Source organism: Capra hircus, chromosome 26, assembly GCF_001704415.2.
Source record: "Capra hircus breed San Clemente chromosome 26, ASM170441v1, whole genome shotgun sequence".
NCBI classification, from domain to species: domain Eukaryota; kingdom Metazoa; phylum Chordata; class Mammalia; order Artiodactyla; family Bovidae; genus Capra; species Capra hircus.
The window spans coordinates 32,762,541-32,832,479 of record NC_030833.1 but is presented as its reverse complement, the minus strand read 5'-3'; the positions used below and the strand labels follow the sequence as shown (position 1 = coordinate 32,832,479).

At 44.6% G+C, this 69,939-nt stretch overlaps 4 protein-coding genes across 12 annotated transcripts in view; 2 read left to right on the top strand and 2 right to left on the bottom strand.

The window, feature by feature from the left end:
- The window catches only part of HOGA1 (4-hydroxy-2-oxoglutarate aldolase 1), a 22,716-nt gene extending 15,148 nt beyond the window's left edge, over positions 1 to 7,568 (top strand). The window contains exon 3 of one of the 2 annotated variants that reach the window (XM_018041492.1): positions 6,573 to 7,568. In XM_018041492.1, the coding sequence (XP_017896981.1) occupies positions 6,573 to 6,722 (150 nt within the window). In that variant the 3' untranslated portion in view covers positions 6,723 to 7,568. The remainder of the gene's footprint in view (positions 1 to 6,572) is intronic. The other variant, XM_005698298.3, reaches the window with a different exon arrangement.
- On the bottom strand, positions 8,816 to 21,516 carry MORN4 (MORN repeat containing 4). Of its 6 annotated transcripts, none has more exons than XM_018041496.1 (7): positions 21,359 to 21,516; positions 18,922 to 19,050; positions 14,115 to 14,153; positions 13,820 to 13,912; positions 10,896 to 11,010; positions 10,365 to 10,474; positions 8,816 to 10,137 (listed from the first exon to the last, which is right to left on the bottom strand). In XM_018041496.1, exons 4-7 carry the CDS (start codon positions 13,884 to 13,886, stop codon positions 9,989 to 9,991), a joined length of 441 nt encoding a protein of 146 aa, XP_017896985.1. In that variant the 5' UTR covers positions 13,887 to 13,912; positions 14,115 to 14,153; positions 18,922 to 19,050; positions 21,359 to 21,516; the 3' UTR covers positions 8,816 to 9,988. The 6 variants fall into 6 exon arrangements, with proteins under 6 accessions (XP_017896985.1, XP_017896983.1, XP_017896986.1 ...); XM_018041494.1 differs by having other exon boundaries at positions 21,391 to 21,516; XM_018041497.1 differs by lacking the exon at positions 14,115 to 14,153.
- PI4K2A (phosphatidylinositol 4-kinase type 2 alpha) lies at positions 33,297 to 60,024 on the top strand. Its single transcript, XM_005698386.3, has 9 exons — positions 33,297 to 33,850; positions 41,525 to 41,725; positions 46,164 to 46,295; positions 46,669 to 46,822; positions 50,406 to 50,467; positions 52,405 to 52,504; positions 53,262 to 53,395; positions 53,871 to 53,930; positions 57,598 to 60,024. Exons 1-9 carry the CDS (start codon positions 33,416 to 33,418, stop codon positions 57,757 to 57,759), a joined length of 1,440 nt encoding a protein of 479 aa, XP_005698443.3. The 5' UTR covers positions 33,297 to 33,415; the 3' UTR covers positions 57,760 to 60,024.
- On the bottom strand, positions 60,942 to 69,137 carry AVPI1 (arginine vasopressin induced 1). 3 transcript variants are annotated; one of them, XM_018041314.1, is made up of 3 exons: positions 68,983 to 69,137; positions 62,427 to 62,824; positions 60,942 to 61,507 (listed from the first exon to the last, which is right to left on the bottom strand). In XM_018041314.1, the coding sequence occupies exons 2-3, from the start codon at positions 62,711 to 62,713 to the stop codon at positions 61,348 to 61,350; spliced, it is 447 nt and encodes a 148-aa protein (XP_017896803.1). In that variant the 5' UTR covers positions 62,714 to 62,824; positions 68,983 to 69,137; the 3' UTR covers positions 60,942 to 61,347. The 3 variants fall into 3 exon arrangements, with proteins under 3 accessions (XP_017896803.1, XP_017896804.1, XP_017896805.1); XM_018041315.1 differs by having other exon boundaries at positions 62,427 to 62,721; positions 68,983 to 69,136; XM_018041316.1 differs by having other exon boundaries at positions 68,624 to 68,984.

Sequence of the window (69,939 nt, the reverse complement as noted above, 5' to 3'; positions counted from 1 at the left end):
AATCGAGCCCCGTTGGTTCTCAAACTTAAGTGTGCATTAGAATTCATTCAGGGAGCTGGTTAAAATTCTACTCCTTTAGACCCAGGAATAGTCACTGAGACAAACGTCCTAGGTGACTGTGACATAGGGAATCCTGGAACCGTACTTAGAGATACACTGCCTAGAGAGAGGGAACCATGGGCCTTTATGTCAGCTTTATAAGGGGCCAGATCCTGAAAAATGGGATGACAGATTAATAAAGGCATGAGAAGCCTGGAGGTATTCAGAGCCCAGCTTTCCCAGGAGAGTCCTGTCTTCAAATAATCCACTCTGCAGTCAGACCGTGTACCCCAAGTCTGTGTTGGGCAAATCAAGGAGAAGAGGCAAGGTGGAATGCCGGTCAAGGGCAGGCAATGCTGTGCTGAGCCACACTGGAGTCTGAGGCAAAAAGAAAAACATGTGTCCCTGGAGACATGTTTTCATTTATACTTTAAATTAAACTTTTTACTCTAGTATCACTGTGGATTCACATGATAAGAAACAATACATGGAGATTCTATCTACCCATTACCCTGTTTACCCCAATGGTAACATCTTACAAAACTATAGCACAATATCACAACCAGGATTTTGACTAACATATAGTCAAGATATAGAATATTTCCATTACCATAAGGATCTCTCCCCTGGCAGCCACAAATATGTTCATTTCTGTAATTTTATGAGTTCAAGACAGTTATATAAATGGAATAAGATCATCTAGAACCTTTTGAAATTTGCTTTTTTTTTTCCCACTCAGCATAATTTTCTGGAGATTCATTCAAACACATGTATCAGTTCTTTTTTATTATTGAATGTGTCCAGAAACAGCTTTGTTTAACCATTTACCTGTTGAAGGATAGCTCGTTGTTCCCAGTTTGGGGCTATTAAAAGCTGCTGTGAACATCCATGAACAGATTTTAGTATAAGTTTTCATTTTTTCTGGGATAAATACAGAACTGATGGGTTGTATAATGTTTGCATGCTTAGCATTTTAAGAAACTGACCAACTTTTTTCCAGAGTAAGTGTACCATTTTGTGTTTTTGTTGTTGTTAGTTAAGTTGTGTCCAACTCTTTTGTGACGCTATGGACTGCAGCCTGCCAGGCTCCTATGTCAGTGGGATTTCACAGGAAAGAATACTGGAGTAGACTGTCATTTCCTTCTCCAATTTTGTATTTACATCACTGTAAATGTATGAGTGACCCAGTTACTCTGTATCCTCGACAGCATTTGGTGTTGTGGCTCTTTTTTCATTCTGATAGGCATGTTGTGACATCTCATTGTGGCTTTAATTTACAGTTTTCTGATGGCTAATGCTATTGAAACTCTTATAATGTATTTATTTGCCATTTATATGAAATGTCTATTTTTGTCTCTTACCCAGTTTCCAACTGGATTTTTCTTTCCACTGTTGAGTTTTAGAAGTTCTTTATACCTTCTAGATACTAATCCTTTGTCAAAAATGTTGTCTGCAAATATTTCTCCCAGTCTGTAGTTTATCTTCTCATCCTCTTAACAGATCTTTTGCAGAGCAAAAGTTTTTCAATTTTAAGGAAGTCTAATTATCAATATTTACTTTTATGTTTATGCTTTTGATGCAAGTCTAAGAATCTTTGCTTAGCACAAGATTGTGAAGTTTTTCTTTTCTTTTTCCTAAAAGTTTTATGTTTTACAAGCCTGTGACCCATTTTGAGTTAATTTTTGTAAAACGTATGAGACTTAGATCAAGGTTCATTTTTTTTTTTTTTCTTTTTTGGCCTGTAGATATCCACTTGCTCCAGCACCATCTGTTGAAAAGATGATCTTTCCTTTATTGAATTACTTTAGCACCTTTGTCAAAAATCAGCTGGGTGTATTTGTGTGGGTCTATTTCTGGATTCTCTATTCTCTCCATTGATCTATCCCTCTGCAGTATCACACAGACTTGATTATTGTAGGTGTATAATAAATCTTGAAATCAGCTGGACTGACTCTTCCTACTTTGTTCTTTTCTTCCCCAAAATTGTTTTAACTAATCTAAATCTTTTGTCTTGCCATATACATTTTAGAAAAACACTATCTATATCTATAAATACTTTTGCTAGGATTTTGGTAGGAATTGTCTTAAACTTGTACACCAATTTGGGAACGACTGACATTTTTGCTTTGTTGTCTTCAAATCCTTGAATAGGATATGTCTCCATTTATGTAAACCTTCTTTGATTTGTTTCGTCAGCATTTTATAGCTTTTGGCGCACAAGTTCTCTACAAGTTTTGAGAGATTTACACCCAAGTGGCTCATATTTTTGAGTGATTGTAAATGATATTGTATTTTTAATTTCACTATAAAATATTCATTGCTAGTATGTATAGGAACCAACTGATTTTTCTTGTTTATCTCACTTATATATGACTTTGCTAAACTCACTTATGAGTTCTAAGAGATTTTTTTTCTAAATTCCTTGGGGTTTTTCTACATAGACAATCATGTCATCTATAAATGGGCATGTTTTAATCTCTTCCTTTCTGATCTACATGCCTTTTATCTCCTTTCTTGCCTTAGTGCACTGGCTAGAATTTCCTGCACTAAGATGAACAAGAGTAGTGAGAGCTGACATCTTGACTTGTTTCTGATCTTAAGGAAAAGCATTCAGTCTTTCACTGTTAAGCACATTGGTAGGTAGGTTTCTGTAGATGCTCTTTATCAAGTTGAGGAAGTTCTCCCTCTATTCCAGCTTTCAGAAAGTTTTAAAAAATCATAAATGGGTGTTGAATTTTTGTCAAATTTTTTTCTTTATTGATTCATATGATCATGTGTATTATTTCCTCTTTAGCTTATTAATATGGTGAGTTACATTAATAATCTTTAAGTACTGAACCAGACTTGTATCCCAGTGGAATAAGTTCCACTGGCATATGATGTATAACTCTTTTTATATATTGCTGAATTTCATTTGCTAATATTTTATCAAGGATTTTCCCTGTCTGTATTCATGAGAGATATTGGTATATAGTCTTTCTTTTTTTGCTTCTTTTCTTCTGTACTGTCTTTGTCTGATTTTGGTATCGGAATAAAAATAGCTTAATTAATTGATTGGGAAATGTTCCCTTCTCTTCTGTTTTCTGGAAGAGATTATGAAAATTGATGTTGTATCTTTGAACATTTTTAAGAATTCTTCAGTGAAAACATCTGGGCCTGGAGGTTTCTTTTTTGGGAGTTTAAATATAATAATAACTCCATATTAGGCCTCTGCTGATACCTCACTGGCTGGAAGGGGTAGAAGTGCCTCCTTACTGCTCCCCATGTGGCCTTCTCTGATATCTCTAGTGTGTTTGACAGGGTGGCCTCCTTAAGGGTGGGCAGTGGTCAAAGTTCTGACTCTTCTGCAGGGTCTGGCTAGAGTAGAGAGATTACCGTTCACAAGTTCTCCATCTTGCTCAGCTGCCCCTTCCTTGTTTTTGGCCAGAGGGAACAGTCCTTTGTGGGGCTTTTCTTGTCTCTGCTTCCTGGCATTCCAGGGTCCCTGCTGCTTTGGCTCCAAGTCTGGGCCGAGGAGCTTGGCACTGTGCTGTTTCTTGTGCCCTTAGGTCGCTAGTCAGTCTTCCTTCTCTCTGCCTTTCAGACTTTTGTGTTGGTTTTTATATAATGTCCTGGGTTTTTTATTTTTATTTTTTTAGTTCTGCTTTTTGAGGGGAATAAAGAAAAGTACACCTATTCCATCTTCCTGGATGTGAAAGCTCTAAGCAGTTTTCTTTTATTTATTTATTTGGCTGTACCAAATCTTAGCTGCAGCATGCAAACTCTTAGTTGTGGCATGGGGATCCAGTTCCCTGACCAGGGCTCAAATCCAGGCTCCCTGCATTGGGAGACCAGACTCCTAGTCACTGGACCAGCAGGGAAGTTCCTCAGGTAGTTTTCTAAATGGTGATTTTTCCCTCCCAGGATATTAGAGTAGTTGGCAAAAAACACTGAAAAATTTTATAGTAGGTACATTAACATTTGCAACACTTTTTCCATTTAATATCAAAAACACAACTTACTAGAATTTTACTTCTCTGGCTTGAATGGAAGCAAACACATCAAACCAACTTTTTTCCCTACATCTACTTCTAGACAAAAAAGTTACCATTAAAAATATGCAAAACATGTATAGGGGCACGTGTAATTAATGGACTCAGGCTACAAGATTCTGGGCACAGTTCTGTTAATCTTGCCTTTATTTAAAACTTTGACTCTTTGCTCATCGTGGGCTTTTTTTGCATTGATTTTTACTTTTTTAAAAATATTGCATTAAATATTTGTCTCATGACTGAGTATTTTGGTGCTCTGTCAAGTTTTGCCTGTGAGGCAGATAAAGTGGTGGGCGGGCTCTAGATGTCCCTCACAGTTTATATCTTTACCTCAAAGGGACAGATTAATTCAGATGCAGAGAAAGGACAGCTGAGGAGGCAAGCTTAAGTTTCCCTGGCTGTGAAACTCTCCTGGCATAGGATGCCCTATAGATGGGTTGTAATAACTGCAGGAATAAGGCCCTTTAAGCTGAGCCCCATCCGACCCCAGGCTGTACTATACATACCAACATTCCACTACGGCAGGACCTCTGCTCTCCCACTCCCCTCCGTGTGAGAGAGAAAGTCCCAGAGCCTACATACCACCAGACAGGAAGAGGAGGAGCTTCCAGGCCCTTTGGGGTCTGGGCTAATGGTAGAATCTTTTAAATTTATTTTTTATCCAAGCATGGTTGAATTACATTGTTAACTATTGCTATATAGCAAAGTGACTCAGTTATACACGCATATATAATCTTTTTCATATTCTTTTCTATTATGGTTTAATCACAAGATATTAAATATAATTCCCTGTGCTACAGAGTAGAACCTTGTTGCTTATAGTAGTGGTATTTTTCTCATCCAGTTCTTGTGATGTGGGGTAGCTTTCTTTATCTCCTAATTTTACAGGCGAAGCAGCTCGGGCTGCCCCTTGGGAAGAGAGGATGCTTGCTGCCCTAGGCATGCCATCTTGTCTTACCCTTCACTTTGTGCCCCATCCTGTGCCAGCTCTGGGCACACACTCAGGAATGCCTGGAACACCTTTCTGCTGCCTGGGCTGTAGGCTCAGCCACCCCAAGAGCAGCTTGATGTCACCTTATTGCCCTGCCCTGCTTGAACACAATGTGCTTCCTCTGCCCTCCCACCCAGCCAACCTCTTGCCCTGGCTATATTTAGGACTTTCCATAGTTTTTACCTCCAAACCATTCCACCCTTTCTCAGGGTCTAAGGAGAGACAAATCAGAGATCTTCAGACACCCACGGTGGAAGAAGGTTTTCTTCTAGGTACTTCTTGTATCCATCGTCTTTCCCACCCTACTCAGGTTTTGGGTGAAATGCCCAGGTTATTGGGCCTTCCCAAGTAGCTCAGCGGTAAAGAATTCTCTAGCCAGTGCCAGAGATGCAGCAGACGCAGGTTCGATCCCTGGGTCGGGAAGATCCCCTGGAGGAGGAAATGGCAATCCACTCAGTATTCTTGCCTGGAGAACCCCATGGACAGAGAAGCCTGGTGGGCTACAGTCCACAGGGTCCAAAAGAGTCAGACAGGACTAAGCAACTGAGCACACACACTGACCAAATGCCCAGGTTATTAGAACATTATGGCTGGCACCAGGCCTGGGAGGAAGCTTGCTAAAGTCTGCTGACCTCTAGTGGTGAATAGTTATTAAATGTCAGTCATTCATCAGTGGTTCCCAATTTTTTTTTACCCCAAACAACCTTTTTTCTATTTTTACCCTTCATGAAACCCATATTTCTAAGGTTTTACTTCCTTCAAAGTGAAACCTTATTAAGTAATAATTACCTCTTTTTAAGTAATCAAAGACCAATCTGACACTTCTGATCAGCCTGAAACAACCAGTTGCTATGCTAGAAGCAAAGAAAGGAGATGCCTGATTTTAAATTAGGTCTCCCATTACAATGGAAAAGTTTAGAGATCATGTTGTCCAGACCCCTCCTTTTTTAGGCAACTGAACTTGCTCAGAGATAAGTGAATGATACAAGGTTACTCTTTGGACAACCAATGTATTGTTTTCCCTGTGAGAGCATTTGGAATCAGGGATCAGGGAAGAATTACGGGTGGATGGGAGGACCCTGCTGTGGGGACAGTAGAGGTCTGGACCATGCTGATTTCCCGCAACCCGTGCGCCCAGGTCAGGTGCCGGGGAACTGGGCTGTAGACCAGAGATGCTCTAGCCCCCAGACCCACAGGACTGCTGCCTTCTCCCTTCTCAGCGTGAGGACGGAACGCTGCTCTCCTCCCCAGTGGGGTGGAATACTCTAAAACCAAAGGAAGCGCCTTCTTTCATTCTAGATTTTGGCCTGTGTTCTCTCCCACCCACCTGCCTTCTGGATTCCCAGTCTACCGTGGGTGTCATAGATTCTGCAGAGTTACTTTACTAGGGAAGGAGGGTGGGAACGCTAACCTTCTGAAAGTGACATGCCTGGGGTCTATAAGTGTGTGTGTGAGAGAGAGAGAGAGAGAAGGGGACTCCCCAGTCTCTTCTAACAGGTGCTGCTCCTTAGGTGACCCAGCGCTTCGGGATCCCAGGGCTGAAGAAAACCATGGACTGGTTTGGCTACTACGGAGGCCCCTGCCGCTCCCCCTTGCAGGAACTGAGCCCCGCCCAGGAGGAGGCGCTGCGCCTGGACTTCGCCAGCAACGGGTGGCTCTGAGCGCCTGCCGGGGACTGCCGGACCACGCCCACCTCAGCCTCCTGCGGGGGGGGGCGGGGTGGCCGCCTGAAGAAAGCGTTGGGGAGACGAGGGCTCAGGGTTCGAGGCGCCTCTTCTTACTTCAGTCCTCCAGGTAGACTTTCTGCAGGCACTACCAGGCATGCTCATTTCCTGTTCTCCCAGCCCCATGACCTCTGATCTCTGGTTATTTGTATCCTGAAGTCTGGGTCTTTAGAGACCTTCAATGTAGGAAGGGACATGACTTACTTATCTCTCTACTGTGCTTTTCTGTCCCCTGAAACCCGTGAACCAGGAGTCAGACGGGAAGGATGTGTGTGGGGCGTGGGAAGAGGGGAGTTCGGCATAGAATGGCCATGTTTTAATGGAAGGAAGACTGCTGAGGCTTGAGGGTACAAACCTGTGTCCAGCACAGTGCAGCAGGAAGCTGGGGTAATTCTGAGAGCCTTAGTTCTGACTCCTTCCAGGAGAAGCGGTAGGTTGGAAAATCTGATCAGAAAGCTGTCACTGGTCCTTGAAAGTCCCCCAAGCTACACTGTAGTCCTTTCCTAAATCTATTCTGATTCATCACATATTGTCTCTAGCCTTGATTCCAACCATCAAGTGAGGCAGCCCAGTGACTTAACCAGAACTGGTAAATAATGACACCTGGTGGATAAATGTTACATTCTAGAAGGCTATGCTAGCCAACCCAGGTCTGAAACAGTAAGAAAGGGGGCTTGACCTGAGAAAAGACCGTCTTCTTGCCTATACACACTCTGCTTGTATTATTAAGCACAGTTACTTTGTTACTGCAATAAAGTTTAATAAGTTAGACTGGCATGACTACCTACAGACTGACACTCCACTGTTACACAGATCTTAGGTTTCCTGCTCAGATATCAAGACCTTTCTAGAGGCAATTTAGCTCCCAAGGTCTGCTTTTTCCCAGCTCTGAGAGAGGCTTTAAGAATACTGCACAAACATAAGCACTCGATTATTGGTGCCCTAGGGAAAAAGCTTGATGAAGTTTTCCATGGGAGAGGTAAGAGGCAAAACATTTCAAGTGAGATATTTACAAACACCTAGCATATTAATTTAAAAGGCTGCTTTTATGGAGAAGGAAATGGCAACCCACTCCAGTACTCTTGCCTGGAAAATCCCATGGATGGAGAAACCTGGTGGGCTACAGTTCATGGGGTCGCAAAGAGTCAGGCACGCGACTTCACTTTCACTTTTCTCTAAAATGTTTAACCTTATTCAGTGATAATCTGACTAGCAGCAGGAAACCTGAGATGAACTTTTTAAAAAACTACTCTGGTTAAAAAGAAAGGTAAACAAATCCTTGTTTAGGGCAAGGTCTAGAGGACAGAATATAAAAGGTATCAATCTTCAACAGAAACTGGGCATCTGGCTGACACTTAGAAGCTTGGGGCTTAGCATCTGGGCTCTTCTCACAGTTGACTTCTAGAGGATCTGGGCTGAGGAGAATCAGGTTCAGGAATGGGGCAAAAAGGTAGGGCTAGGGAGGCAGGCTGGTGTACTGGTGAAGAGCTCAGCCTTTGAGCTTAAACTGACTGGGCTTAAGTTCTTGGATCTGGAGATGCCTTAGTGTCAGCAAGATCCTGGAAAACTATGTAAATACCCTGAACCTCATCGGTGATAGCAGGATTAATAATGGTACCTTCCTCTCAGGACTTACAAGATCATGCATGTGAAAGGGTTAGTGTGGCAGGTGATTGTGCAAAGAGTTGCCAGAGATAACCAGCAGGTGGGACGATAACCTGTCTCAGGACTTGGGCACCCTGATGTTCAAGATGAGTACTGTGGGGAAAGTGCTTTGGAGCCAAAAAGTCCCAGATACAAATCCTACCCAGCTCTGCCACTCACTAGTTAGGGCAACCTCAGCCTGTCTGCTGTTGTTTGTTTGCATTCTTTTTTTAAAATTCTGCATGTACCTACCTTGCAGAGTTAGATGATATTTCATAGTAAAGTGTGCAACCCTCAGTTTCCAAGCCTCACCTATGACTAACTTTTAGAAATAGCAAATGGGCCAATATCCATACAGATGTAGAGCAAGAGTCAGGAAAACCAAGTATAGGTAGTTCTGGCGATTTGTTTATTCCTCATAAGCACTTGTTTCCACACTATAACGCAGAGAATAAATAGAGGCACACAACTATCACTTCCACCACAATCTGCTGTTGAGGAGACATTCAGTGTGAGGATAAGGGGCTGGGGATGGGGTGGGGCATTTGGGGATCCCAGGGTAACTGGAGGCCTCTGTGATGAACTGTGCAGGAGTCCAATCAATCCAGATCTGATCCCTAGGCCTGATGGCCAAGGCTCATGGTGGAAGAGTTACAGTGAACCAAATGCTCTTTGAGTTCACTGCCTTCCCAAGATGGGTCAAATTCTACCTGAACCCCAAGGGGTTGAGGTGGGTCTGACCTACTGGTCCACTGAGGAGGAGCTGTGTCAGCCCAAGCTATCCTGGAGGATTCAGTTCACTCCATGACAAGGCCTGATGTGACCCAGAGATGTCTGCCCTTGACTTGGAGTAAGTAATATTTACAAGCTATAAGATGACTGTTTACATCGGTTTCTTTCTGACTAAAAGGATCCTTTCCCATGTCTAAGGAAGGAGAGAGGGGCACAGATTACCTGCTGGAACTTAGGGTAGGAAGACAGCTTGTAAGGTCAAGGGAGAAGAAGACAGCACTTCACCGAACGCTTCACAGGGGCAACAAGCAGACACAGGACCAGGCTGGTCAGACAAAGCGGGAGGCCTGGGGCCGTGATGCCAACCAGGAATGCAGGGCAACATACAGAAAAGCTCTGGCCTTGACTTTCACGGGACCGCTATACTGTCAAGCCCAACCCTATTGTTTTCCTCATTTCTCACAGAGCACTGAGCACTTGGCCCTCATCTGGGGCTGGGATCACCTGCACCAAATAGAGGCAGAAGGAAGAGATTCTGCATCACTTGGCAGAAAATGAAGGAGAAAGGCAGCAGCCAGTCTGCCCCGGGTGGTCTCCGGTGTTAGGGACAGAAGTACCAATGAGTAAGAGAGGGGAAGGACACGCTGGGCGGCCACTGCTGCAGTGGCCCGAGCCTCAGACCTCCTGTGGCCAGAGCCCTGCCTTGCGGGTGACAGGCCCCTCCCAGGGCTTCTGCTCCACGGTCATTTTCACCTCCTCTCACGTTGGGTTCATCTGTCCACCCTGAGCGGGTGGCGGGTGTTGCTGTCAGCCAGGCACAGCCCCCGTCAGGCAGTGAGGCTCCGGGCTGACTTGGAGGCGCTCTGGGCCCGCTGGACCACCGCCGAGCACTTCTCACGCCGCAAAAGCTTGTTGTTCTCGAACAGACCTTCATTGCGGGGTATTCCATGAGAACCATCAGGGAAAGTCAGCAGGCCTTTGAGGGGGACAGAGAAAATAAGGGTGTGACGGTGGCATTTGTGGCTCGGAGGCCAGATTGCTACGTTGGAGCCGAGGAGAGAAAATTTGCAGCTCTTGGGTGCTCAGTCCAGGAACACAGCACTCTGTATTGCTGGGTGTCCACAGAAGGATTAAAGCTGCAAAGGTGTCCTGCCACCCATTTACACTCGCCTTGGTCACCTGTCCTGCTGGTTGGCAACTTACCCAAACCGTCCACTCTGCCGTTTTTGAATTCTCCCTCAAAGGTCATGTTGTCATGTCGAATGAAGACTCCGACGCCGTTGAACTTGCCCTGGGCAAACTCCCCCTCATACCTGGGGAAACGTGAGATGTCAGCCTTCAGGATAACTGAGTCAGGCAGCTACCAACACCAAACATGTGGTTTATTAACGCTAAGGAGCAAAGCTGATTCTACTCTTCCAGAGCTCCCCCCACCCCGCTCACCCCATCTTACCCAGCAGAGAGGAGTCAGAGAGCCCAAATGATATGAGGCTCTAATCTCGAGGAAACAACCAAAGAGCACAGTGGTGGGCTGAGAGGTCACTGCCCTCCTTGCCATCTCAAAGTTTAGATGTCTTTATAAAGTAACCAGTAAAAGAACGAATGCTACTCCTTGCCTGTTTTCAGAGAGTCAGGGACAAGCTCAGATTTGACCAGGTGTTTCTCGCTATCATCTTTAGATCAGAGCTTCCCTTCCCTTGTCTAAGGTTGGGAAAAGAATGACCAGGTACCCACCTTGAGCCATCTGAGAAGGTCAGTACCCCGAAGCCATTAAAGAGCCCATTCTCAAAATGGCCCAGGTAGGTGCCACCATCTGCAAACATCAGTTGACCAAAACCATGTCTGCGGCCTGAGCAAAGAGAAGACGGGCGTCAGGTTGGGATGGGGCAGCTTCAGGGTCCTCTGTCACTGTCTAACATCCTTTGCCTTGCATCACCCCACCCACAAAGGAAAGAAGAGAAACAGTGACATTAGCAGGGCAGAGAACCATTGCCCAGAGTAATAACTTGGCTCCAAGGATCGTTGCAGTGAAAAGGAAAAAAGAGCAGTGAGTTTTTCTTTCCCTTTCCTGAGATCAAAGAAGATAAAGAGAACAGTGAACAGGCCTGAACACTCCCAGTTTTTACTTTAACTTTTCCTAATCTGTCGTCTGTAACTGAAATTGCTTTTCTGCCCCCGAACTCTGCATGAGCTACATTTTGCACTTATTATCCTTTGCATGCATGCGGGCTAAGTCGCCTCAGTCGCGTCCAACTCTTTGTGACCCTATGGACCATAGCCCACCAGGCTCCTCTGTCCATGGGATTCTCCAGGCAAGAATACTGGAGTGGGTTGCCGTGCCCTCCTCCAGAGGATTGAACCCACGTCTCTCATGTCTCCTGCACTGGCAGGCAGGTTCTTTATCATGAGCACCACCCGGGAAGCCCTTGACTCTGTGCTACTTACATCCTGTATCTGGTGCTTACCTTATAGCGCTCTCTCTGCAAACCACCTCTTGTAGTTTTTCTCTTTTTACATATCAGAAAGAAGGGGCAGGGCCACAGGACGGCCAGACTCAATTACTGGGATACTGATGCCAGCCTATGACTGTTTTTGAAACAGTGCAAGAGGAAGAATACAAGATTCTTACACCTTCGCTCCTCATCACAGACCCCTGACTGCAAGCCCTCATCTTCTGTAAGCCCACAGACTCCTCATGAAGCAGAGGGGGCACAGCTCTTGAGGCATGAGCCTACTGTGTTTCCCTCTCTGCCTGCTGAGAATTAAAGCCACCTTTCTATTTCCTCCAAACTCTGTCTCCACATTTTTTTATTTGGATTGGGTGGGCAGAGAAAGCCAAGATTTTGGCCAGCAACAGCCATCAGATTTGGAGCAGATCTAAGTATGAAGGTAAGAGAGCACTTAAAAATCACAATAGCTAAAAAAAAAATTTTTTTTAATAAAAATCACAATAGCTAATGTTTACAGGGCCTTCACTGTGTGCCAGGGACTCTTTCAAACACTTTGTATTTATCATCTAATTTGATCATTACAACAACCTTAGGAGGTAGGCACGATACTATTTCTTAAATACTATTATTTAATATAATATTATTTAATACTTAATACTTAATACTATTTATTTATAAATTTATTTATAAATACTTAAATACTATTTATTAAAAACAAATAACAATATTATTTCCACTTTTTTTTTTTTTGCTACAACATGCGGCATATGGGATCTTAGCTCCCTGACCAGGGATCAAACCCACATCCCCTGCAATGGAAGTGCAGAGTCTCTACGACTGGACTGCCAGGGAAAACCCCTATTGTTCCCATTAACAGATGCAGAAACCAAGGCAAGGGGAAGCTAAAAAAAAAGGTACTCAAGATCACAGAGCAACTAAGAGGCAGAGCTAGACAGCAAACACAGTCAGCACCTTGACTCGGGAGCCCTTGATACTTAACTACTTTGCCAGTCTAAGAAAAAACTGAAGTACCCTCTGAGACTATGAAGCTGCGCGGCAAACCTAACAACCTGACTGGCAAGACTGGTTGAGCTTTGCTCCATCAGCAGGGCTGTGCTTACCCACTGGACTGGCCAGAGAGCAGAGTAAGATGCTGGAGAAGCAGCAATGCCTTTCAGGGTACCAGGCAGCTCTTTTGGTGGATAGAGGCTGCCCGGCAGAGCCTCAGGAAGACTCGCCTCGGAAAGGTCACCTTGAAGGCGAGAGCAGTTTGGGAGGCAGGAGAAAAGGCTGGGATGTATGGAGGTAAGGTCACGTCCCATATGCACAATTTCTCCCCTCAAATCTCAAGAATTCATCAGCTGCAGGGATCTACCAGGAAAAAAGTGAGGTGTCTGGAAACGGTGTGAACTGCTCTTCACTGGCACAACTATAAAGAGTCTAGTCTCCTCAGGGCAGTTCCTGGCTTGCTAGGATTGGACCCATGAGACTTTTAAGTGGCCAGACTGTTTCCAAGCTGAACATTATTAGCCTGCTTCCTGTGTAGTCCCAGGCTCTGAGGAATTCTGCCATGCCTGTGAATAGATACTTTCAAGTGTAATGAGCTGTCACAGGAAACTCAAGGCCATGGACGTCATCTTCTCTTAAGTGTCTGCCCTAATTTCCTCCTTAACTTCTTAAGATTCCCTAGAAGCAAGTCATTGCAATGAATTTATACTTTCTAATTTACAGGCACTAAAAATCATTCATTTTGTTTTGCTGAGTACATTAGCAGTTGTAAAAACAATTCCCAAATAATACTGTGAAAGGAGAAAAAGAGTGCTTGGGGGCGGGAGGGTGGTTCCCTGGTCGTCCAGTGCTTAGGATCCAGCGCTTTCACTGCTGAGGGCCCAGGTTCCATCCCTGGTCAGGAAACTAAGATTCTGCAAGCCATGAGGCATGGCAAAAAATAAAAAATAAACGAGTGCTAAAACACTTAAAATTTAGAAGTGGGAACATTTAACTTATTTTTGGAGGTTGACATAGTAGTAGCATTTTCCAATTCCTTTATTTATAATCCTAACATTGAATAAAGGAAAGGCAATATTTGGATTAAATCCTGGATATAGAAATGAAGTCTCATAAAGCTTGCTCATATGTCCTCATGTATTTCTCCTTCAGCCAAATGAAGGGTTCATCACTGGATGTCCCCCATGGGTCCTCTCTCACCCTCCTTCCACTCGCCACGATACTCCTCTCCGCTGGAGTAAGTGAAGGAACCTTTTGTCAGGGTCATGGTGACAGCTTACAACAGGATAAAATCTGCAAGAAACAACAGAGGAGAGCCAGTGTCATAGGATGGCTGGAGGAAAGGCCTGGAGAGCAATTTTATAGATACCTTCTAAAGGCTACCAGCCTGGTAAGCATGAACTACCTTGAGTACAATTAACAAAAATCCCCACCCCCAACCACCACCACCACCACCACCACCACCACCTCTGCCCAAACAGTCTTATCCTCTTACTTGTCTCAAAAGTTTCAGCCAGTTCTAATCTTCTAAGACCTAGGATGGAAATTTAGGATTAACCTTTAAGCATTTGCTTGATACCTACTATGTGCTTAGTCAATGCATAAAATATAGTCTTGTCCTTTGACGAGTTTGTAGTCTAGTTGGTAAAAGTAACAACTGAAACACTGAGTAATATGAGAGATAATATAATTAAATGTCAAACTGGATGGCAGAGATTACAAAGACAAGGGATGGGCAGGATTTAAAACAAGCAGTGAAGAATGCAAAGGGCAATACCAGACTGAAAAAACACAGGGATGAAAGCACCAAGAGCAACATAAACGTGACATGTTGCAGTGGGAAATAAGAAGCCAGGTCTTGAAGGTTTATTTACAGAGTAATGGGAAGTAAATTCATTTATGTACACCCAGCCTAAATCTTAAATCTGAAAAGAATCCAAACCCTCTCATTTTGGAGGGAGAACCATTTGGAGAAAACAGAAACCCAAAGAGGTTAAGAACTAGTTTAGTGAGCAGTGACGATGACGGTGCCCATGCCTCCCCGACTGCCACCAGTTCTTTCCCCCCTGTACCATGTCTCTGCTTTTAGGGTCAGGCCAGCTTAATGAGACCTTTGGAAACTAGGCAGAAGGGTTGATGGCTGATAAGGTAGGGGAAAAGAAGAAACCTCTGGGGGTTACAACACAAACTAAGAAAGCAGAGTCTAAGGAAAATGAATGTGGCAGAAGGAAGCAGGATGGGTTGGAACAGCAAAAGCCTACAGCCAGAAAAGCTACAAGAGATGGGATCGTTTAGTCAACTGTAAAAATGCACTTGACATATTCTCCCTCCATCCATGCCTTTGCAACATGACATGGCAGATCCTCCACTAAGAGGCAGGTTATTTATTTCTCTGCCCATTGGATCTGGGTGGGTTATCTGACTTGCGGACTGCAGATGCCTGGGTGAGCTCAGGCAGGACCGGAAGAGCTGCCCTCCTGAGCTCAGCCCTGAATTACACACCCACAGAATCACAGACTAAAGGAATGGTTGTTGTTTTAGCCACTATAATTTGAGGACGGTGTGTAATAACACACCCAGCAAAAGCTAACTGATATACCCAGGTTTGAGCTCCTAAGGCCTGAACTAGGGAGATAATAGGGTAAAGTGAAAGTGAAAGTCGCTCAGTCGTGTCTGACTCTTTGTGACCTTATAGACTATACAGTCCATGGAATTCTCCAGGCCAGAATACTGGAGTGGGTAGCTGTTCTCTTCTCCAGAGGTTCTTTCCAACCCAGGTATCAAACCCAGGTCTCCCGCATTGCAGAAGGATTCTTTCCCAGTTGAGCCACAAGGAAAGCCCAGGGTAATGGGAGCAGGAATGATCATTAGATATGGCACAGGATAAATGAAAACAACCGATAACATTTGGAGACTGGCCAGGTATAGCTTCATATGAGTGGTAAAAGAATGTTTATCTTCAAGGATATTCTATAAGAAGATACTCAAAACATAAGATACTCAAAACATAATTAAATATAAACAGATAAACAGAATGATTTGATATGATTTTTAACATACAATCCCTATTTCTCTTTCTTTCTCTTTCTCTTCTTATGCCCTCTCCTCTGGCAACTATCTTGCTTGTTCTCTGTAACTGTTTCTGTTTTGTTATGTTCATTCATCTATTTTTGTTTTGTAAATACCATGTATAAGTGAAATCACATGGCATTTGTTTTTATCTGACGTATTTCATTTTAGCATAATACCCTCTAGGTCCATCCATACTGTCACAAATGGCAAGATTTCATTCTTTATTATGGCTGAGTGGTATTCTACCAGATATATACATATACATTAACATGTACATCTTCTTTACCCATTCATCTATTGATGGGCACTTAGATTGTGTCCATATTTTGGCTATTGTAAACAATGTTGCAATGAACATAGGGGTGCATATCTTTTCTAATTAGTGTTTTCCTTTTCTTCAGATAAATACCCAGGAGTGGTAGTATTGGATCGTACGGTAACTCTGTTTCTAATTTTTTGAGGAACTACCATACTGTTTTTTCCATAGTGGCTGTACCAATTTACACTCCCATCAATAGTACCCAAGGTTTCCCTTTTCTCACATCCTTGCCAACACCTATAATTTGTTGTATTTTGATAACAGTCATTCTAACAGGTGTGAAGTAATAGCTCACTGTGGGTTTTAAAAAATATTTTTAAAAAAATTATTTGTTTATTTATGGCAGTGCTGGGTCTTAATTGCTGTGCACAGGCTTTCTCTGGTTGCAGCTAGCTGGGGCTATCCCCTGGTTGCGGTGCACAGACTGCTCATGGCAGTGGCTTCTCTTGTTGCAGAGCGCAGGCTCTAGAGTGTGTGGGCTTCGGGAGTTGTGGCCCATGGGCTTAGATGCCTCTCAACATGTGGACTCCTCCTGGACCAGGGATCAAACCCATGTCCCCAGCACTGGCAGGCAGATTCTTCACCACTGGGCCACCAGGCAAGTCTTCTCATTGTGGTTTTGATTTGCATTTCCCTGATGGTTAGTGATGTTGGCCACCTGTACATCTTCTTTGGAAAAATATCTATTCAGGCTCTCTGCTCATTTTTAATCAGGTTGTTTGCTTTTTTGATACTGAGATTTATGAGTTCTTTGTATATTTTGTATTTTTTCATCAAATACATTGTTTGCAAATATCTTCTCCTATTTAGTAGGTGGCCTTTTCATTTTGTTGATAGGGTTCCTTCACTGTGCAAAAGCTTTTTAGTTTTAGTCCCATTTGTTAATTTTTGCTTTTGTTTCTCTTGCCTGAGGAGACATATCCAAAAATTATTGCTAAGACTGATGTCAAAGACCATGCTGCCTATCTTTTCTTCTAGGAGTTTTGTGGTGTCACAACTTAAATTTAAGTCTTTACTCCATCTTGAGGGTTTGTTCATTCGTACATGGTGTGAGAGTAGTCCAATTTGATTCCTTTGCAGGTAGCTGCCCAGTATTCCCAACACAATTTACTGAAGAGGCTATCTTTTCTCCATTGTATATTCTTGCCTCTTTTGTGGTAGACTAGTTGCCCATATACATGTGGGTTCATTTCTCTGCTCTCTATTCTATATCTGTGTGCCTGTTTTTGTGCCTGTACGTACTATTTTGATCACTCTAGCTTTGTAGTACAGTTTGAAATCAGGAAGCATGATAGTTTCAGCTTTGTTGTCTTTCTTAAGATTACTTTGGCTATTCAGAATCTTTTGTGTTTCCTTACAGATTCAAATAATATTTTGGAAAAAAAATCAACAATTTTGACTAATGAGGTAAGTACTGAGTAGAAGAGTAAATTAAAGCCACTCATCTATTCTTTATCAGTGCCTTATGGGATATTCTAATTTTGGCCTATGTCATAATGATTTTGATACAGATGTTAAAAGCTTGTAAGTGATCTGATGTGAAGACAGCCTGGCCTGAACAGAGCAGAAGCCCTGTGCTCTCACCCAAATACACAGGGATATTAATTTCTACCTCTATAATGAAGGCCAGCTTTGTGGAAATTCTTTAGGTGATGTTTAGAGGGTTCCTAGGTAGCTCAGACCATAACAAATCTGCCTGCGATGCAGGAGACCCGGGTTCGATCCCTGGGTTGGGAAGATCCCCTGGAGGAGGGCATAGCAACCCACTCCAGTATTCTTGCCTGGAGAATCCCATGGACAGAGGAGCCTGGTGGGCCATAGTCCACGGGGTAGCAAAGAGCTGGACACGACTGAGTGACTTTCACTTCACTGCAGAGTCATTCCCATAGATTCACCAGGGATTTTTCTCAATTTTCCAGTTACTCAGGAGCTCCATATCCAGGGTCCCTTAAATAGTAGAAGACATCCCAAGACAAGGATCATTTTCTTGTCTTAATGCCCTCAATACCTCTAGGGTCTATTTCTCAGTGAGGTGATGCTGGCATCTGGTATACCATCTCTGTCGCATCAACGTTCCACAAGGTCAGCATCTAATTTCAGGCTCACAAGCTTCTTATAATCAACCCAGCACCAGAGTATGCCTGGGGTAGAGGTCAACATGACTCCATGGCAAATACATTAATGAGAGGAAGAGAGGCAGTTTGCCATCAAAACTAAAGAGGAAAACTCTTTCCAGTACAGACAGACATGCTGACAGCTAGAGGCTACCATTGGCTCTTCCCAGAAATAATTACATCTGAGAACGAAAAGTGTCAGCTATGGTATAAATGGTATGGTACTATTTCATTCCTTCAAAACAAATCAGAATATGAATGGTTACATCTTCTACTAAATATTGAAACTAAACAACTGTTCTGATACATAAACACAAAATCATTATTTCCACAGGAAGATGATGTTAAGGACATTCCCTTTAAATGTTAAGAAGCAGCTAATTTGTCTTCAAAGTTTTGGAAGGAGTGCATGTTGAGGAATAAGACTGAGGACACAGCAGCTCAGTCTCTTGCATGTTTACTTTTTCTTGTATGAAATTTCCAAACAGTGGCATCCCACCAGTAGAAGGAACCTGAAAGGGAATAATGCTTTTCTAAAACTTGAGGATTATCTACGGACCAAGTACTAGCCAGCCCTTCCAGTTGTAAACCTAGCCACTCTTTCAATATGTTGTTAGCTTTGGGGAAATATATCCTAAACATTTCAAAGAAGCCAAAGAAATGAAAGATTAGCTTCTCATTACCAAATAGAATGGACTGCATTTTCCGAAGATATTTGCGACCATATTTCCTGTCTTACACGTTCTTTTACAATTTGACCTTGCCACTGTCCCATCAAAAACTTGTGTCTAACTCACCTATGAATCTGGCCAGGCTTGTGATTGCTTCAACCAATAGGTGATGGAAGTGATGATGTGTTCTGAGGTTAGATCATAAAAGGTGATGCAGTGTCCATCTTGCTCACTGGTACACTTGAGCTCTGAGACCTGAGACATCACAGGAGTAGTTTGATTATCCTGAGGCTACCATGCTCAGAGGCTGGGCTACATAGGTCACATGCGCTGGTGCTTTCAGTGAGCAGTCCTCATCTCTGAACCACCCTAGCCTAGGCACCAGGAGTGAGTAAAGGAGCTTTCAGAATGATTCCAGCTCCCAGCTATTGAACCTGCATCTCAGCTGAGGTATCATGGAACAGAGTGAGGTCATTGCCATGATGCCCTCTCCGAATTCCTGACTCACAGGATCTGTGAGCATCATATGGCAGGTTTTAAGCAGCTAATTTTGAGGTAATTTGTTATACAGCAATTGTAACTGAAACATCATCTCTCAACCTAACCCTGCCACTGTCCTTTTCCATTTGTTTTGAATGTAGTATGTCTGCAGGTACTACAAATTCTCATTCCTTTTTGTTTTAGGGTGATAGAGCAAACTTCAATAGTTGCTTGTCAAAATGATGTCAGTTCCCAAGAACATAATCAGAAGTGCTAATTAAAGGAAGCAGACGTACACTCCATTCCTCTCAGGCCATGGTTGAACACACTCGAATAGAAACTTCTACATGTGTCCAAATAATTGATATTGTCACTGCCTGAGTGTCAGGGTTTTCATTTATGACTTCTGTAATTAGCCATGCTAATTAATAGCTGTAGAGCTACTGACCCAAAAAGGAACTTTATCAGTAATCATAGTTATTGAGACAAATCTAGTTTAATGAAGTATAGCCAGTGCTAATATAGACTAAAAAAAAAACCAATACTTTAATAAAGGATGCAAATCAGTATTTGTATCAGCTATTCAAAAAATATTTTTAAAGAGAACAGATGGCCTAGGAGTTTAGGCTTCAGATACATATGTGGAATCTAGCTAGAAAGTCAAGATAAGTCATCCTTCTTAACAGATGCCCACCCTTTCTCTCTTGATAGATAGGTTGCAAAGGATCAAACCAAACATTTACCTAAAAGAAAATGACTTTTTTTTTACCCCATAAACCAACACACTGTTAGTCTACACAATACACTATATCCTCACTATCTTTATTTTCTCCTGCCCCAAACATTTCCAAATAGAACTAGAAGACAGGGATGAAAACTTTTGTTTCCATTTCACTTGTCTTTTTATAAAATTTCAGAAATCAAACTGATCAAAAATATTTATGGATCCACAGTAATTAACATATATCCAAATCCAGAGGATTAAAAAAAAAAAAACTAAAAGAAAGCAGATTTTCAGTTTAAGAATATTTTTTGAGGCATCCACTTGAACTATCCACATATATTAATAAGCATCACATGGTTCTCCTAAAGCCACCCTCCCCAGGGTATCACAGTCTTGTCAAAGTTCTTTGAGCTATACGGAAAGCAGTTCTTAGGCTTTTAGAATTCCAAAAAGAAGAAAATGAAGGCTTTGATGAACAAAGATCAGGCTTGTAAGAGACCTAGAACAAAAAGTCAAATGTTCTTTTTAAAGTATTTTAAGTGAACTTAAAATAATTTTCTCTTTTAAGTCTGTAAATCTCTTTCACTTTAACAATTCTTCCTTCCACAGGAAAAATAAACAAACGTATCACTATTAGATAAAGGTCTTATTTAGGAAGACTGTGAGACAGTTAAGATTGGAGAAAGTGGAAAGAAAATCCTGACGCCAGAAAGAAGATCAAAACAAAAAACCAGAGGCCTTGGGGCGATGGGGACTGCCAGGATACTATTCTAGTCCATGAGAAAGTAAAATGCCTGGGCTGGGTTCTAATATAGTCGAGTGACTTCCTCTGGTACCTAAGCAGTTTGGAGATGCTAGACGTAGGAATGCCACCATCAGCTAATTTAAGCATCCCCTTTCCCAAGACCCACTGAGTGTGTCCGGGACGCCTCTCCACCAAAGTGTGACTGGCGAACGCTGAGCAAACAAAGCCCTAGACCGCAAGAAGGCAACTCTTCTCGTCGACCTCCCCATTTCTTCTCCCACCGGCCCTAGCCTTTCAGCACAGCTCCTTCCCTCCACCCGGGGTCAGCTCTTCCACGCGGGCGGGGTCTTCCGCTCACACAGGTCTGCTATCCGCTCTTCACAAAGCCCCCACCCACCCCTCTCGCCATCCCGGGCGCCATGGGCTCCCTCAGGCCTCAGACCCCGCAGCAGAGACGGAAGCCTGGGTTTTGGGACTCCCGCGGGTGCCACCCCCTCCCCACCCCCGGCGATGGACCCGCGCTCCTCAGCCCCTGTCATTTCGGGCTGGGCTCCCCAGTCCCTCTTGCCCGATCACACTCTCCCGGCCCCCTCCCACCCGTGCTGCCAGTCAACCTGGGCCGGGGCTTCAAGGATGATCGTCTCACTCCGACGCCGGGCTGCAGCGGCCCGGACCTCCGTTCCGCCCAGCTCGTCCTTGCCACCTGCCTCTCCGCGGCTACCTCCAGTGCCTGCCCCACTTGACGCCGCCATCCTGGGTAGCCACACTGGGAACAATTCCCGCAGTCCATTGGCTGTTACCTAGGCAACCGGTAGCAACGCCACTCCCCATTGGGCCAGTCCCGGGCTCTGCGCCATCTTTGTGCGGGGCAGTGTCTCAGGCTCCCTGCGCTGAATACCCGAAAGAGGGGTGGGGCTGAACTACAGTCACGTCTCAGCCACCGGGAGAACTCAGAACTCACCTACCAGGGGTAGCCTAGCTAACTAGCTAAACCAAACCAAACCAAACCTGAGTCAGAAGTAGCAATGACCACCTACACCAGCGTCTCCTATCCTGCTCAGATCTCCGCAGTTGTCAAAGGCACTCATGAGGAGCTAAAGGACAGAACCCCAAACTGACTTTTGAGATTGCGACTTTGTAAATTGTAAAGAGCAAGACAGGACAAAGTATCCGTCCGCACTGTGATATCAGGGCAATTTTACATTCACTATATGGATTTGTGTTGTCGTTGTCATTACTCATACCATTTATATTTAAAATATAGTGTCAAGATTGGAACAAATCCTCCCAAATATCATGCACACCAACCGACTTACCCATATTTATTTACTGAACAATGTGAAAGCTGCATGATGCTAGGTTCCGCCAGGTTAGAATAGACACGATCACCGCTCTCATAGGATTTACTGACTCCATGTGGAGAAGAAAAGATTCGTGCAAGTACAAAAATCCAAGACTATATTTAATTATTAAGAGAGGCCAAGCACGTGAACAGAGTAAGTAGATTTCTCCTCTGAATTTGGATTTCCTAATCTGTAGAATAGGATGGTAATAGTAATAATGATAAAGTCTCCCCAGAACTTGTGCGAAAATACAATATAAAATTCTCTGTACTGTGTCTGACCTTGTAGGAGTCTGACACTGTAAGTATTCAGTAAACTGTAGATTTAAATGATTGGGATTCAGCCTTTGCTAACATCTTTGCTACCAATTGTGTGACTTCAAGCAAGTTGGTAAGCTCTCTAGCCTGTGAAATGAGTTTGCACTAGCAAACCTGTAAGATTCAGTCCAGCTCCAACTCACTGGTTCAAGGAGCTGAACTATGTGGTGTTAGCTATGGATATAAGTACAATAGTTGAGAGAGCATAGTGTTAATAAAACAGATATTAGACTGCAGAATGTGTAATGGAAAATATGAAGAAATAAAGGTAAATAGACTGGTCAAATTATGGAAAGACTTGAAAAATTAGAAGATATGTTTTGCAAAATGTGGTTTCTCAAATCTGCAAATTTGTAGACACAGAAAGTAAGATAGAGGTTACCAAGAGCCAGGGGAAGAGGAAATTATTGTTTCACAGGTACAGAGTTTTTGTTGGAATGAAAAAAAAGCTTTGGGTACAGATAGTGGTGATAGTTACACAACATTGCGAATGTATTTACTGTCACTGAATTAGACACTTGTGAACAGTTAAAATGATAAATATTACATATATTTTAACCACAGGAAAAAAAATATGGTTTCTTGATCATAGTGGTGACACAGTCAAACCAGTGTTTTAAGAAAATTAATCTGTCACGGACACCAAAGATGATCAGAGAGAGAGTGAAAGCAGAGGAACACACTCAGAAGCTCTGACAGTTGTGGGGCGCCGGACTGAGCATCCGGTGCAATCCAGCAGTTAACTGCTGGCCATCTGTTTTGCTGCAGTCCATGGGGTCGCAAAGAGTCGGACACGACTACGTGACTGAACTGGTCTGCTTGGCACAGGCTGGTGTGTGTGCGTCAGTGCTGCTCTCTTGATTTGTCCTGCCCTTTCCTCCCCCACCTCCTGTGTCCACTATATGTAAAATAGATAGCCAATGGGAATTTGCTGCATTTCTCAGGAAACTCAAACAGGGGCTCTGTATCAACCCAGAGGGGTGAAATGGGGAGGAAGATGGGAGGGAGCTTCAAGAGGGAGGGGATATATGTATACCTATGGCTGCACATCCGCTGGATCATGGAAAAAGCAAGAGAGTTCCAGAAAAACACCTATTTCTGCTTTACTGACTATGCCAAAGCCTTTGACTGTATGGATCAGAATAAACTCTGGAAAATTCTGAAAGAGATGGAAATACCAGACCACCTGACCTGCCTCTTGAGAAATCTGTGTGCAGGTCAGGAAGCAACAGTTAGAACTGGACATGGAACAACAGACTGGTTCCAAATAGGAAAAGGAGTACGTCAAGGCTGTATATTGTCACCCTGCTTATTTAACTTATATGCAGAGTACATCATGAGAAACGCTGGACTGGAAGAAACACAAGCTGGAATCAAGATTGCTGGGAGAAATATCAATAACCTCAGATATGCATGTGACATCACTCTTATGGCAGAAAGTGAAGAGGAACTAAAAAGCTTTGTGATGAAAGTGAATGAGGAGAGTGAAAAAGTTGGCTTAAAGCTCAACATTCAGAAAACGAAGATCATGGCATCTGGTCCCATCACTTCATGGGAAATAGATGGGGAAACAGTAGAAACAGTGTCAGACTTTATTTTTTGGGGCTCCAAAATCACTGCAGATGGTGACTGCAGCCATGAAATTAAAAGACGCTTACTCCTTGGAAGAAAAGTTATGACCAACCTAGATAGTATATTCAAAAGCAGAGACATTACTTTGCTGACTAAGGTCCGTCTAGTCAAGGCTATGGTTTTTCCAGTGGTCATGTATGGATGTGAGAGTTGGACTGTGAAGAAGGCTGAGTGCTGAAGAATTGATGCGTTTGAACTGTGGTGTTGGAGAAGACTCTTGAGAGTCCCTTGGACTACAAGGAGATCCAACCAGTCCATTCTGAAGGAGATCAGCCCTGGGATTTCTTTGGAAGGAATGATGCTAAAGCTGAAACTCCAATACTTTGGCCACCTCATGCAAAGAGTTGACTCATTGGAAAAGACTGTGATGCTAGGAGGGATTGGGGGCAGGAGGAGAAGGGGATGACAGAGGATGAGATGGCTGGATGGCATCACTGACTCAATGGATGTGAGTCTGAGTGAACTCTGGGAGTTGGTGATGGACAGGGAGGCCCGGCGTGCTGCGATTCATGGGGGTGCAAAGAGTCGGACACGGCTGAGTCACTGATCTGAACTGATGGCTGATTCATGTTGAGGTCTGACAGAAAACAACAAAATTCTGTAAAGCAATTATCCTTCAATTAAAACTAAGTTAAAAATATATATATAAAGATTAAAATATCTAATGAGTTCATACTGGTAAGTCCAATTCAAATATGGGACTGCAAGGCTTTTACTTAATTTCTTCCACTCTGTGTCTCTACTTTTCTTCCACCCTGATTCTCAAGGGTACAAATGACGTTAAAATATCTCACAATTACTTATTTGGTACATTCCACACCACTGGTAAATTATACACACTTGACAATGCTAATATTACCACCATGGTATTGCTGAAAACAGTTGTTTTGTGCATACTCTCTCCCCATTCTCCTCCTCCTTTTTTTAAAAAATTATACTTTATATTGTCACTTTGCTTATTTAACTTATATGCAGAGTACATCAGTGAAATGCCAGACTGGGTGAAGCACAAGCTGGAATCAAGATTGCCGGGAGAAATATCAGTAACCTCAGAAATGTAGATAACACCAACCTTATGGCAGAAAGCGAAGAGGAGCTAAAGAGCCTTTTGATGAAAGTTAAATAGGAAAGTGAAAAAGTTGGCTTAAAACTCAACATTAAAAAAATTAAGATCATGGCATCTAGTCCTATCCCTTCATGGCAAATAAATGGGGAAACAATGAAAACAGTAACAGACTTTATTTCTCTGGGCTCCAAAATCACTGCAGATGGTGACTGCAGCCATGAAATTAAAAGATGTTTGCTCCTTGGAAGAAAAGCTATGACCAACCTAGACAGCATATTAAAAAGCAGAGACATTACTTTGCCGACAAAGGTCTGTCTAGTCAAAGCTATGATTTTTCCAGTAGTCATGTATGGATGTGAGAGTTGGGCCATAAAGAAAGCTGAGTGCCTAATAATTGATGCTTTTGAACTGTGGTCTCCAACTATGGTTGGAGACTCTTGAGAGTCCCTTGGACAGCAAGGAGATCAAACCAGTCAATCCTAAAAGAAACCAGTCCTGAATATTCATTGGAAGGACTGATGCTGAAGTGAAGCTCCAGTACTTTGGCCACCTGATGTGAAGAACTAACTCATTGGAAAAGACCCTGATGCTGGAAAGATTGAAGGCAGGTGGAGAAGGGGATGACAGAGGATGAGATGGTTGGATGGCATCACTGACCTGATGGATATGAGTTTGAACAAGCTCAGGGAGTTGGTGATGGACAAGGAAGCCTGGCATGCTGCAGTCCATGGGGTCTCAAAGAGTTGGACAGGACTGAGGACTGAACTGAACTGAACTGACACTGTATTTAAAAAAGAAAGAAAGAAAGAAACTATTGCAATAATGTAGCTAAGACATCCTGAGAGTATCAAAACTAAGGAGGGATCAGTGAGGATGGACACAAAGGGGTATATATGAAACACATTTCGTGGAAATAATTAATAAGAAGCAATGTAGTGTTGAAAGCATGGAGGTAGTCTGACTGGATTTGGGTCCAGCTCTGCCATTTATCAGCTGCATGAATGTCAGCAGGTTAGTTTCCTTGGTTTCCAACATCATAAGGCTGTAATGCCAGTTACATCCCTTAATCCCAGTAATGCATGTAAAACAATACTTGCCACATGCTTAGCATTTGATAAGTGGTAGATGGCTCAGTGGGTAAAGAATCTGCCTAACAATGCTGGAGCCACAGAAGACAGCGGTTTGATCTTTGAGCTGGAAAAATCCCCTGGGGGAGGAAGTGACAACTTACTCCAGTGATCTTGCCTAAAGAATCCCATGGACAGAGCAGCCTGGTGGGCTACAGTCCATGGGGTCGCAAAGAGTTGGACACGACTGGGCAACTAAGCATGGATTCAGCACGAGCTCTTAAAATGTCTAGGGAATATACTGACACTTTTCAGTAAAAGGAAAATGAAGCTCTAAGAGGTAAGTACAGAAATAATTTCTGAGGGTTTTCCATAAATAAATCTCAGAATTCAAAGGAGAACTCTGAATCTTGGAGCTCTCCTTGACCATAAATTGAAGCTTAAAGACTAAATAGATGAATAATACTAAGAGGTCACCTCTGTGGCTATGGCCCCTGGGACATAAGAGGCAAGTATTGCTTAATTATTTGATGTCTAGTTAGGAGAAGGAAATACATGTCTTATAACTGAAAAGGAAAACTGAACCATCTGTATGGACCTTTGCCTAGGTTTACTTGGCAAAAAAAAAGTATTTAAGACATTCCTATTGTTAAAAATAAGACACAGGCCCCAAATAGAATCACTTAGGCTAAGCTCTATGTCACCAAACCTAAACCTAATACCTTTCTTAATTACTGTTTCAGCCTCTCCCAGACATGGAATCTTAAACCAGGCAATCTGGAATTACCTGGTCAGCTCTAGTGAGGTAATATCTTTCTAATAGACCCTGTCATCCTGGCTCTTAAAGGAAGGGGACTCTTGCCACAACCACTCTGCTTTCGCTGTAACTTTCTTGGCTCTTTGCCCTCTGCCTATACAGGTCTTTCATTTTGTGCAGCTCCTCAGAGCTCCTTTCTGTCTGCTAGATGGGGTGCTGCACAATTCATGAATCATTTAAGAAACCCAGTAAGTTCTTTAAAATTTATCCAGTTGAATTTTGTTCTGTAACACCATCAGTTCAGGTCAGTTCAGTTCAGTCGCTCAGTTGTGTCTGACTCTTTGCAACCCATGAACCGCAGCACTCCAGGGCTCCCTGTCCATCACCAACTCCCGGAGTTTACCCACACTCGTGTCCATCAGGTTGGTGATGTCATCCAGCCATCTCATCCTCTGTCGTCCCCTTCTCCTTCTGCCCCACAATCCCTCCCAGCATCAGGGTCTTTTCCAATGAGTCAACTCTTCCTATGAGGTGGCCAAAGTATTGGAGTTTCAGCTTCAGCATCAGTCCTTCCAGTGAACACCCAGGACTGATCTCCCCTACTTTCTTCAATTTAAGTCTGAATTTTGCAATAAGGAGTTCATGATTTGAGTCACAGTCAGCTCCAGGTCTTGTTTTTGCTGACTGTATAGAGCTTCTCCATCTTTGGCTGCAAAGAATATAATCAATCTGTGATGTCCATGTGTAGAGTCTTCTCTTGTGTTGGAAGAGGGTGTTTGCTATGACCAGTGTGTTCTCTTGGCAAAACTCTATTAATCTTTCATGCTTCATTTCTGCTTCATTCCATACTCCAAGGCCAAATTTACCTGTTACCCCACGTGTTTCTTGACTTCCTACTTTTGCATTCCAGTCCCCTATAAGGAAAAGAACATCTTTTTTGGGCGTTAGTTCTAAAAGGTCTTGTAGGTCTTCATACATACAATTAAACAATAGTTCTTTTAGTTCCCTACTTCTAGTTAGTTGGGGCAATAATTTGATTCAAGAAAGAATGATTTTTAAATATTGGTTACTATGTGGCTGGTAATCTTTTGTGAAAACCTTTGCTTTTAGTCTGTTGGTTACTTTAAACATAAAAACAACATCAACAATATTAACAAAATTAAAAGTCACCACTCATTGAATGCCTTTTCATGTGCTAAGCACTATACTTAGTGTTTTATGTACTTATCTTGATTCCTATTTAACCAATTGAGGAAGGGATGATTATTCTCATTTTATAGACGAGGACGCTGAGGCTTAGAGAGTTTAGTAACATACAAAATAATGTGTGGAGCTGAGTTGAAACTCAGATGTCTCTGATTCATTCTTTACCCAATGATGAAATAAATACTCACATTTTAAGACAAGAGAAGAACTTAAACATTTTGTCTGCCAGTTTGGACTTCCTTCTTCCTCTCTAGTGTGGATTGTGCGTCTGCCTTATGCATTAATCAGATCTCCTCAATGGCAGGAATACCTGCTCAGCTATAAAGATCAAATTTTCTTCTTCTGGCTCCAGCCATATAACTCCTTAGAAAATAATGTTCATTTCACAATCCTTGTGTGTACAGACACATTTGGTGAACTATTAACATATGTACAACTCCAGTATATCATTTCTATTAAATATAGCAATCAGTGAAGAACAGACTGATTCGACCACCTGGAGAGATACTAGGCTCCATGCAATAGAAGTTCTTAGCTTAAATACTTACTTATGACTTTACTAATGTTACTACCTATGTTACTTGTATTCTGCCTATTTTATGGAATTATTGTTTCTTGCATTACCAAATGTGAAACTGAGTCTCCAGTAAAATTAATGATGATTAGTTGATTTGAAATCACTTGACAGGATACATAGTCCTATAAGATCAATGATGTAATAGTGTAACTCTAGATATGGGAAGAAACAACAAAAGGGAACTATTTCCTGGACCACAACAGACAAGTAGGACAGGTGGTCAAGAGGCTCTGGGATACGGTTAACAGAGCCTAGCCCAGTGATAGCACTGGAATGGTCTCTGAATGAAGTTTTCACCTGACCGTGGAATCAGCACGCCATGGGACAAATTGGTCCCACAATGCCTCCCAAGCCCTTGCTGAAATTAAGACCTAAAGAGAAGAGACTGTAAAATAAAGAACGTTACCCACCATTCAGTTCTACAAGAATCAAGTCATTAGGCTTGGCAGTCACTGACCTACAATATTTGCCATGATGTGATGGGACTGGATGCCATCATTTTAGTTTTTTGAAGGTTGATTTTTAAGCCAGCTTTTTCACTCTCCTCTTTCACCCTCACCAAACATTAAGTAAGATATCTGTTCCTTGTGAATAGCAGTAAACCTCTACCAAGACGTGTGCATAACTGCAGTACCTATACCTCAAAATCATGCCTCCCCTTCCCTCTTCAGAACTGTGCTCATAGTTGTCTGAGAGACCCTCTCCAAGATTATAATCTTCAGGCTGGATCAAATAAAATTTTCCATTTCTTTTGTAAATTGACTACTGATTAATCCCACAGTGCCCACCCCCACTCCTCCCAGTGATCTAATTCCATTCTTCCTTTAAGACTTAGCTCATAGCACATGCTGAACTTAAAGCCTTTGCTGACTCTCCAGTCAACCCTAAAATTGCTGAACTCCTATTATGGAGTTTCCAGCTGTCATTATTGGCTCTTTTTCTCCTACTGCCTCAGAGAGCCGTGGTCTTCAGCTTGTGGGCAGGGGCTATATCGTCCTTCTCTTTTCCACTAATAAAAATATACCGAGCACCTACAGAGTCTAGACACTGAGGTTTCACAGTGATGAACAAAAGAAGTCATGGACAGTTACTTCTTGGATCTCATAATTTTTTAGGCTAATGGTACCATATTTTTCTTCAGTTAACAAGCACTGAGATTTGAGTCATGCATTGTGTAAACTGCATGAGGACTGGAATTTAAAACATTTTTTTTTTACTTTGAGCAGGGATTTTGTTTCTTTGCTTCACTCTTGGCTCTCTAGAAAACAGTAGGTGCTCGATAAATATTTAATGAATGAGCACATGATGGAATGACTCAGACACAAAGACCACAGTTCCCTGATCTCACAGCTGGCTGTTAGTAGGTATTCAAGAAACGAGTGACTGACTGATGAGGTCAATTCAGTTCAGTTCAGTCGTTCAGTCCTGTCTGACTTTTTGTGATCCCATCGATTGCGGCACGCCAGGCCTCCCTGTCCATTACCTACCCCTGGAGTTTACTCAAACTCGGGTCCATTGATTCGGTGATGTCATCCAACCATCTCATCCTCTGTCATCCCCTTCTCCTTCCCCCTTCAATCTTTCCCAGCATCAGGGTCTTTTCAAATGAGTCAGCTCTTTGCATCAGGTGGCCAAAGGATTGGAATTTCTGCTGCAGCATCAGTCCTTCCAATGAATATTCACAACTGATTTCCTTTAGGATGGACTGGTTGGATCTTTTTGCAGTCCAAGGGACTCTCAAAAGTCTTCTCCAACACCACGGTTCAAAAGCATCAATTCTTCGGTGCTCAGCTTTCTTTATAGTCCAACTCTCACAGCCATACATGACTACCAGAAAAATCATGGACCTTTGTTGACAAAGTAATGTCTCTGCTTTTTAATATGCTGTCTAGGTTGGCCATAACTTTTCTTCCAAGGAACAAGCGTCTCTTAATTTCATGACTGCAGTCACCATCTGCAGTGATTTTGGAGCCCAGAAAAATAAAGTCTGACACTGTTTCCATTGTTTCTCCATCTATTTGCCATGAAGTGATGGGACCGGATGCCATGATCTTTGTTTTCTGAATGTTGAGCTTTAAGCCAACTTTTTCACTCTCCTCTTACACTTTCATCAAGAAGCTCTTTAGTTCCTCTTCACTTTCTGCCATAAGGGTGGTGTCATCTGCATATCTGAGGTTACTGATATTTCTCCCAGCAATCTTTATTCCAGCTTGTGCTTCCTCCAAGCCCAACGTTTGTCATGATGTACTCTGCATATAAGTTAAATAAACATGGTGACAATATACATCCCTGATGTACTCCTTTCCCCATTTGGAACCAGTCTGCGTTCCATGTCCAGTTCTAACTGTTGCTTCCTGACCTGCATACAGATTTCTCAAGAGGCAGGTCAGGTGATCTCAAGAGGCAGGTCAGGTGATTTGGTATGCCCATCTCTTTCAGAATTTTCCAGAGTTTATTCTGATCCACACAGTCAAAGGTTTTGGCATAGTCAATAAAGCGGAAATAGATGTTTTTCTGGAACTCTCTTGCTTTTTCAATGATCCAGTGGATGTTGGCAATTTGATCTCTGGTTCCTCTGACTTTTCTAAAACCAGCTTGAACGTCTGGAAGTTCACAGTTCACGTATTGCTGAAGCCTGGCTTGTAGAATTTTGAGCATTACTTTACTAGCGTGTGAGATGAGTGCAATTGTGCAGTAGTTTGAGCGTTCTTTGAGATTGCATTTCTTTGGGATTGGAATGAAAACTGACCTTTTCCAGTCCTGTGGCCACTGCTGAGTTTTCCAAATTTGCTGGCATGTTGAGTGCAGCACTTTCACAGCATCATCTTTCAAGATTTGAAACAGCTCAACTGGAATTCCATCACCTCCACTAGCTTTGTTTGTAGTGATGCTTCCTAAGGCCCTCTTGACTTCAGGATGTCTGGCTCTAGGTGAGTAATCACACCATCGTTATTATCTTGGTTGTGAAGATCTTTTTTGTACAGTTCTTCTGTATATTCTTGCCACTTCTTCTTAATATCTTCTGCTTCTGTTAGGTCCATACCATTTCTATCCTTTATTGAGCCCATCTTTGCATGAAATGTTCCCTTGGTATCTCTAATTTTCTTGAAGAGATCTCTAGTCTTTCCCATTCTATTCTTTTTGTCTATTTCTTTGCATTGGTCACTGAAGAAGCCTTTCTCATCTATCCTTGCTATTCTTTAGAACTGTGCATTCAAATGGGTATATCTTTCCTTTTTTCCTTTGCTTTTTGCTTCTCTTCTTTTCACAGCTATTTGTAAAGCCTCCTCAGACAGCCATTTTGCTTTTTTATATTTCTTTTTCTTGGGGATGGTCTTGCTCCCTGTCTCCTGTACAGTGTCACGAACCTCTGTCCATAGTTCAGCAGGCACTCTGTCTATCAGATCTGGTCCCTTAAATCTATTTCCCAGTTCCATTGTGTAATCATTAGGGATTTGATTTAGGGTGTTGCCAAAACAACACCAAGTTGTGGACGTGGCTGGTGATGGAAGCAACGTCTGATGCTGTAAAGAGCAATATTGCATAGAAACCTGGAATGTTAGGTCCATGAATCAAGGCAAATTGGAAGTGGTCAAAGAGGAGATGGCAAGAGTGAACATCAACATTTTAGGAATCAGCGAACTAAAATGGACTGGAATGGGTGAATTTAACTCAGATGACCATTATATCTACTACTGTGGGCAGGAATCCCTTAGAAGAAATGGAGTCACCATCATGGTCAAGAAAAAGAGTCCGAAATGCAGTACTTGGATGCAATCTCAAAAACTACAGAATGATCTCTATTCCTTTCCAAGGCAAATCATTCAATATCACGGTAATCCAAGTCTGTGCCTCAACCAGTAACACTGACGAAGCTGAAGTTGAACGGTTCTATGAAGACCTACAAGACCTTCCAGAACTAACATCCAAAAAAGGTGTCCTTTTCATTATCAGGTACTGGAATGCAAAAGTAGGAGTCAAGAAACACCTGGAGTAACAGGCACATTTGGCCTTGGAGTACAGAATGAAGCAGGGCAAAGGCTAATGGAGTTTTGCCAAGAGAATGCACTGGTCACAGCAAACACCCTCTTCCAACTACACAAGAGAAGACTCTACACGTGGACATCACCAGATGGTCAACACTGAAATCAGATTATTTTCTTTGCAGCCAAAGATGGAGATGCTCTATACAGTCAGCAAAAACAAGACTAGGGGCTGACTGTGGCTCAGATCATGAACTCCTTATTGCCAAATTCAGACTTAAATTTAAGAAACTGGGGAAAACCACTAGACCATTCAGGTATGACCTAAATCAAATCCCTAAGGACTGTTCAGGTAGGATCCTTCATTTGTTCGCTGCCAATTAAGAGCCAGCAGTGGGAAGCTAAGGGCGCTGCTGGGCTGGAAGAGAAAGGGGGCGTGTCTGACCCGGGAGCTTGCCCCTGGAGCATGCGCAATCTTCAGAGAAGGTGACGGGCATAAAATGCGGAGGACGGGATTGCGTAGGCGTTGTTTCTGATTGGATACAGTCTGCGCGCAAGGGGTCGTGCCTACTCGTCGCCAAGTAAACAGGGAAGGTAGGGGCGGGGCCAAGGAAGCACTGGGACCTGGTTGGCCGAGAGAGAGTTGAGAGTTTCGCGGATTGGTCCCGGGCAGGAACTCAGCTGTGTGGAGCGCACCGGATCCCGGAGCCCGCGGCCTGAGGGATGGACGAGACGAGCCCACTCGTGTCCCCCGAGCGGGCGCAACCTCCGGACTATACCTTCCCGTCCGGCTCGAGCGCTCACTTTCCGCAGGTGCCGGGGGGCGCGGTCCGCGTGGCGGCGGCGGCCGGCCCGGTCCCCTCTCCGCCGGGCTCGCCTGGCCACGACCGGGAGCGGCAGCCACTGCTGGATCGGGCCCGGGGCGCGGCGGCCCAGGGTCAAACGCAAACCGTGGCGGCGCAGGCCCAAGCCCTGGCGGCCCAGGCCGCGGCAGCGGCGCACGCCGCGCAGGCCCACCGCGAGCGGAACGAGTTTCCGGAGGACCCGGAGTTCGAGGCTGTGGTGCGGCAGGCCGAGTTGGCGATCGAGCGTGGCATCTTCCCCGAGCGCATCTATCAGGGCTCCAGCGGAAGCTACTTCGTCAAGGACCCTCAGGGGGTGAGATCGGGCTGGGGACTGCGGCCGCCTGCTTCGGGGAGGGTGAACCTGTCCGGGGGAGTTTGAGGCTTCGCACAATCAGAGGGAGAAAGGGGTTTTGAAAGGCTGCGAAAGGGGAAAACTACAGTGCGGAGCTTCGTGGGCAGGATTTTGGAATGCCCCTGAGAACTGGAGATGGAGAAGCTTGGCGGAATGAAGAAATAAATCAGAACTTATTTGGTAGGGGAGGAGTAAGCGGAAAATGAAAAGAGGAAATTGACCAGATAGAAGCGAGGAGCCCTGCGGTGTGGTGGGGCAGTTGGCCTCTGGACAGAGACGTGCAGGGAGATGCTGCTTTCTAGTAGGTTCCTTAGCTTTAAACTACAGACGTTTGTTCAGCTGCTTACTTACTGATTTGAGCTTTGAGCCCGTCCTTTCTTTTTGGACCGAATCAGTGTCGTCACTGTTCATCCAGGAGGACCGGTGACCTATCAGGGGCTCTGATGGTTCCCTTCCAGCCTTCTCTGTTGTGGGGGTATCTTCTGCACCGACCCAGGTCTCCTATTGACAGACGTTGCTGATTGAGTGGACTCATCAGTTTCATCTGTCCTGGTTATTGCTCACTTCTGAGATATTGTTCAAAGCCTTTTTTATTGTTCCTCAGTAAAAAGTGTAAAGTTTGAGAAACATGGGACTGTCAGTTACCTTTACTTTCACTTCTCATCCAGAACTAGTGTTTATCTCACCTTTATTTTGTCCCTTGTATTTGTTTAAAGGGGGATGAGGATGGGATGGGACATGGAGTGAGGAAGGCAGCTGAAAAGTGACATTTATTCTTTTGATTAGGGTTTCCGTGGTGGCTCAGTGGTAGAGAATCTGCCTGTCAATGCAGGGGACTCAGGTTCCATCCCTGACTTCCAGGAAGATCCCTTGGAGAAGGAAATGGCAAGCTACTTCAGTATTCTTGCCTGGAGAGTCCGGTGGACAGAGGAGCCTGATGGGCTACAGTCCATAGAGTTGCAAAAGAATCAGACACAACTTAGCGACTAAACAGCCCACCAACAGATCAAACTAGAGGTGTCTTTGAAATATCAGTGAGTCAAAAAAATTTTCAAGTCTTCTATGTTAATGTTCTCAGGTGGACCAGAATGACTTACTAGAAAAATATACTTTTATTATTAAAATGATGGAGATCAGAGTTCCCTCACATTTTCCCTGCATCTGTCTTATGTGAACTCTTGAGATTGGTGATGTGCTCTTTTGACAGGAGTGCTGAATGGCCAGGACGCACTGTGACTTGTAGCTCTTGGTTAGGTTCCTGTTGGATCCAGTTGTTCTCCTAGATGTTCTCCTGGAATTATCACCAAGAACCAGAGAGCATTCCCACCATCAACTCAGTTAACATAAACGAGATGGGAAAAAAGCTTTGAGAGTAAAGTTTTTCCAAATCTCTCAGATAAGGGAGTAATGAGTTAAATCGAAAGCTCAAACAGGAACCATCACTTCTAGAAGAAAAAAAAGATAAGGTGTCCTTGAGTTTAAATGTTAGGGAGATGTTCATCATTTTTTATTTAGGAACCAGACTGAAATCCAAGATATGAATGGTTTTTACTTTGTTGCTAGCTTATTGGCTGAAGGGGCTGAGATTATCTTTGTTAGGTACAACAGCAGGTGGAAGATTTTTGTTTTTCTTTCGTGACACTGTTACAGCTGCACTGTAACACTGGAAATGTGTTGGGTAAGCAGAGAAGTGATCTGATACTCTGACAGGTGGGAGTAATGTGATCTGTCAGTTCTACCTGGCAGGTAAAGTACTATCAGCTTAGTACATAGGCCATGGAGAATAGCAGACTATGGATGTGTTTCTTGGTGATTTGCAGGATCTCAGTCTCCCAAATTTCCTGGCCACTGTCCTTTCTTAGAGGGGAAGTCAAAATGCATACGACCAAGCAAAACTTATTAGTGTAACCATTCTGTTCCCACTGAGGAAAATGTGGTTCAGAGCAGAGGATCACTTCCTAAATGCTGTGGTGGGTTATACTAGACCACAAACTAACTATAGTTAGTTTTGTCATCTTTAGCCCTGCTCCAAATGTGTTTATTTATTTTATTTAGAAATACTTAGATAGTACTTACTGTATGCCAGATACTCTTAATGTGCTTTACAGGGCTTCCCGGATGGCTCAGCGGTAGAGAATCCGCCTGCAATGCAGGAGACTCGGGTTTGATCCCTGGGCCGGGAAGATCCCCTAGAGAAGGAAATGGCAACCCACTCCAGTATTCTTGCCTGCAGTGTCCCATGGACAGAGAAGCTTGACAGGCTGCCGTCCATGTTGTCGCAGAGTCAGACACTGCTGGGTGACTGAGCACACACACAGATAAAAATAATACATTAAAAGAATAAAGTGCTTTACAAATAATAATTCACTTAATACTCGTAACACCTTCTGAGGTAGGTACTATCATTGTCCCCACAGATGATGACACTGAGACACACAGTACAGCTAATTTGCCCAGAGTCTCAAAGCTATTAAATGGAAGGCAGGTTTCAGACCCAGGCAAACTGGCGCCAGAGTTCACACTTCTATCTACCATGTCCTGCTACCTCAGAGTTAGTCATCTGAATCTCTGGTTTCTCTTTTCAGCTACCATATTGGTTAGGACTAAATTTGGCTGTGTGTGACAGAAATTTTTAAATAATAATAACTTGAATTAAAGTACATTTGACTCTCATGAAAGAAGTCTCGAGACTGCTTGGAGCTGGCATGGCATTTTCCTTTGTCGGGGAGACGGTATGAACAGTATGCATCCATTCGTCCAGCTGGTCAGCCATCCCTAGCACGTGGCCTCCACTTCGTGAGCCAAGATGGATGCTCAGACTACAGACATCTTGTCTGCTTTTCAGCCAGTTGGAAGAAGGAGAGGAGGAGAAAGAGAATGCCCTCCTCCTGTAAGACATTTCCTAGAAGTTGGCACTAGACTGCTCTCCTTACATTCCGTTGTCCAGAACTGAGCTTCAGTAGTGACTGGGAACTGTAGTCTTTATTTTGTCCAGCTAAAAATCAGGGACCTGTGCCCAAGGAAGAAGAGGGAACAGAGATTGGGGGAGCCAGCAGTTTCTGCCACAGGTACTTTTGGAGCTGGACAATCTGAAAGGTTCTTGAAGATAACAGCCCTGATTTCATTTCCCGGTTGAGAGTGGTTTCTTCTCAGAATGAGCAAGTACGGACCTGAAATAGTAAGATGGAAAATGCTGGATCAGAAGTCATGGTAGAATGCTCAGGTTACCCTCCTCACCTACATCCTTGTGTGTCAGGTCTCAGGCTGCTCACGAAAGTATTTTTTGAGCATTTTCTGTTTTGAGTGGCTAGTAATACTAAGCATTCATATTGCCAAATCATAGAACAGCATATGACTGACTAGTTTATTAGGGCAAACCAATGAGATTCCACATATGAAAGCCCCTGGCCTAATTCCTGGTGCTTAGCAGGAGTTCAGAGTGTTTTGCTGCTTTTTTAAGTTACATGCTGACTGACCCCTGGATTAGGCTTTCTTGGATACATGGCATTGAATAAAACAAAAAGTAGTGTAATTCTAAAAGGATCCATTCCTATTTAGGATAGTAATTCATTAGACAGTTCTAAGTGGTATTTGCAAAACAGTTTCATAGATACTTCTCACATGTTCTAGGAGCTTGGCCTTATATCAGTAATTTTCAGCCTTTTAAAAATACTTTCTTCACCAAGAGTTAGTCTTGAAAATATTACAGTATGATTTTCCATTTTTCAAGTATAAATTTATATTGTAATATTGAATGTGGTTCTTCCAACCACCTGTGTCTTCCAGGAAATTTTGATGTCCTTACATTTGGTTGAGAACGATACTAATAGCCAAATAAAGAATAAGGATCTCAGAGTAACTTGTTTTTTTAATGAATTATTTATTTCTTTGGCTGTGCTAAGTCTTTGCTGCTGCACAGGCTTGTCTCTAGTTGTGGGGAGTGGGGGCTGCTCTTCACTGCAGTGCACAGGCTTCTCATCGTGACGGCTTCTCTTGGTGCAGAGCTCGGGTTCTAGGGCTAGGGTTCTGTAGTTGTAGCCCGTGGGGTCCAGAGCACAGGCTTGGTGGTTGTAGAGCATGGGCTTAGTTGCTCTGAAGCACGTGGAATCTTCCCAGACCAGGGATCGAATCCATTGTTTCCTGCGTTGGCAGGCAGGTTCTTTACCACTGAGCTACCAGGGAAGCCCCCAAGAGTAACTTTTTTATTACTAAAATGTTAAGATGCAGTCATGTTTATATATCATACATAGATGTAGTTTGGAGATTTTTAAGCATCATCAGCACACCATCTGTTATAGGGAGCTGTCCCAAGCCACAAGTTATAATCGATGCAGCAGGTTGGGTTGATAGCAGTGAACAGGAAAATAAATACAGGCTGAATCTCCTTTATTACATTCCATTTGGATCCCATCTTCTTTCAGGGTGTCACATATTTGGAGTAGTCCATCCCTCTCTTTTGTAAGAGTTAACATGTAAATCAGGCTTCTCTACCTCAATAGTTAAGTCAAAAAGTGCTGTTTCCATCCAGCCTCCAGAGAATATAGACTTACCTTTTTCACTCTCATTTCCTTATGAGTGTATAGCAGAGATTTCAAGGGGTTGCATGATGTGTGATATTGAAACAGACTGAATATTAAAGATGTGAGAATACAGTTTTCTTCTACTGAGCTAAACATTAGAGATTTGCAAAAATGTAAAACAACACCAGTCTTCTCACTAAAACTGTTTTTTAAAATATAGTTATTTTTCAAAAAAAACATGTCACATATGTTAACATGTAATTGGCCCGTTTTTATGATTGAGTGAGTGAAGTTGCTCAGTTGTGTCCGACTCTTTGCGACCCCATGGACTATAGCCTATCAGGCTTCTCTGTCCATGGGATTTTCCAGGCAAGAGTGCTGGAGTGGATTGCCATTTCCTTCTCCAGGGGATCTTCCCAACCGAGGGATCAAACCCAGGTCTCCCGCATTGCAGGCAGACGCTTTACCGTCTGAGCCACCAGGGAAGCCTGTTTTTATGATTAGGTGAATTAAATAAATAGTTTTGACATTTTAGTTTTAAGTTCTGATAACAGCAAATATAGATATTACCCATGTAAACAAAAGCTTTGGGGGTCTTTAATAGTTTTTAAAAGTTTAAAGGAATCCTGAAACCAGAAAGTTTGAGAACCATCCACTTTGTATTTACCAAACTTAAAAAAAAAAAAAACTTTTATGTTATTTCTGCATATTTCACTGTATAATATGAGTGATGTGCTTGAGTTGTCTTAGGTTTTAGTATAGCCTAGTATGCTGCTTCTTGGAGCTGCTGGATAGATACAGAAAACCCTTTGGGTTTCAGGTTTCAGTAATGGTGTGTGGGTCTGGCCCAAGCCAAGCCCCTTGCCTCCTTGTGCACTGCTGTTTTTACCCTGAACTTCATGCATTATTGCTACTCAAGATACCTGCACGCTAACCCCTTCGTTAAAAGGAAGAGGTTAAGGGAGAGTGTTTTTTAAAATACTGACATCAAACTGAAGCTTTCTGCTACATGTAAAAAGAAATTGAAAGTTTATTAAAGAAGAGAGAGAATATGGTGAAATGAATTAGGCAGTATTTTTTTCTTTCTCAACCAAATAATAGTGGGTGGTTTTAGAGTTTGTTTTCTATGAATTAGGAGAATATTCTAGAGTCTTCAGTAACATAGTTGATTATGTGAAGTTAACATTAGCTTTGGAAATTAGGCCAGACGCTGCTTTGTATGTCTCTCTAGGAAACCCACAGAGTGCCGATACGCTGTATTTCGCCAACTAGGTGAACTGAAGCAACGCTTAGTCCTCAAAGGGACTTGTCCCCCTTCTGTCTGAATGACCTTCTGTTCCTCCATCCTTCCCGCCCCCACTATCCCCCTATTTGTGCATGCCAGACATTATTATTTAATGAAACCCTTGTTACACTGAGAGAATCATGATGACTAATGCTTTTAGAGTCGATGAAATGCCTTCTGATTGTCCTTATGCTGGAAGGAAATTGAGAAGTTTGAGAGGTTGGCCTATGAATGATGCTTGGCTGCTATCTTGGCCTTCAAGTTCTGCTCTTGTTTTGGCTGAGGGATCATGCGGCTTGAGGGATCTTAGGAACAGGAGTCAAACCTGTGCTTCCTACAGTGGAAGTTTGGAGTCCTAACCACTGGACCATCAGGGAATTCCCAAGTTCTGCTTTCTTTAAGTGGAAGTATTTAAGCCTCAGTCCTGGTATTTTTCAGCCCCGCTAATAGTCTTGGTTTCCCTTTCACTGGGGACCAGCTTGCTGAACTCCACATTGTACTTTAATGAACCGACTGGTGGGTTCTGGGATGGGCCTCAAGTTGTCCTGTGGTTTCACTGCCCAGGTTCCAGAGAGTTCCAGTGGAGTCAAAAGTCATTCTCTGCGAGCTGAGCCAGTCACTGCTACTGCTGCTGTGTGTGATTCAGAGCCCAGGGTTCCAGGGGTGTGGAGACAGAGAGGGAGATTGCCAAAACAGGCCTCTTCCTAGCCACTTTGGATAATAATGTAATTCTGAATGAACATATGCATTTGACTTTTCCCGGTGAATAAGTTTACCTTTAAGAATCAATTGATTTCTTTTGTACTTCTTTTCTCTTGCCTTCTTGCAAGGCTTCTTGATGGGACTGGCCTCAAGATTGACCAGTTATTGTTTCAGACATATGCCTAGCCAGTTCCTAATATGAGTACTTACATAATGCAGGCAGATGGATGTATGGTTTTTGCTGTGACTGGCCATTCAGGAAATGACACCCACAGGAGAATGTCTTATGACCCAGACTAGCTTGAGTTGGCTGTGGGCTGAGGGGAGAGGGAGAGTCATATGATATTAAGATGAATCACTTGAATAGCATATTTACTTTACTTTTCTTCCTTTGAAAGTACCAGTTTGGGGACTGGAGGGAATGAGATAAATATAAAACAACCTAAGGGGGCTGACTGGCTTGTGGAAGAAAGCCTTCAGGAGGGAAGGCCTTCGTTTCTAGATTGCAGCAGCATCCCATATGTCTGAGGATCTTTGGGAATTAAGTTATTGTCTGCTAGAGAAGGTGGATCTTAATCTTTGTGGCCTTTCATGTCCTGGTCTCTTGCCTATGAGAATTACTTAAAAGAACCCATGCTAATCAGGTAGCGGACTCTTTTTCCTGCTGTGATTTTTCTCTTCCATTGCTACTTAATTTGTCATTCCTAAACTTGTTATTTTAAGATGGGTGGGGGTAGTAAGGCTGATAGAGGAAGTCAGCCATTGATAAAAGAATTTTCTTAACCTCATTCCATGATACCTTACTGATTTCCTTTCAGTTGATACTTTCCTTAACTGATGCGGAGCAACAGTGAGTATTAATGCACCTTAGAAGTTGGGGTTTGATGGTGTTAAAATCTGTTGTGCCATCGGTACCAGATTGGCATCTCCTCTGGCCACAGCCCTGTCTGGCAGCGTTATTCTCAGCTGCGCATGTGCAGTGGTGTCTTCCCTTGAAGGGAAGTGTCTAACTGTACATAGGGATTGTCTGCCTGTGCCCTCTCATTTCCTTCTAGAGTCTTGCTGACCTGGTCTGTGAGCCATGGGCATGAACTTGCCTTTAACACCCTGTTCCTTTTGTCTCTGTAGAAGATCATCGCTGTTTTCAAACCCAAGAATGAAGAGCCATATGGGCAACTTAATCCTAAGTGGACCAAGTGGCTGCAGAAGCTGTGCTGCCCCTGCTGCTTTGGCCGTGACTGCCTTGTCCTCAACCAGGGCTACCTCTCAGAGGCAGGGGCCAGCCTGGTGGACCAAAAACTGGAGCTCAACATTGTACCCCGCACAAAGGTCAGTGACCTGTCTTCCGGATGCCTTTCTGCCTGGCCAGAGTTTTCCTGGGCCTAAGCCCATGTTAGTGGGACTGCTAGATCCAGTGAAGGGCTATTTGTACCCTGAGTCTAGGGTTCTTGGCCTTCTTTTTTTTTTTTGGTGGGGAGTGGTATGTGCAGGCTTATGGTTTGATCATCTGATGAAAGCTGTCCTGAGAAGGATACACATAAATTTTTTGCGTACAATTTCAGGAGGTTCCCTTCTGATACACATGTATGGGCTCCCTGGGACTTTGGATCCCAGGTAATCCCAAGCTGGTTAGAAACCTACCTACTTTTGTAGCTCACTCTGAGATTTCTGAGCCAGGATTTAAACACAGTCTACAATGGACTAGCTGATTGTCAGCTAAGCACTAATGCAAGGTCTGGCAAGTAGGACTTTAGGGTTGGCTGAGGGTTAGTGTAAAGGTCTGGCCTGAACACCTACAGGAAACTGACAAGGAATTCTCCTCACCCATCTTTATGCTATGGAATTCTGGTGCTTGTTTGAACATTACAAAATTGGGTTCCCAGATCTAGGCAAATCCACACTTAGAATGGATTTGTACATACCTTAAATGTGTTTAGACTTAGCTGAAGTTCTAATGCAGGATCTGGACCATACCTCCCACCCCCTTTCAAAAACATGTTTAAATATAGAATTGATTGTAACAGTTTCAGAAAGTTTACTGATACTGGGTTAAGAACCACTCTGCTACAGGATGTCTCTTGAAACCTTCCACGGGTTCTGAGGTGAAGAAACCTTCTGGTCAGCATATGAACATCTAAGGACACGTCATCACCCATTTAGTATAGGACTCCCTGAGATTTAGTAACAACTTAAGGCAGAACTCTGGTCTGATGCCCTATGGCTGCAGGGCCATCTTTGTATCTCTCTCTGGGTCTTAATCTTCTTTGAAAATTGGATAAAAGCTATACGTTTTGTTCCCACAAAAAATATACATATTTGCAATTACTGTATATAATTTCAAGAGGATGGTTCCTGGACCAGTTGAAATCTACCCTTTGACCCATAGGAACTAGATTAAAAACCCGTGTTTGAGGTTTTCTTTGCAGGTTTAGATAGCAGACTGTGGTCAAAGAGCCTTATCAGCAGACAGAAGCTTCCCTTCAAATCTTTTTTTTCCTGTTTTCCCAGGGTATGTTACAAGAAAATGTGATAGTTGTGGATGTTTAGCTATGTTTGCTACTTTGCCAAAAAACTTCAAATAAGCCAACTAGTTTGTAAGGAAGTAGAAATCAGGGAAAACTTCTTGAAATTTCCTTCTCTCATTCTTGGCACCTAGCAAAATACTATACTTCTAGTAAGTGTTCCTTAAGTACCAGCTGAATCAGTGAATAGATATCAAACCGTGAAAAAAGAACAGTAACGGAGACCCCCCAACCTCAGGCCAGTGGAGTGGATGTTTGATATGTTTGATTGTAGTTCTTGGCTCGTAGCTCCCATCTGACATCTAAGTCACGGCCTGGCCTTGTGTAGCACACTCCTTCCCTTCGAGCTTTCATTCTCTCTGTGTACATAGAGTGAAGCAGCACGCTGAACATCTTATGTGATGATGAATGCTCCTAAGATCTCCTGCCTAACCTGAAATCCTCCCACCAGGCCCCTCCTAGACTCCAGAAATCCTAAGTACTCGTTGCTCATCACTCTGTAATCTCCTTGCTTTGCTGGGTAAGTAGCAGACCACCCAGGCCCCATGCCTGTCTGTTCTGCCTATGCTTCTCAGTGCAGTGCCTAAGAATCAGGGATCAAGTTCAAATTCTGGTGCTACAGCTCTTTATTGAGTAATCCTTGGGCAAGTGAGTCAAGACACTCCCGCAGTCTCTCCCTTTCAGCTTCCTCACTATAAAAACAGGGATATAAAGAGTTCCTCCTTGGACTTCCGTGGTGGCGCAGTGGGTGGGAATCCACCTGCCAGTGCAGGGGACGTGGGTTTAATCCTTGGTCTGGGAAGACTCCACATACTGTGGAGCAGTTAAGCCCGTGTGCCACGACTTCTGAGCCTGCATTCTAGAGCCCGTAAGCCACCGCTCCTGAACCTGTATGCCACAGCTGCTGAAGCCCATGCACCCTAGAGCCTGTGCTTTGCAACAGGAGAAGCCACTGCGATAAGAAGCCCCAGCACTGCGAGGAAGAGTCGTCCTTACTCACTACAACTGGCTACTTGATAGGGTGGCCATTAATATTACACAAGATAATCCACGTGGTGTATGTAGCCCAGCACCTGGCACTGTGTAAACACTCCATACATTTTAGCCTGTGGTATTTTTATGACTATTCTAATCATTAATGCCACGCCCCACAATCCTGTTCTTCCCCATCTCTAGTCTTCTTCTTTCCCTATTAGAGAACCTTAATGAGGCCTGAAGATCTTTTGCATCAAAAAGTCAGCAACGAAAAATCATGTCTTCCATGAGACTGAGATGAGATAGAACTTTGCAAGCTTAACATACATTTGCAAGCTTAACATAACAGCTGTTGGAGAATAGTAAGAGGTGATCTCTCTCTTTCCTGCCTCCCCACCCTTGTGACAGGATTCTATCCAGTTGATCACAGTATCTGTCACTATGGAGACGGGGCTTACAGTTGTGCCAGAGCTTCAAATAATAAGGCTCTAATTCTCACTTGATCACTATCTCTGCTGTCTGTTCCTATAAGGTTTCAGGTTATGAGAGTTTCATTAGTCATAGGGAAAGAGTGGTTCGCTACAAAAATTAATCAAAAATAAATCTGATGAGGGAAAGTGTGGTATATGTCTTGAGAACAGGGTTTTTATCATAGAAACTGGCAAGATAGTCTTAAGAAAGCCTCTTTTCCCATTTGTTCTTGTGCCGATGTTTCCAGATTTGGAAGGTAGAAAGTGCTAGCCTATAATACATCTTGGCACATCTGTTTTAGGTACCCTATTATTGGATAGATGGATGGATGGATGAGAGGAAGGGAATTACTTTATGCTATCTCTAAGGTTCAAGGGCAAAATTAGTTACTTGTAATGAATTTTACAAGGCTTAGGAAAAGAAAGAATTTTCTTATAAACTTTATTTTTGGTATTTATATACTAAAACTCAGTGCTATCTGAAAGAAGCTTGTAACTCATTCATTCATTCACTTAATAAAGAGGCATATGCCAGGCACTGTTTTGTACTCGGGATGCTAATGTAAATAAGGTGGTTCTTATCCACCCCCCATTTCATTAGTTTTAAAAAACAAGTTAGATATGGATAATCATGAGACAATGTGGTTAAGTGTGATAATGGATGTCCAAATGGATTATGGATTATACTGGTATCTCTGCAGTTTGACAATCAGGTGTAATATTGGTGGCCCATTAAAAAATTTTTTTAAAAGGTAATGCATGCATCTAGTGTAAAAATTAGAAGGCACAAGAGATTAAGCAAACCCCCCACTCTCAGGGCTCAGCAGTTAGGCATTTGCCTGCAGTGCAGGAGACGCAGGAGACTTGGGTTTGGTCTCTGGGTCAGGAAGGTCCCCTGGAGAAGGAAATGGCAACTCACTCCAGTAATCTTGCCTGGGGAATCCCATAGACAGAGGAGCCTAGTGGGCTACAGTCCATGGAGTCACAAAGAGTTAGACACGGCTGAGCACACCCACATACCTAAACAAAGAAGAGTTATCCAGCTTCTCTCCCACCCCTGTCTTCTAGCCCCTTGATTTCCTTCCTCAGAGGCAGATGTTATTACTAGTTTCTTGCTTAGTATTCCAGATATAGTCTATATAAATACATAGCAATGAACTAAAAATTAAAACAAATTTTAATGTTTGTTTAATTTTTAAATGTAAATTATTGCACACAGTATAAAATTCAACAGGAAATTAAAAGGTATGGAATAAAGTGCAATTAATTTTTATTTGGAGAGAAAATAGATCCTGGACCATCTTCTCCTAACCCAGGAGCTAGCTGTAGTGTCAGCGTAATTCATTCTAGATGCTATAACAACCCCTGAATTGCAGTGGTTAACACAATAGGAGTTTATTTCTTGCTCACATCAAGATCCATGCCAGTTAGGCAGCTCTCCTAGATCCACGTCACTTTATATAGCCACAAGAGATCTTGGCTCCTTCCGTGATGTGGTTTTACCATCTCTGAGCCCTTCATTTCTTCCAGCTGCACAGATTGGGAAATGTGAACTAAGGATCATGGGAAGTTTTAGGGGCCAGGCCTGAAAGTAATGTGCATACATCACTTTGCCAGCATTGCATTGGCCTGAACTAGTCACATACCGTCTGCTCCCAGTTAGAAGTGCTGAGAGATGCATCCTTTCCATACGCAAAAGAGGAGCAGTGCTGGTGAGCATCTAGCTGTTATTCTTCGCCATACTGGGATAGTTCCTTAAACTTCATTCTAACCTTGGTATCTCTTCTGTTTCCATTGTAGGTGGTGTACCTGGCCAGTGAGACCTTCAACTATAGTGCCATTGACCGAGTGAAGTCCAGGGGCAAGCGGCTTGCGTTGGAGAAAGTGCCAAAAGTTGGACAGCGGTTTAACCGCATTGGGCTACCACCAAAGGTATAGATTGCACCCAGGTGGCTCATCAGAGGTGGTGATTATAATGGCATAACCATCCAAGTGGTGAAATAAGGTGTCTGCAGGCCCACCTTTGGACACTTGAATAGCCTACCCTGAGGCACCAGTCTTATTCATGTCTGTCAAGGGCCTAAGGTTTGAGGAGTAATTCTCCAGAGGATAGAGACTGTAACTTCCTTACTTTACTCCTCTAGACCATTTAACTGCGCCTTTTGAATTTGGATGAGCAATTACTGTCACAACCCTTTTCTGAGATAAACTCTATAGGGCCTTCATGGGTACTTGGCTTATTCCTGGGATCTTTGGACTTGGGCTGTAGGGAAATACTTCTTCTAGTCTTCCTTTTTGGTTGCAGGTTGGTTCATTCCAGCTCTTTGTTGAAAGTTACAAAGATGCAGACTACTGGCTACGGCGTTTTGAAGCGGAACCCCTTCCTGAGAACACTAACAGGCAGCTGCTCCTGCAGTTTGAGCGGTTGGTGGTCCTGGACTACATCATCCGCAACACTGGTGAGCAGCTGTGGGTGGTCCTGTGCCCTGTGCCTGGCTGTGAGGAGCCACAGGGCAGACATGGAGGCTTGCTTGCAGAGCTTGGTATCATAGTACCTTGTCAGGATGAGTTTTTAATAAGACAGAAGGGTTATACACATTGGAGAGGGTGCTGAAAATACTTTTTTTAGACCAGCTTTGTCTAGGCACATCGTGTGTAATTATCAGAGGCGGTGAGTACTTATGTTTCTTCTTCGCCTCTCTCCCAGCCTCCTGCAGAAGACACTTTGGCTCTTCCAAAGCAGCACAGAGCGCTCTCATCCTTGATCCCTAGTCATTCGTGGTAGCCTGGCCTAGTACAGGACAGTTTTGTCTTTAAACACCACATCTAAGTGGACTCATATCTTCCCAGGTGGCGCTAGTGGTAAAGAGCCTAAGAGGCCCTAGTTAGATCCCTGGGTCAGGAAGATCCCCTGGAGGAAAGCATGGCAACCCACTCCAGTGCCCTTGCCTGGAGAATCCCATAGACAGAGAAGCCTGTCAGGCTACAGTCCACGGGGTCTCAAAGAGTCGAACACGACTGAAGCAACTTAGCATGCATGCATTCAAGTGGACTCATACAGTATTTTCATTCTGCGACTGGCTTGGTCACTTAGCATAATATCCTCAGAGTTCTTTCGTATTGTAGGATGTGTCAGAATTTCTTTCCTTTTTAAAGTTGAATAATAGTCTATTGTGTGTAGATGCCTCATTTCACTCATCCACTCATCTGTAGACAGACACTTGGGTTGCTTCCACGTTTTAGCTATTGTGAATAATTCTGCTGTGAACATGGGTGTACAAATATCTTTGAAACCCTGCTTTCAGTTCTTTTGAGTGTGTACCTGGAGGTAGAATTGCTATATCATATGGTAATTCTGTGTTTAGAATTTTTTGAGGAACCGCTATACTGTTTAAATGGCAACCCACTCCAGTACTCTTGCCTGGAAAATTCCATGGATGGAGGAGCGTGGTAGGCTACAGTCCACGGCATAGCAAAGAGTCGGATACGACTGAGCGACTTCACTTTCACTATACTGTTTTCCATAGTATGGAGAACATTTTACAGCTGCATCATTTTACATTCCCAAGAGCAGTGCACAAGAGTTCCTGTTTTTCCACATTTTCACCATCATTTGTTATTTTCTGAGTCTATGTATAAACATATATATATATAGTAGCCATCCTAATGCTAGTAGGTATGAGGTAGTATCTCATTGTAGTTTTGATTTGCATTTCACTAATGACGAGTGCGAGATCCAGCCAGGCCATCCTAAAGGAGATCAGTCCTGGGTGTTCATTGGAAGGACTGATGTTGAAGCTGAAACTCTAATACTTTGGCTACCTGATGTGAAGAACTGACTCATTGGAAAAGACCCTGATGCTGGGAAGGACTGAGGGCAGGAGGAGAAGGGGATGACAGAGGATGAGATGGCTGGATGGCATCACCGACTCGATGGACATGGGTTTGAGTGGACTCCAGGAGTTGGTGATGGACAGGGAGGCCTGGCGTGCTGCAGTTCCTGGGGTCACAAAGAGTCGAACACGACTGAGCGACTGAACTGAACTGAATGACTAGTGATGTTGAACATCTTTCCGTGTGCTTTTCCCATACGTGCTAAGTTGCTTCACTTGTGTCCAACTGTCTGAGACTGTATGGACTGTAGCCTGCTGATGGTGGTCCCATCCTTGTCAAACTGTGCTTGATTATATATGCAAAGGTTTATTTCTGAACTCTGTAATCTAGTCCATTGGTCTGTCTCTGTGTCAGTACTACACTGTGTGATTACTATAGTTTTGTAGTAAGTTTTGTAATAAGTTTATAAGTTTTGGAGGAAATGTGATTCCTCCAGTTTTACTCTTTTTCTGGATTGTTTTGGCTCTTTGGCAGTCCCTTGAGATTTCATATTAATTTTAGGATAGGTTTTCTGTTTCTGCAAAAAACATCATTGGGATTTTTATGCAACTGCATTTAATCTCTAGATTAGTTCACCTTCAGTAGGACTGCTGTCTTAATAGTATTAAATCTTCCAATCTGTGAACATGGGGTATCTTACCATTTATTTATGTCTCTATAATTTCTTTTAGCAATATTGTATAGTGTTCATTATACAAGTCTTTTCCCTCCTTAGTAAACTAATTCCTAAGTGTTTTATTCTTTTTGATGATATTATAAATGGGTTTGTTTCTTAATTTCCATTTTGAATTGTTCATTGTTATTGAATAGAAATGCAGCTGATTTCTGTGATTGACTTGGTATCCTGATCCTGACTTTTGCTGAGTTTATTTATCAGATCTAACAGTTTTTTGTAGAATCTTTAGGGTTTTCTGCATAAGAACATATCATCTATAGAGATAATTTTACCTTTTCATTTCTAAATGTGGATGCTTTTTATTTATTTTCTTGCATAATTGCTCTGTTCTTTCAGTACTATGTTGAATAGAAGTGGTAATATTGGGCATTTTTCCTTTGCACTAGATCTTAGAGGAACAACTTTTAGTCTTTCACTATTGAATATGATGTTTGGTGTGGATTTTTCTTATATGACTTTTATTATTTTGAGGTACTAGTCTGGTGGTGACAAATTTTCTGTTTTGTTTGTCTGAAGTTGTCTTTACTTCAGCTTCATTTTTGAAGAATATTTTTACTGTACATAGAATTTGAGATTGGCAATTATTTTCTCTCAGCAGTATTTAAAAAACATTTCATTAATCTTCTTGCTCCCATGGCTTCTGTGGAGAAGGAAGTTGTCCATATGGTAACTGTGTTTTTCATTTCCTGAATTTCTGTCTGATTCTTTTTTGTAGATGATTGTTTTCTGCTGATACTCTTATTTCTTAAACGTATTAGGCATTTTATCTTGAACACTTCAGAGCTTATATCTTTTTTGAGGCCCCTGTAGATTTACTTGAATTTTCTGTTGTTTTCGTGTCATCTCGTCTCTGTGTAGACCTTGTTATTTTTAAGTGTCAGATATTGTATATCAAAAAGTGTAGAATTATTTGGAGGTCAAGGATGTTGATATCAATCCTGTCTGGAAGAAGATGTTTGCCTCTGGCAAGCTGCTGGGGTCATCAGAAGCCTAGGATCACATTAATTTTAGGTGTTGAGAAGAAATACCTTACCTTCTGCTTACTTCCAAGGTGTTAGCCCTTTAGGTTTCAATGCAGAGCATGGATGATCTACCAGGGTTTCCTCCTCCTTGCCAGTCACCAGGCCGTAGCTTTGTCTCCCTAGCTCCCTGGGGCTGTTAGCACACTGTTCTACCTCTCAGCCTCGTAACCACCTCTTCCCAAATCAGCAGCAGGTGCTGTAAGAAAAAAGAAGCCACAACGGGTGGACTCCCCTCTCTGGAGTCTTCTTCTCCCAGATCATGACAGTCTAATTCTTAAGGGTCTTATAAAATCTCCAATCCCTTCAAGAAATTTTAAAACATTTTGTCCCTTTTTTATAGTTGTTCTTAATAGTATGAGTGGTTTCCATGTGTCAGAATGTCTGATTCACCACTACTGAATGTGAAAATCACCCCAGTTTTGTCTACTAACTTCATATTTCTGTTCACAGATCGAGGCAATGACAACTGGCTGATCAAATACGATTGTCCAATGGATAGTTCTAACTCTCGGGTAAGTGGTTAATCTGTATCTTTTTAAGGAGAGTATGAGGTGGGGTATACACATAATATGTAAGCACATAATAGTGTGATATTTAGGTCACATAAGTTCAGAGGAATCAGGATAGCACACGCCTTTAAAATTGAGGTTAATATTTGGTAGTCGTTGTTCAGTTGCTAAGTCATGTCTGACTCTCTGCAACCCTGTGGACTGTAGCCAACCAGGCTTCCCTGCCCTTCACTGTCTCCTGTAGTTGGCTCAAACTCATGTCCATTGAGTCCATGATGGCATCCAACCATCTCATCCTCTATCACCTCAATATGTTTTTATAAGGAATATCCTGCTGATTGATGTTAATAGAGATAGAATGAAGAAAAGTTCAAATAAATTTGGAATCTGTTGCATACTTTGTGCCTTCTTTGAAGATTCACATTGTCTGGAAGCATAGTAAAGGTCTGAGAAATAATGCATCAGTGCGCCTGTGTGATTTCATTTGGCCTGGTGATTTCTAAACCTTTGACCATGGAATACTTTTCTCACAAGACTACAGTTCCACAGAATGTGAGTTTAGAAAAAGCTGCTTCCTACAACTTTCTTTACGCTCTCATTGCTTTTCTATTCCACCACACTTCCCCTGTGCATTTTAAAAAATTAGCAGGAAGGCTACCTGGAGGAGAGTAAGATCGGCTTTTATTCTTTTTAGTGTTTTCTCCCCCTTCCAGTTTTATTGAGATATAATTGATATATAACACCGTGCAAGTTTAAGATGCGCATTGTGATGATCTGAGGCACAGATATACTGCAAAATGCTTCCCACAGTCAGGCCAGTGGTTCTCAAATTCTGTACATCAGAACCATCTGACGAGCTTATTAAAAACAGCATGGATTCTATAAGCCTCTCCTCCATTAGATCTCGGGTAACACTGAGGATCTCACACTTCTACTAAGGTATCCCAGAGGATTCTGGTACAGGCATCCTGAGCCCACCTGCCCTGTTCTGTGGTGGCACTGGTTAACCTGAGCACGGAGCCAAATACACAGTCCTGGGAGGGTCTGACACGCGCTGTCCCAGGCAGCCTCTTCCACTGTCTCTGCACTCAGCTCTCGTCCTTTTCCTCTTAATGCCTCAGTGAAGCCGAGGAACAGATTCCGTTGTGCAAATGCAACCAGCTGTTTTCATCCACAGTTCTAGTATCTTGCTGGAAAATGTCACCACCAGTGAAGTGGCCGCTGAGTCAAGGTCCACATTAAAGGACCTTGACTGACTTATAACTGATTTTTCTTCCCTTTTTTTAATGGGCTTCCTAGGTAGCTCAGCTGGTAAAGAATCCACCTGCAATGCAGGAGACCCCACTTTAACTCCTGGGTTGGGAAGTTCCCTTGGAGAAGGGATGGGCTACCCACTCCAGTATTTTTGGTTTTCTCTGGAGGCCCAGACAGTAAAGAATCCACCTGCAATGTGGAAGACCTGGGTTCAATCCCTGGGTTGGGAAGATTCCCTGGAGGAGGGCATGGCAACCCACTCCAGTATTCTTGCCTAGAGGATCCCATGGACAGAGGAGCCTGGCGGACTACAGTCCATAGGGTCGCAAAGAGTCAGACACAACTTTTTGTCCCTTTTTTAGACTCTTAGGGTTCTCATTGCCTTTCCCTGTGAGGAATGGCTCATAGTTCTCTTTTGTTACTGTCATTTCCTGTGTTACCAAGGACTGTGACAACTTTTGAGGAAGTGTACTTTTTCTAAGAAGAGAAAGGGACTCTGAGAACCTTGAATTAGCCAAATCAAAGTGCCATAAATATATTAAGTCCAGGTAACAATTTGGAAACCGGTTCAGAGATTGAGTAAGGACTGGTGCCTGAGCTGGTTGAGATGGGAGCCTTTGCTTCTGCTTTAAAGCGCTGGAGGAAGGTGGGGCTCCCTAAGTATTCAGTCTTCCCTTGCTCTTCAGGACACAGACTGGGTGGTGGTGAAGGAGCCTGTTATCAAGGTGGCAGCCATAGATAATGGACTGGCTTTCCCTTTGAAGCATCCTGACTCCTGGAGGGCATGTAAGTCTCAAGACCACTATGGTCTGGCTCTTTTCGTGCTCTTTCTCAGTGTTCTTATCTGTGCAATGGAGAGAATAATACCTCTATCACAAGATTGTTCTAAGGACTAATGCAATTATGCAGCTCAGCACCTGAGCACAATGGCTGGCACACGGCAACTACTCCACAGTGTAAACTGTTAGTATCCTTTTTCCCATACATTATTCCCATCAGAAGCACAGAGCTGAGTTTTCACATCTCTGCGTTGCATTTTTCTTAGTCTTTCTGAAGACTGTCTTATCATAATTTATTCGATTCGTGTTTCTAAATATAAGCTGCTGTTCCTGTTCTGTCTTCCTTGTCGACATCCTGGAAACCAACCCCTGGCCCCGTTATAACTGAGAAACCTTTAAAAAGAGAGAGAGACAAGTAGGGGCTTACTAGTCCCTTTGCAGTACTTGTCTGTCTTTTGAGAAGGAGCATCTCAGTGTTTCAGTGGCAAGTGTTGATAATTGCTTCTAGGTAGGCTTGCATCTTGAAAAGTCATATAATGTCTGGGAATGAGCCCAGGCTCAGGGATTAGACAGACCTGGGTTTGAACCCCGGTTTCTCCACGGAACTGGTTAGCCTTTAGGGTTAGCGACCCCTGTCGCTTTAATTTCCTGTTGTGTTTAAAATAAGGGGCATGCAACTTTACCTGTGCTCTGATAGGTGGAGGACATAGATGGACAGGGACTCTTTCAACACCAGCTTTGATCTTGACTTTTCCTCTTTTCAGATCCTTTTTATTGGGCCTGGTTGCCCCAGGCAAAAATCCCATTCTCTCAGGAGATTAAAGATCTGATTCTTCCAAAGATATCAGACCCTAACTTCGTCAAGGACTTGGAGGAGGATCTGTATGAACTCTTCAAGGTTAGCCCTGGGACCCTTAGCCTTAAAACCATATGGAAGAAAAAATTCCAGCAGTTTTCCTAATTTGTCCTGATACAAGCCAAGATAGAATGGAAACATCCTCTGGCTTGTGTTAGCCAGTGGAGAGCAAGGTTTCCTCCCTGTGGACTGCAAGACCTAGTTTGGATTGGTGTGAAAATAGTTGGCAGCTGGGCTGAGTCACACTGGTTTGTGTCCTGTGTGTCATGCGGCTGCAGTGTGTCTACAGAGCTCTCATTCTCAAATGGAGCCCCAGAGCCTGGAGTTCTTCAGAGTTAATCATGAAACTGAGGACAAGATGGTTACTTGTTCTCTATTTTGCTGTCTGTGAAACGGAGTCATCGGGGTTGGGGTGAACATCACCAAGCCTCTTGAGGGTTTTCTAGTTGGAGGAGGAAAATGGGTTCTTCTGAGGCATTCATGCAGGTTGTATCTCCTTCTGCCCTTCTTTTTGCAGAAAGATCCTGGTTTCGATAGGGGCCAGTTCCATAAGCAGATTGCTGTCATGCGGGGACAGGTAAGCCTGGGACATCCTCCTGGTGTCATCCACAGGGTCTCTCTGAGAGGGTCATATGCTCATGTTGAGTGAGTGTGTAAAGGTCGTATCTCACACCCATTTTAGTCTGTGCCATCCATGCTTGTGACTCTGTCTTAACACCTGAGAGGAAAGGTAGCCGGCCCAGATCTCCCACCTCTTCCATGGTATCAGGCATTTGGTGAAGCACCTACTATGTGCTTGGTTCTGTGCCACTTGCTTGGTAGTTCATTGGTGGATTTAGCTGGTGGTCTGGGTCCTCAGGTTGCTCAAGGCAGCGGTAACCCCTGGTGATTAAGAGCTAGGCTCTGGAGTCAGACTGGTGCTTCACCACTCCCCAGCACCATGGCCTTGGGCAGGAGCTTCTGCTTCCTTTTTATAGAGCAGGACAGTTACCATACTTTGCAGAGTTGGTCAGAGAATCACATAAGATTATGTGTACCAAGTGTTTAGTAAAAACCATGCCTGGCACATGGTAAGCACTCAGATGCTGGTCATGGTTATAATTTTTGTTGTTACAGTTACAAGCCACATTATTTCTTCTTTCTCCCCTTCATCTTCAAAGAGAACCAAGGAAACCACCAAGGCATTGTTGATCTTCCATAGCAGAGCAAAGAACAGCTTGAAAATTGCGTAAAAGCTCGAGGACACTGACATTCTGCGTATCACTTTGAAGTCTTAAAGACATCTGGAATAGCCTAGCAGTTAGGGCACAAACTGGTCAGGGTGTGTGATTTGAAGCCTGACTCTGCCATTTATTAGCTGTGAGGTCTCAGCTGAGTTGCTTAATCTCTCCTCCTTTTAGTTTCTCTCCCTGTAACATGGGATTAATAACAGCACCTATCTTATAAGGTTATTATGAGATCAGTGATTGAAAACAATTGGAGTAGTGCTGGTATATTGAAGTACTCAACATGGGTTAGCTATTTTACTAGGGTTTTGTATACAGCTTCTCACATCTTTGAAGGACCGGAAGCTTTTCTCAGTCATAATTATCCAGTTACCTTCTTTCCTCCATTTAGCAAAAGGCTTCTGATGAGGGCAACTCTTGAGCTTACCAAACCCGTTTTCTCTAGAAATGGGACAGACAGGGGATTTAATAGCTGTAGTTATTAGAGCTGTCTGAATACCATAAGATGGTCTTCCTACATTTCCCAAGTACTGTAAAGGCCCAGTTAGGCTGGCAGAATTGTTAGAAGTCTTAAAAGCCACGTGGCGTACTCTGGCATTGTGAAACTCAGCGTAAAGGAGCAAACTTCTCTAGTTTGTGTAGATTGCACCTCTGTCCCTGTGGCACTGTCTTCTCTAACCCCTTCCCAGCCTCTTGCAAACACAGCAACTTTCCTCTCATTCTATTGAGTTAAGGCCATTATCTAGAGTGGCAAAAGGCAGAGGGGCAGGGCTTGAGAGCGAGCCATTTTAGCTTTCTTTCCATCGTGTGCTCTTAATGTCCTTTGAGAGCGAGTGGCATTTTATGACCTAGAGTGCCTACCGCTGAAACTGTCAGGATGAGTCATGGGTGAGTGTCCAGCTCCTCCTCCTAGCACATGGGTGGCAGGAATGCACCACCTTCTGTCTCCCTGAGCCGCAGTCATGGAGTGGACTGTACAGTGTCCTGGAGCCCAAGGGGAAGAATGGGAACCCTGGAGAGATGGATTCGGGTGATAGAGTTGTTCCTCACCATAAAGGCTTCTAACCAGACATTAGATAAAGAACGCACAGTCTGAGGGAAAGCTTCTTTGATAACATCTTCAAAGACAATATTTCTTTTTTGGCATTATGTACCTGCTATAAAATTTTCTTCAACTTTTAAATTAGGAACATTTCAAACCTCGGTAAAATTGAAAGAAGGGAGTCATCTAGGCTCACCAGTCATTACATTTAATTAGCCACGTTTGCTTTATCTCATATCACTAAATGTTATCTATCTGAATATTATCTATACATCTGTATAATTTTATCTCTTTTATAATTTGTCTCTCTCCCTAGATAGATAGATTTTGTTTGTTTGCATCTGGCCAAATCTTTTGGAAGTAAGTTGTTGACAGTTTGACGTTTTACCCCAAAGACTTAAATGTACTTGAAAGGTGGCTTCTAACCCGAAGACCCAGCCAGAGAGGTAGTAAAATCCTGTGTCATCAGCTGGATGGTATCCTGCATGTCCACTCTGATTCCATATGAATTTCTTCTTAGTTCCCTGCCCTGATCTTATACTCAAAGCTCTCTGAAGCAGTGTAGGTGCTGACAAATACCCAGACAATGACGTTAAAAGGGAACTCATTACCGGTAGGATCCACTTGTGACCTCTGTTCCAGGTGAACCTCTGCCTCTTTGAGGGTAGCCTTTGTAGGCCAAGGATCGTTATGGCTCAAGGCGTGTGTGTCTATGTGATTGGGGGCAGCCGCCCAGCCATCCTCTGACCTGGTTGTGAAAATCTTCAGCATCCGGTGGTTCAAAGGCTGTGGTAGGACCACTTCAGCTTTTGTTCTTTCCTACCAGAGAAGATACACGGTGGTGGCTGATTGTGACAAGGGAAAGAAATGTGTTCCTCTGTTCACATGTCTGAAATGTCTGTAAAATACAGACACAAATTTGTGAGGAGCCACACATACTGTGGTTTCCTGGAGCAGAAAAAGAACAGAACTGGAAAAGCTAGTGAAATCCGAGTCAAGTCTGGAGTGTGGTTAATACTAATGTTCCAGTGTTGACTTCTTAGTAAAGGTACCATGGTTATAGAAGGTGATCAGATTAGGAGAACTTGGGTAAAAGGTACATATCTTTGTAACTTTTCTGTAGGTATAAAATTATTCTAAAGTAAAAATTTGTTTAAAACAAAGATGTCAGCATGAGAGGTAGAGTTCAACTGAAATGGCTTTTACTTTTTAAATACATAGTCTTTGTAGGACAATCAGAAACTAAGGATAAACTAAAATCACTCTCTCTAGGTCACCTTTCTTGACCCCAAAATAATCACTGCCAACCTTTAAGACCTGTTTTCCTCCATAGATAAGAAAATAGGATTTTAAAAATAAAGGTGGGGGTCACACTAATACTGGTCCCTTATCTCCTTTCTTTTCTGTCCAAGACATTGTGATCAGTTTTCCATGCCCGTAGAATGTTTTTTAATTGCTTGTTTCTAATCCCTTAGATTATTAACTGATCCTATACTCTCGGGCATTTATATAATTTTCAGTTATAAACAGTACTGCACTGTATAGATTGAAACTTAAGTGTTTTGTGCATGTCAATAATTGTTCCCTTAATCCTTAAAAATGAAGTTGCTGAGTCAGAGGGCTTGTCCATTTTTAAGCCTTTACGGTCCACTTGCCTTTCTGAAAAACAGTCCCATGATCTGAACACTCCCCAACTCTGAGTCGATATCTTCTTCTGTATCTTTACTAACTAGACAGGCGAAAGAGGAGGTATTTGTTTTCCTTTGCAATTTTTTAAAAGGTAGAAAGGTTTCCATTTTCTGCGTATTGCCCTCTTACATTCTTATTTTAGTAAATAGCCTGTCGGTACAGTTTTCCATTGGTGTATGGTCTGTTTTTGTACTGATTTATAGGAGCACTCTGCCTGTGGGTCTCCCTTCGGAGGCAGACCAGGATGCCTAGGCACTGCTCTCACTGATCTCATTTCCCCCCTGCAGATCCTAAATCTGACCCAGGCCCTGAAAGACAACAAGTGTCCCCTGCACCTCGTCCAGATGCCACCTGTGATTGTTGAGACGGCCCGTTCCCACCAGCGATCTTCTAGCGAGTCCTACACACAGAGCTTTCAGAGTCGGAAGCCCTTCTTTTCCTGGTGGTAGCCCCAGAGGCAGACAAAGGCATATTGTCTGAGACTTGGGCTGGGAGGAAGCCTGGGGAGCGGGTTGCAAGAAAGCCAGAGAAACCGGTGGAGATCAGTGCTCTTAAGAGCCCTCCCTCTCTGCTCACCACTCCCTCCAAGCTTTCCCAGGCCCCGGGAGAAGCATGAGCAGAGGGACAGAGGTGCTGTGGGCCCTCCTGAGTGCTGGGGAGGGCTGGCGCTCCATGCAAGCCGTCCAGACAGGGGGAAAGGAGCATCTCCTGGGGGCAGGCTGGGAAAGTCCCTTCCCTCCTGGACACCCTGCTCTGTTGCTATTCCTTGTTATATTCTGCATCAGAAAAAATACAAATACAAATTTCAGTACTAGTAGCAAAACCCAGGTAGAATCCCAGACCCTCTCATGGCAAAACCTCTGATCCAGACCTAAATGTGCATGGACCCAAACATCCAGGTGTCTCACAGTTCCTTACTGTGCGGACCAAGGCAGCTGGGTGACTCGCAGTGCCGGGACAGACAGAAGCCACACTTTCCTTTTGTGTCTTGCCGAGTCTTCTTTCCGTCTTCCTCCCACCAGTGCAGTAGGTTGACTCCAGACACGATTTTCACAGTGAGGGGACAACTGCTCTGGAACTCCCAGCAGTTTTACAGTGTCTAGATCACCTCTGCTCCCTTCCCTGCTGGGGACCCAGCCCCTCTAGGCCAGGACTGTAGGTTGCTTTCCCCTCAGGCAAAGACAGGAGGGAGGCAGTTACCTCCCCAGCATGGGAACATGATCCATACCACTAAGTATATGCTGGAAGCTGTGATATTCTGTGGGTGGGCTTACCCCTGTCTTGCTCCCCTAGTCCTTGGCCCTGGCCAGAGACGACAGACTTTCCCAGTCTGCTGATTTGTTCCTGTTGTTTTTGATTTTTTCCTCAACTCTTTTGACTTGATAGGTTCGGTTCTGGGTTCTGGAGTGGCTCTCGGTGAGGGTTCTAGGGTGGGTCTAGTTCATGAGAGGACAGGATATTAAGTCCTTGGGTTTCTTTGTGTGGTACCGCTGCTGCTGGGTGGAGGCATGAGACTTGTATTCTGCCTCCTAATTAGCAGCTTCCCTTTGCTCCCTGACTTCTTGTTCCAGGCCAGTTTTTCTATGGCTTCTCGAGAAAGGTGGGGCCCTAAGGAGAGAGGTGTCCCCACTGTCCCCAGTGCCTGCCCAGCCCAGTGTGCATCTTCCTGCTTCCCTGTCTCTTTCCGCTCAGCTCTCCCCCTTACCAGTTGTCCGAGCCCTTTCTACACCAAAGCAAAGAATGGCCTCAGTGGGGAGTACAGAGGGTGCCACCCAGGGCTATTGGGCAGCCCTGGACGGTTCAAGTTTCTGGCACCCTGCGATTGGTCAATCAGCCTTGGAAAGAAACTATCTTGAAGGTTTGAAAACCAACCAAAGAAAAGGAGTGGGGACTGTTGCCGTGTGTCCTCTGCTTGCCTAGCTCCTGCTATTGCAGGAAGCGGAGCAGAGGCGTGCAGCCCTCTTGTCAGCTGGGCCAGGCTGGTCCCCTTCCAGTACAGCCCCCAGGAGCCAGCTTACCCTGGGCTTCCACCCTGCCAACAGAAGAGTCTCTGGAGCTGGGTGTGCATGCCCTGTGGACAGAGGCGCTGCTCCCTGCCCACCCCAGCCCTGACAATCCCATTGAGCTGACCTGGGCTTTGGCCTTGGGGGCCATGTTTTTGAGAACTTGGGAGCAGCAGGGCTCCCAGAGGCCGGAGGGGACCAGGGTATATTTAGGTCTCCACAGACATCTGTTTATAAACGTGTTGTTGAATTGCCCCACCTGGGGTGGAGAGGGCCTGAGCGGTCTAAAGAAGGGCTGGTTGCTTCCCCCACTGAGCAGATCTGCACGTTGCCCTCAGCCAGACCAGCTCTGGGATGCAAAGGAAATTGGGTCCAATGTAAGAGGGAGCTGGTCCCAGTCCTGGCAGGTGAAAGTACGGGGCATCCTTTCCTGGCCCACACCTGTTCTCCTTGAAGCCTGTACTCAGGTTGCCTTGAATGTGGACTTTGGGAGAGCCTGGGCCCTGAGTGCCAGGGCAGGTTTTGGGTGGCCCTCACAGAGCTGCCCGGCCCAGCCCTCTGCCAGCCATCGGCCCATCTCCCAGTGTCAGGGAGTGGAGGCTGGGCTGTGAGAGTGCCGCTGCCTCTGTATTGTTCTAATGCACTGTAGAAAATTGTATATGTAATGTATTTAAATCAATGCAAATGTATGAATAACAAGTCCAGTTCCGACCTTTTTTGTCTAGCTTTCTTTGGTGGAAAGAAGACCAGGTAGGATGCCTTTTTAAGGGCAGAGAACCCTGTGTTGCCATGGAGTTGCTGAGATATGGCTCTTGAATCTGTTTTCCTCTAGTAGAGTAGTACAGGTTCTCGTTTCCCAAAATATTGTTTTAACCCACTTGACACCAGCACCTGACCTGAACCTACATTGATTGATGCAAAGCTGTTTATAATCATCATGTATCTTTCTTACCGTGAATATTTCTTGCAGAAATATTAGTGTTTTGTTTTGAGATGTTCCTCTGATGGGGATTCTACAGTTTTTGCAATGTCTGCTTTCTAAAAGCTGAAATAATTCTAAATTCCAGAATCATCTTTCCCCGAGGGCTTGGGATGAGGAATGTGGACTGGCTTTTCTTCTTGGCCACAAGAGGGCAGCCCTGCTCTGTGTGCATCCCTGTCCACCTGGAGCGGTTTTAACCCTGGCTCCTCTAAGTGAGGATAATCAAGCAGATAGGAGGGTTGAGAGGGAAGCTAAGTGCTAATGGCTTCTTTTGAGCCAAAGCCAGAACAGCAGTCAGAAATCCTCACCTCAGGGGTTTTCAGGAAACTTCAGTAACGCAAAAGGCATGATTGGTGCAGCTGTTGAGGCGCCTCAGAATGGTTTGCCCACAGGGGTGAAGAAGGCAGCTGAGGAGCTGGTACCCACTGCATGGGTCATCCCACCCAGGGCCCGCTGCCCACTACGCAGCTCTGACTGTAATAGGAGCTGGTGAGGGGCCAAAGACCCTTCTCTCCTTGGACCAGGAGGCCAGCTCTATTTTCTCCTTCCTGGGAACTGCCCCCTCCTTGCAGTGAGCCCGAGCCTCACCCCCGGCTCCAGAGTGTCCATTTCCAGATCTTCCCCTTGTGTGACAGACTCACATAGCTCTCAATGCACATGGTTTTATTTTGCCACTTGAACTACGTTTTTCCTGTGCTGGCCTGAAGGGGCAGGGGTGTGGGACGAGCTGCTGGATCATGGGCCACAGTTGTAGCAGGAGTAGTGGGATGCTGCGTCAGAGTGCCTGTCACTTGACTCCCAGGAAGGCTACCCTGCAGCCCAGGCATAGTGTTAAACTGAAAAGGGCTGAGGCAGAAACGGGCACTGCTTTTCCACAGTCTGGTGAGGAACGGGTCCCCTGGGACAGCTCAGCAGAAGCCTCCGGGCCTGTTCTGGCCCGCACAGGCCAGTGGCAGCAGTGAGGCTGTCTCTTCTTTGCCTTCCCCAGCCCTTTGGCAAAAGTTTCTGTGACTCCTGGGGAGGATAGAGCCGGCCCCGGCCCCTTCCCTGGCTCAGTGTCTGATCTGATGCAGGTAGCTTGTGGGTCCTGGCTTCCTCCAGTTCCGGCGGATCCGGGCACTGGCCCTCCTAGAGTTCACATACTGCTCACTGGAAGCCATCTCCGTGGCGCTGCTCTGTGGCTCGGCCGGTGGAGCACAGGGCTCTGCGGTTCTGCAGGGAACAGTCACGTTAAACCAACATCAACAGGAAAGAGCAGGGACTGAAGAGATTTTGGTCATGATGAACTATTAAAGCACACTGTTCAGGGCCAGATGAGACCAGGGCTCTGGTCTCATCTCTGCCCCCAGAGAGCTGCATGACAAGGCAGAGCTTTCAGACTGCTTTTCTGTAAGGGGAGTTGGACCAGATCAGGGGTGTGACACTCTGTGTTTCTCCACCCTCCTCATCCTGTCCTGATACAAGACCAGAGGGCAAGTAGCCTTCTTAAGATGATTCCAGCAGGGATTACTGATCAACTGAAATTCATAGGAGCAACAAAGCTGATCTGCTGCCCCGGCCCTGATGACCTCTGAAGGCCTTGGGCCCAGAGCATAACCCAGAGTGCCTGCTTAGGCCACCTATATGGTTCCGCTTGGTCTCTTGGGGGCTTGCTGTTCCTGAGTGGGCAGCGACCTAAGCAAAGAGGTGAAGGACTGGGGGAAATTCCTGGTGAAGTTTCTCAACAGTTTTTAACCCTTGATGTCTCTATGGTACTCTCCTGTGCTATTTTCTCAGCAGTCCCACAGCTCAGATGATCACCCAGCTTACTTTTGAATGTTACCTGTTCAACAACAGGTAAATAGGATTTTTTTTTTTCCCCTTCCAAACCATAGTCCCTCCCTCCCTCCTGGTTCAGAACCACTGTGAAATGAGGTGGCACTGAGTGGACCCAGGCACCCCTTCCCATGGGAGTTCACAGGATCATAGGTGACCCCAGCAGTAACAGTCTAAGTGCCAACCACACGGTAGGCACTGTGTGGACCTGGCAACAACCCCAATGGCAGGTCCTTCTCAGGGAGGCCAGGCCAGCGGCTCCAGGCCACATCAGCCGGGAAATGGAGGGGCGGGCCTGTCGTGCTCCATGGCCTACCTGAGCCTGCTGCAGTGGTGTACCGAGGGGCCTAGCGGCTTCTGCCGAGGGGGCCTCTTCCTGCGCAGCCTCTTCAAGGCCTCGGCCACACGATGGTCCCCTGCACACTCCCAGATGATCTGTGCCCGTTCCTCGGCCAGCTGGTCCCCGCTGCGCTGAAACAGGCCCTGGATCTGCAGCAGCTCAGCATCCTGGAAGATGTTGGCCGCCGCCTGCTTGCGGCCCCGGACCTCCGGGGGCGCCCGCCAGGGGGGTGGCTCGCTGACCACAGATGCAGGGGTGCCCATCCTGGGTGCTGAGGAAAGAGCAGGGAGGGACGTCAGCAGCTCAGTGGGCCCTTCCCAAGCCTGGGGGTCTTGACCAACGCAAGGGCTTCTGGTGTTTCTGTTCTCCAGTAGCTGAAATAGAATAAGTCTTGACTTAAAATCACTGATTTCCCAGGGCACTTTGTCTAACGATAGTCAGACTTTACAGTGTTTAGATGCCTGACCTATGTATTAAGGGTCACAGAGGGTAAGGATTGTGTATCTCCACTTTAGAGGTGAAGATGCACCTCTCAGATGTTAAATGACTTTCTCATGGACATAAAGCCATGTGTTAGTGCAGAGCCAGAGGCAGAGGCCAAGTCTCTCTGGCTTCAGTCCACGCAGACCCCAGGTCCGAGTGATAACACCCATAGCAGCAGCAGCCGAAATGTCTTAAGCACTCAGGTTGCAGGTACCCCCATAACAGCTGTACTCACGTTAACATCGTTGAATCAAGAATGAGCACAACTGTCCTAGGAGGTAGATACTTTTTAACCTCCTCATGTCCCAGCTGAGGAAACTGAAGAACAATACTCTGATGCTGAGACCCAAGCTCTGTGGCACAGAGGCAAGAGAGGGGCTGTGGCCTTGGGCTCCACAGGCAGGAATCCGGCTTCTGGCCCCCTCTGCCACTTACTGGCTAGGTGATCCTCCTCGCCTCCACTGCTTCCTGTGTAAACTTAGTCAGCCATACAAGTACCTACTCCTTAGAGTTGCTGTGAGGGCCGAGTGAAGACACAGAAAGCATTAAGACCACGCAAGATGCCCCACCAGTCTGCTTTTCCATCTGTAACACTGAGAAGGGCATCCTGTCTTCTATTTTCAAGCTCCCGGGGGGAGGGGGGATGAGCCAAGTCCATATAATTTAGTTAAAGAGCATGAAATAGACCAAGAAGATCTAACCACAGTCTGAAGAACCACAGAGAGAAAGGTAGGGGCAGAAGAAGGGGCTACGGGATTGAAATAGCCTCTCAGCACAGAGGCTGAAATCTATAAGTTCAATAAAAGTTAGGGTTGGGCCAGTGCCACACCCCACTCATACGCCAGATGAAAACAATTAGCTCAGGTCTCTGTAGTTTTCAGTGAATGGTAAAGGGATTCGGCTTACCCACCTTATCCTTGTCTTCACCACAGCCTGAGATGGCTATGGGATTGGAAAATAGACTGGAGACCAGGAAGACCAAAGACTTGGCGTTACACAGAACTGGCTTTGAGTCCCAGCTCTGCCAGGCTTCTCAGTTAGCTCAGATGGTAAAGAATCTGCCCTCAGTGCGGGAAACCAGGGTTCAATCCCTGGGTCAGGAAGATCCCCTAGAGAAGGTAACGGCAACCCACTCCAGTATTCTTGCCTGGAGAATTCCATGGACAGAGGAGCCTGGCAGGCTACAGTCCATGGGCTGCAAAGAGTAGGACACGACTGAGCAACTAACACACCCAAGCTCTTCCTGGCTGTGACCTTAGGCAAGTTACTCAATCTCTCTGGGCCTGTTTGCTCAACTAGAAAATGGGGCTAATAACACTTCTCAGGATTATTGTAAGGATTAAATGGGTCTAGTGTGTATCAGGTCCCCAGTGGGAGCTAAATAAATACAAATGCCCCTCTTCTTGGCCTTCTGGACTTTTTCACTTATGTCAGGGGTGTAATGTGGACCCTCCTTTTCCTCTGAGCAGTCTGGCCTGAGCCAGCTGAAGGCCTTGCCTGTGCTCCCTTCTCCCTGCACAGTCCTGAGCCTAATGGGGAAGGTTGGTTGCTAAGTCAGACCCCACTACACAGCTAATTACAGACAGACCAGTCAACCAGCAGCCCAGCTTAAAAAAGAAATCAAATTTGAAATAAATGTAAATAAAAAATGTACATACTCAACTGTAAAAAGTATAAAAGATCAGAATCATATAAATAAGAGCATTACCAGCTTCCTATCCTCAGCCTACCCACCTGCAGACATAACCCTTACTCTCACCTGCCTTTGATGCTCTTGAGAATTTGAGCCATCTCTCCCTCCCATTCAGACTCCTCAGATATGACTGTTCCCCACCCGCCCTTGCCCTGGCCCTCCCTCCTCCTCACCTCAGTAGCCACCCTCCTTCTAATAATTTCTACACTCACTCTGTTTCTATCATAACCTGCTCTCTCTTTTGAAAAGATTTAGTAGCTAAAATAAACCTGCAGAAGACTTTCAGATAAATTAATTTTTAAAAAATGTGCTTTTTATCTGGAAAATGGGGATTTTAAAATCTGCCTCTCTGTAGGCACAATTATGGGAATCCAGTTAAGACCTAATATGTGTGGTAATTAAACCTCCAGAGCTGGATGATAATAAATATACTGTGACCAGAAAACAACAGTCCCAAGTCACACTTTCAGGCTGATAAAGAGAAGCAAAAACTAACTACTATGGGGTGTTTGCCGTGCCAGGTGGCGCTAGTGGCAAAGAAACTGCCTGCCAGCGCAGGAGACGTAAGAGACGCAGGTTCTATCCTTGGGTCAGGGAGATCCCCTGGAGGAGAGCATGGAAACCCACGCCAGTATTCTTGCTGGGAGAATCCCATGGACAGAGGAGCCTGGTGGGCTACAAGTCCAAAGGGTGGCAAAGAGTCGGACATGACTGAAGTGACTAAGCATGTACGCTGGGCGTGTTTATTCTGAATCAGCAACGTGCATGGGATCATTTCATCCTCAAAACCATTGTTAGGAATCAAGCACTGTTAACCTCATTGCCATTCATAGGGTACTAAAGAGAACCTGAAATACAGGTCCAAGCTCACCCTAGCCTCAGGTGAGCCCTAGTCTAAGTGACTGCGGCCTGAGCTTTTGAATCACCAAGTTGCCCTCACAGCCTGGCAGCTCAAAGCACATTTCTTCCCATTATATCTGTGAAAACTGTTTCACTATTCTTTTCTAATTCATGTAGTGGGAAACGCGCCAGTAGAAAGGGAAGAGGATGAATGTCCCACACCCCAGGCAAGAATCGGGGTGTGGAATTTGTTTTAATCTCCACTAGCGCCAAAGCTGTCTACAGGGTGACAGGCTGCCCCCAGCCTTGAAGCCATGGCACTCTGAAGGGGAAGAGCCCCAGCCTCTACAGAAGAAACCTGGAACTGCACAGAGATCTGGCTCGAGTCAGGGGACTAGCTTTGAGCCCAAGCTGCCACTCACTGGCTAAGAGACCTCAGGCACTTCACATGGCCTCTGTGGGCCTGTCTTCCTCTTACAGTTGAAAGGAAGGGTTTATTCTTATAGTCTCCAGGGCGTGTGCTGGTGTTGAGAGTCAATGATTCCATGACAAGGCTAGGTCCACACGGAAGTGGAGATGAGTTAGCTTGTCTGCTAGAGCCCAGGAGCAACATGTGTGGACACGTCTGTATAGTTAGGTGCCAGAGAACTCCCCTTTTCTGCCCTCCTTAGTCTTCCCTGGAGGCCAGACACTGTTGTGCTGCTGTGGGGTTATGGTCTGGTAGAAGAAAGAACTCGCTGCTCGAAAGCATTCTAGTGACCTAGGCTGGCTGTGGCCTAGAGTAGACTCCTAGGCTGATCTGTGCAGTGGGAGAAGAGCTGCTAGTCCTGCTCTGGGACTCAGGCAGTCTCACCTGCCCTTCAGAGAGACAGGTCATAGGATCAAATAGCAGCAGCTGCCTTAGGGAGGAAATGGCTGAGCCTGACTTTCCAGATGGTCCAGCCACCCACCTCTACCAGGGCTGCAAGGCCCTGCCTCCAGCAGTCAGTTACAGAGTTACAAACAAACCAACAAGGAACCATGTGGGCAAGTCTGAGCCCCCAAACCTCAACCATATCTTCGTGAACCTCGGGGAGGCCTTGGCAACTCCAGATTTTGAGGTCCCTCACTCCTGGCTTGGCCTCCCACCCTGGAATTCAGACAGCAGAGTGAGGCTGGGAATAAAAATCAGTGATTCCAAGTAGGATTAGATGGTAAACTTTGAGAAAGCTGAATCAGAAGATTCAGGAGAAAACTTACTATCAGGAGAAAATTTCCTGTCTCATTCAATATGTTACTTTCCCACTGATTTCCTGGACAAGACCTGAATCCAGGGAAGTCAGTGTGTACTTGAACAATGGCACTTGTTTAAACTGGGAAATGAAACCATGGGGCTGTTAAAAGATTATAAATGGATCTTTCATTTCAGAGCTGACATAAAAGATAGGCATGGATCTGTGAGCTGATGAGTAAAGACTAATTGCAAAATCCTTCAATTTGATCCAAACTAGCTTAAAAATGAACTCACAAAGTAAATATCAAATGTTGAAATTGAAGTTCAACTTGTTTTGAAACAGGCAATAAAGGAAATGCTAAGCTCTGACAAATATATTTAAAAAATGACTCACCATGCACTGAATTTGCAGTATACAAATACGGTGTCCAACTGAGCATTTTTTGTAATGTATGAAGCTCAGTTCAGACAGCTTTTCACACTGTGGTCTCGGGGAGGTGCAGAGAACTATGACAGGCACAACACACTTGTGTGACCTGGGCGGCAACTGAGCCCTCACTCACTCAGCTCACCCTCTTCAGACAGCACTGGTGATGTTGATAATCTGTAACCAGAGGCCAAGGGCCTCTTAGAAAAAGGAAAAAAAAAACAACCTGGAGGCTCTGGCCCAAGGCCCATATCAACATTTCTGGCCTTGGCCTGTTTCCCTGCCCGCTGGAAAGCAGCCAAAATCAGTGGCTCCTACAAGCAGGAGGGTCAGTCCAAATGGCTATGTGGGTCCTGCCTCCCACAGGGCGTAGCTCAGCCAGTGAGAACTAGACACAGGTTGGTCTGCAATTCTGTGTCCCAGAAGGTAGAGAAAGGAAATGGACCCTTTCCCCAGGTCAATTCTCAGGTATGACTTGGAAATAAACTCCGGCTAGATCTAGGATTAACTCTTTCATAGAGTCCAAGAACCCTGAATTCTGGTTCTGCCATTGATAACTGAATCCATTGGCAGGCCTTGGTTTTCCCCTGCCTCAATTCGCTCATCATCAAAATGGTGAGAATAGATAACCCTTAGGGGATAGAAAGATTAGTACTGTAATATGCCAAGGATCTATCCCAGCACATTACATCATGAATGAATGATGGAAGGGAGTAGTTATTGCTGTTGTTTAGTCGCTAAGTCGTGTCCAACTCTTTTGTGACCCCATGGACTGTAGCCCGCCAGGCTTGTCTGTCCATGGGATTTCCCAGGCAAGAATAGTGGAGAGGGTTGCCATTTCCTTCTCCAGGGGATCTCCCTAACCCAGAGACCGAACCTGTATCTCTTGCATTGGCAGGCCGATTCTTTTACCACTGACCTGCCAGGGAAGCTGATGGGAGGGAGACAGGCTATTTAGCCACCAGGGACTATAGAATCTCTGCCATTTTCATTCTCACTCATGAAACTCCCTCAGAAAGGGCCTTCACTCTTGGGAGAAGAGAGTAAAGGGAGATAGGTTCATCTGTGGACTTTTAAATCATACCTGCAGTAGAGGCTCCCTGTCAAGCTTGCTCCCTGTCAAATGCAGAACAGCACTTCCTGAGAAGTAATATCTTTAATCCTCACAACACCTCTATGAGGAGGCACTATCCTTGTTACACCCATTTTACAGATGAGAAGTCTGAGCTCAGAAAGGTTTGGTAACTTTCCAAAGTCATACAGATGGGTAGGTGATGAGACTGGGATGGGAACCCTAGTCTGATCTCAGCGCCCACACTCTCAACCACTGCTATTTTTGTTCCTGCCAGATGGCTGAGGAAGTCTTCATGGGGAGGAAGGACCCAGGAGGCTTTGAAATATGCTATCTGCTTCTGCAGGTTTTGGAAGGTGCAGGGATCAAAGGCAGGTCTCCCAAGACTGTGTGTCTGTGACCTCAGCACTCCATGGTCCCGTGGGGAGTTAGAGCGATTACTCACCACGCAGGAGCGCAGAGCCAACAGACCTCCAATTGGGATGGGGTCAGCTAAGATGCCCCCACTCCAACCCCTTTCAACGCTTTCGAAAGGGCAGGCGCAGTTCTGGGCTTCCTGCCGCGATGGTGCTCACAAGGACCAGACGGCGTTCATCAACAGGACAAGACCTTGGGAGGGGGTATCCTGGCCGAGGTCACACGACGACACCACCAGAACGGGTCTGCCCCTGAGTCTTAGACGTGGCCGCTTCGCACGACGGGCCCTAACTGGACCTGGGAGTTCGGGTCTCACCCACACCTCTGCTCTGACAGCCCTCCCACACGCCTCCACCGCAGCAAAAGCTTGGCTGTCGACCTACGTACCTGGCCTCCCGAGGCGAGCCACCTCGGTCGCAGCCGCGGCTCCCCGGAGAAAGCGCTCCCCAGCCCCGGAACAGCCAATCCTCAGCCGAGCCTAGGTGAGAGCTCCCGGCGAGCCTTCCAAAATCGAACGCGGAGACACAGGGAGCCAATCGGAGGCCGTAGAGAGGCGAGGGGCGTGTCCCGGCTCCGCCCCCTTCTCTCCACTGGCCTGGAAATCGGAGTGCGAAGGGGCCTCAGGTCCAATTAGCGGCGGAGCAGCAGCGAGGGGCGTGCCCTCCCAGCCCTTTCCCTCCACCCACTGCCACCCTCGCACTGCGCCCGGAGGTGCCCCTCTCATTGACGTCAGTCCTCTAGGACAGCGCGGTTTTGCTGGCTCCGGAGTGGGGGCGGGGCCGCATTCCTGCCCCGGGGTGCGGCGACGGCTGGCCCTGCCGGGTACACGTGACGGATGCCCCCCTGCTCTGGACCCGAGGCCTGTGCGCGCTGCGCCGCCTTCCTTGCTGCTGCGTGTGGCCGTTTGCAAACGGACTTGTAGCTCCTTGAACTGTACTCCACTTGTCTTCTGGCTCCAGCTTTGAGAGAGAGGAAGGGACAGTCAGTGCGGTAGTCAGACCTTTGGTTTCAAAGCCAGAATGTCTTGGGTTCTAATCTTGAAATCGGGGAATTTACAGCTTAGCAAAATATTGAAAAACTAAAAACATTTAATTGTGAATTACAGTTGTGATAAACATTAGGAAGGAATCTAAGCTCCCTTGGGGAGGTCCTAGAAGGTAGAGTATTATTTTTCTGTGAAGGAGGCGTTGAGATTGAACAGATGAAGAGGCGTGGATCTGGGAAAAGAGGAGGGCACATGCTAAGGCTAAGGCCAGGAGGTAACTTGATTGAGGAAGTCTTGAATTGAGGCCTGGAGTAAGGTCAGCAAGAGAGAGAGAGGTGGGGAATAGCACTGTATGTGTT

Coding starts and splice junctions, on each gene's coding strand:
- AVPI1 (XM_018041314.1), bottom strand. CDS start 62,713: ATGGGCACCCCTGCATCTGTGGTCAGCGAGCCACCCCCCTGGCGGGCG. Junction 61,508..62,426: donor CACCACTGCAGCAGGCTCAG/GTAGGCCATGGA, acceptor TGTTCCCTGCAG/AACCGCAGAGCCCTGTGCTC.
- MORN4 (XM_018041496.1), bottom strand. CDS start 13,886: ATGACCCTGACAAAAGGTTCCTTCACTTACTCCAGCGGAGAGGAGTAT. Junction 10,475..10,895: donor ACCTTCTCAGATGGCTCAAG/GTGGGTACCTGG, acceptor ACGTTTCCCCAG/GTATGAGGGGGAGTTTGCCC. Junction 10,138..10,364: donor CGGCAGAGTGGACGGTTTGG/GTAAGTTGCCAA, acceptor TCCCCCTCAAAG/GCCTGCTGACTTTCCCTGAT.
- PI4K2A (XM_005698386.3), top strand. CDS start 33,416: ATGGACGAGACGAGCCCACTCGTGTCCCCCGAGCGGGCGCAACCTCCG. Junction 53,396..53,870: donor ATCTGTATGAACTCTTCAAG/GTTAGCCCTGGG, acceptor TTCTTTTTGCAG/AAAGATCCTGGTTTCGATAG. Junction 53,931..57,597: donor TTGCTGTCATGCGGGGACAG/GTAAGCCTGGGA, acceptor TCCCCCCTGCAG/ATCCTAAATCTGACCCAGGC.